Source organism: Callorhinus ursinus, unplaced genomic scaffold (assembly GCF_003265705.2).
Source record: "Callorhinus ursinus isolate GAN/ISIS: 27379988/994484 unplaced genomic scaffold, GSC_fseal_2.0 scaffold67, whole genome shotgun sequence".
Taxonomy (NCBI): Eukaryota; Metazoa; Chordata; class Mammalia; order Carnivora; family Otariidae; genus Callorhinus; species Callorhinus ursinus.
The window spans coordinates 5,899,805-5,971,893 of record NW_027397129.1 but is presented as its reverse complement, the minus strand read 5'-3'; positions in this window follow the sequence as shown (position 1 = coordinate 5,971,893).

The window sequence follows — 72,089 nt, the reverse complement described above, 5'->3', positions numbered from 1 at the left end:
AAACAGTGATCTGAAGAATGCCTGGGGCACACAGGGGGATTATTCACTTTTTTCCAAACACATCCCTAGGAGGAAGAATTCACAGAGATGCCACTCTAGGAACAAAAGAGCTGGCTGGTGCCATTTCCCTCCCCTACCCCTCAGCATAAACATAGAGCTACCTGAGGGAAGCAGTTCAGCACTGAAACTGGCTGCCTAACTTGCTTACACCAAGCCTCACCTCCCTGTTTTCTGGTAGGACTGCCCTTCTCAGTCAAGTTTGCCTTAGTCCCAGTGTGGTACTCCCCACCCCCATACTGAAGACCAGAATGGACGCTTGCCCATACGGCATCTCATGAGCAAAGAGTTCTGCAGGGCCTCAGTTCTAGTGGAGTTGGTGTCAGGTCTCATTTCAGAAGCAGACCAGAGTATACCTAGTTGAAACTTACCACATTTAGGCCAGGTACCAGACATTACAGAGGAGATACTCTGCAGACAACTGGCTTGAATGATAGAGCAGCCAAAGCACAACAGCAGACCACTTGTAGCACACAGTGGGGGCACTCCCTGAAGCACTAGGCCCTGGGCACTACATGACCTCTTCATCATAAGAACATTACTTTCAAGAGCAGTAGACATAAATGGATTTTCTAACTCACAGAAGAAGGCAGAGGCTTAGATAAAATGCCAACATAGAGGAATTTATACCAAATGAAAGAACAACATAAGGCCATGGCCAGAGATCAAATTGAAACAGATATAAGTAACATGTCTGATAGAGAATTTAAAGCAACAATCATAAGGATACTCTCTGGGCTAGAGAGAAGAAAAACAGACATCAGTGAGATCTTTACCACAGAGATAAAAGAGTTAAAAAAGAATCAGAGATGAAGAATGCAATAAATGAGATTGGAAACAGGCTTGATGCAATTAACAGCAGGCTGGAAGGAGTGGAATGAATTAGTGATATAGAAAACAAAATAATGGAGTATAATGAAGCTGAACAAAAGAGACAAAGATGAATTATGGAATACAAGAATAGACTTAGGGAACTCTGTGATTCCATCAAATGTAATAACATTTGCATTATAGGAGTCCCAAAAGAAGAGAGAGAAAAGGGGGAAGAAAATTTATTTCAAGAAATAATAGCAGAAAACTTCCCTAATCTGGAGGAAAGAAACAGACATCCAAATCCAGGAGGCACAGAAGACTACTATCAAAATCAACAAAAGCAGACCAACACGAAGAAATATTGTAATTAAATTTGCAAAATATAGTGCTAAAGAAAAAATCTTAGAAGCAGAAAGACAAAAAGTCCTTAACTTTCAAGGGAAAACCCATAAGATTAGCTAGAGATTTTGCAACAGAAACATGGTAAGCCGGAGGGAGTGACATGATATATCCAATGTGCTGAATGGGAAAAATCTGCAGCCAAGAATACTCTATCCAGCAAGGCTATCATTCAAGATAGAAGGAGAGATACAGAGTTTCCTAGACAGACAAAAACTAAAGGAGCTCATGACCACTAAACCAGCACTACAAGAAATATTAAAGGGGATTCTTTGAGTGCAAAGGAGAGATCAAAAGTGACAAAGACAAGAGAAGATCAGAGAAAATCCCCAGAAACAACAACAAAACAAGTAATAAAATGGTAATCTTTCAATAAATATCTTTCTATAGTTATGTTGAATGTAAATGGACTAAATGCTCCAATAAAAATACATAGGGTGTCAGAATGGATTAAGAAAACAAGACCCATCTATATGCTATCAACATGAGAGTCAGTTTAGACTTAAAGATACGTGGAGATTGAAAGTGAGGGAGTGGAGAAGCATTTATCATGCAAGTGGATGTCAAAAGAAAGCCAGAGTAGCAATACTTACATTGGACAAACTAGACTTTAAAACTAAGACTATAAAAAGAGACAAAGAAGGGTATTACATAATCATAAAGGGGACAATCCAACAAGAAGATCTAACAATTGTATATATATATATTTATGCACCCAACATAGGAGCACCCAAATATATAAAAGAGTTAATAACAATCATAAAGGAAGGAATTAATAACAACATAATAATATTAGGGTACTTTAACACCCACTTACATCAATGGACAGATCATCTAAACAAAACATAAACAAGTAAACAGTGGTTTTGAATGACACACTGGACCAGATGGACCTAACAGATATATTCAGGACATTCCACCCTAAAACAGCAGAATACACATACTTTTTAAGTGCCCAGGGAACATTCTCCAGAGTAGATCACATATTAGGTCACAAAACAGGCCTCAACATGTTCAAAAAAGATTGAAATCATACCAAGAACTTTTTCTGACCAAAACACTATGAAACTAAAAGTCAGCCACAAGAAAAAAAAAAATGGAAAGATTACAAATACACAGAGGTTAAACAACATGCTACTAAACAATGGGTCAACCAGGATACCAAATAAGAAATACAAAAGATACATGGAAACAGGGGCGCCTGGGTGGCTCAGTCATTTAGCGTCTGCCTTCAGCTCAGGTCATGATTCTAGGGTCCTGGGATGGAGCCCCGCATCAGGCTCTCTGCTCAGCAGAAAGCCTGTTCCTCCCTCTCCCAATCCCCCTGCTTATGTTCCCTCTCTCGCTGTGTCTCTATCTGTCAGATTGATAAATAAAATCTTTAAAAAAAATACATGGAAACAAAGAAAATGTAAACACAGTGATCCGAAACCTTTGGGATACAGTAAAAGTGGTCCTAAGAGGAAAGTATATAGTAGTACAGTCCTACCTCAAGAAGCAGGAAAAATCTCAAATAAACAACTTAACCTTACACCTAAAGGAGCTAGAAGAAGCACAAGAAATAAGGCCTAAAGCTAGCAGAAGGAAGGAAATAATAAAGATTAGAGCAGAAATAAATGATATAGAAACTAAAAAAAATAGAACAGATCAATGAAACCATAGCTAGTTCTTTGAAAAAAATTAATAAAATTCATAAACCCTTAGTTAGACTTATCAAAAAGAAAAGAGAAAGGATCCAAATAAATAAAATCACAAATGACAGGGGAATAATACCAACCAACACCACAGAAATACAAACAATTATAAAAGAATATTATAAAAAACTATATGCCAATACATTGGAAAACCTGAAAGAAATGGATAAATTCCTACAAACATAAATACAAAAACTGAAGGAAGAAATAGACTAGGAAGAAATAGAAAACTTGAACAGGTTGATAACCAGCAAAGAAATTGAATCAGTAATCAAAAATCTCCTACAAACAAAAGTGCAGGACCAGATGGCTTTCACAAATTCTACCAAACATTTAAAGAAGCGTTAATACCTATTCCTCTCAACCTAGTCTAAAAAACTTCCAAATTCATTCTATGAAGCCAGCATTACCCTGATACCAAAACCAGATAAAGACTCCACTAAAAAAGAGAACTACAGGTCAATATCTCTGATGAACATAGAAGCAAAAATTCTCGATAACATACTAGCAAAATGAATCCAATAATACATTAAAAAAATCATTCCCCATGATCAGATGGGATTTATTCCTGGGTTGCAAGGGTGATTAGATATTCACAAATCAATGTGATTCATCCCATTAATAAAAGAAAGGATTAGAATCATATGATCCTTTCAATAGATGCAGAAAAAGCATTTGACGAAGTACAATATCCATTCAAGATAAAAACTGTCAACTAAGTAGATTTAGAGGGAACATACCTCAACATAATAAAGGCCATATAGGAAAAATCCACAGCTAATATACACAATGGGGAAAAACTGAGAGCACTTCCCCTATGGTCAGGAATAAGACAGGCATGTCCCCTCTCACCACCAATATTTAATAGTACTGGAATTCCTAGCCACAGCAATCAGAAAACAGAAAGAAATAAAAGGTATCCAAATCTGTAAAGAAAAACTTTCACCATTTGTAGATGGCATGATGCTCTATGTAGAAAATCCAAAAGACTCCACCCCAAAACTGGTAGAACTGATTTCAGTAAAGTCACAGGACACAAAATCAATGTACAGAAACCCGTTGCATTTCTATACACCAATAATGAAACGGGAGAAAAAGAAATTAAGGAATCTATCCCACTTAAAATTGTACCAAAAAATAAGATACTGAGGAATAAACCTAATCAAAGAGGTGAAAGAACTTTACTCTGAAAACTATAAAACCCTGGTGAAGGAAATAAAAGATGACACAAAGAAGTGCAAAAACATTCCATGCTCATGAAAGTTTTTTAATCATTAATGGATATTTTATTTTGTAAAACAAAAATTGTATTTGTTGATATAATTACGTGATTTTTCTTTTTTAGACTGTTAGTGTGTTGAATTACATTGATTTTTCAAATATTAATCCAGCCTTGCATTCTTAGGACAAAACCCACTTGGTTTTGATATATTATTATACTTTTTATTTATTTATTTATTTTTATTATTTTTTTTTAAGATTTTATTTATTTATTTGACAGAGAGAGACACAATGAGACAGGGAACACAAGCAGGGGGAGTGGGAGAGGGAGAAGCGGGCTTCCCACTGAGCAGGGAGCCTGATGGGGGGCCTGATCCCAGGAACCTGGGATTATGACCTGAGCCGAAGGCAGATGCTTAATGACTGGGCCACCCAGGCGCCCCTATTATACTTTTTATATTGTGATGGATCCAGTCTGCTAATATTTTGTTGAGGGTTTTTGTCTGTGTTCATGAAGGATATTGATCTATTCTTTTTTTGTGTTATCCATCTCTGGTTTTGGTATTAAAATAATGAAGCCCTTGTAAAATGAGTTGAGAAGTGGTTCCTTTACGACTTTCTAGAAGATATTGTGTAGTATTGATGTTATTCATTCTTTAAATGCATAGCATTTACCAGAGAAAACATCTGGGCCTAGAAATTCCTTCCTCTTTTTTTTCTTTACTACAAATTCTATTTCTTTAATAGTTACAGGGCTAGTCAACTTATCTACTTTATCCTGAGTGAGTTTTGGTAGTTAGGATGGCCTAGGTGTTGACCTTTTTGATCTAAATTGTTAAATTTATGTATGTAGAGTTATTTGTAATATTTTCTTATTATATATAATATAATATAAAATATATATGTACTTATTTTATATATATATATCCATACCCAATGTGGGGGTGGAACTCAAGACCCTGAGATCAAGAATTGCATGCTCTACTTACTGTGCCAGCCAGGTCCTCCCTTATTATATTTTTAATATTTGTGCATTCTATAGTAATATCCCATTTTCTATTCCTGATATTGGTAATTTGTGTCTTCTATCATTTTTTATTGGTATTGCTAGAGGTTTATTGATTTTATTGATCTTTTCCAAGAAATTGCTTTTGGGTTAATTGTAATATTCTATTGTTTTTCTGTTTTGATTTCACTGAGTTCAGTTCTTACCTTGATTATTTCCTTGTTCTTACCTTGGAAATATTTTGCTCTTCTTTTTCTAGTTTCTTTAGTGGAAATGTAGATTACTGATTTCTGACCTTTTCTTTTTTAATATAATTAATAATATAAATTTTTTCTAAGCATTGCTTTAGCTGTATCTCACAAATTTTGATATGTCGTATTTCAATTTATATTTACTTCAAATATTTTTAAATTTCTCTCGTGGTTTTCTCTTTGAACCATGTATTATTTAGCAGTGTGTTTAATTTTGAACGAGATGGAGATTCTACCTTTATATCTCTTTTTTAGATTTCTAGTTTAATTACACCATAGTCACAGGACATAATTTGCATGATTTCAATTCTTACACATGACCTAGAATATGGTCTCTTTTGGTGAATGTTCCATGTGCCCTTTACCTGAATGTGAATTCTGCCATTGTTGGTGGAGTGTTGTATAACTGTCAATTAGATTCAGTTGTTTGATTATGTCACTCAGTTCTTTTTTATTCTTCCTGACCTTATGTCTACTAGTTCTATTACTAAGAGAGGAGTGTTGAAGCCTTCAGCTATAATTATGGATTTGTCTGTTTCTCTTTTTGGTTCTGTTCATTTTTGCTTTGTGTTTTTCAATGTCTGTATTTAGGTGTATATGTATTTAAGACTGTTATGTCTTCTTAGTGAATTGACCCATTTATCAATATGTGATATGTTTTTATCTTTTAATTTTGTTTGCTCTAAAGTTTACTTTGATATTAATATAAGCATATCAACTCTCTTTGATTTATGTTTGTATAGTATATCTTTTGCCTTTAACATACCTATATCATTATATTTAAAATAACTTTCTTATAGACAGTATGTAGTAAATCATACCATTTTCTTTTTTTTTTAAGATTTTATTTATTTATTTGAGAGAAAGAAAGAGAGAGAGAGAGAGAGAGAGAGAGAGAGAGAGAGCATGAGAGGGGGGAGGGTCAGAGGGAGAAGCAGACTCCCCGCTGAGCGGGGAGCCCGATGTGGGACTCGATCCCGGGACTCCAGGATCATGACCTGAGCCGAAGGCAGTCGCTTAACCAACTGAGCCACCCAGGCGCCCTAAATCATACCATTTTCATCTTTACAAATGATTTCTGTCTTTTAATTGCTGTGTTTAGATCATTTACATTTGATGTACTTTTTGACATGTTTGCCATTAAGTCCACCCTGTTTATCATTTTCAGCCCTCTTTTTCAATTATAAGTAATTTTAGAGTTCTATTTTAATTTTTATGTTGTGATTTTATTTTATTTTTTTAAATTTTATTTTATTATGTTTTGTTAATCACCATACATTACATCATTAGTTTTTGATGTAGTGTTCCATGATTCATTGTTTGTGTATAACACCCAGTGCTCCATTCAATACCCACCCTCTTTAATACCCATCACCAGGCTAACCAATCCCCCTACCCCCTCCCTTCTAGAACCCTCGGTTTGTTTCTCAGAGTCCATAGTCTCTCATGGTTCATCCCCCCTCCAATTTCCCCCACTTCATTTTTCCCTTCCTACTGTCTTCTTCTTTTTTAAACATATAATGTATTATTTGTTTCAGAGGTGCAGTTCTGTGATTCATCAGTCTTACACAATTCACAGTGCTCAGCATAGCACATACCATCCCCAGTGTCTATCACCCAGCCATCCCATCCCTCCCACCCCCCACCACTCCAGCAACCCTCAGTGTGTTTCCTGAGATTAAGAATTCCTCATATCAGTGAGATCATATGATACATGTCTTTCTCTGATTGACTTATTTCGCTTAGCATAATACCCTCTAGTTCCATCCATGTCGTTGCAAATGACAAGATGTCTTTTTTTGATGGCTGCCTAATATTCCATTGTATATATATACCACATCTTCTTTATCCATTCATCTGTTGATGCTACACTTGATCTTAGCGAAAAGGCCAAGAAACGATCCATTCATCTGTTGATGGACATCTTGGCTCTTTCCATAGTTTGGCTATTGTGGACATTGTTACTATAAACATTGGGGATGTCTTCTTTACAGAAATGCCTGTTCATGTCTTCTGCCATTTCGTGATTGGATTATTTGTTCTTTGGGTGTTGAGTTTGATAAGTTCTTTATAGATTTTGGATACTAGCCCTTTATCTGATATGTCATTTGCAAATATCTTCTCCCATTCTGTCAGTTGTCTTTTGTTGTGCAAGAGCTTTTTATCTTGATGAAGCCCAATGGTTCATTTTTGCCCTTGCTTCCCTTGCCTTTGGTGATGTGTCTAAGAAGAAGTTGCTGCAGCTGAGGTCGAAGAGGTTGCTGCCTGTATTTTCCTCTAGGATTTTGATAGTTTCTTGTCTCACATTTGGGTCTTTCATCCATTTTGAGTCTATTTTTGTGTGTGGTGTAAGAAAATGGTCCAGTTTCATTCTTCTGCATGTGGCTGTCCAATTTTTCCAACACCATTTGTTGAAGAGACTGTCTTTTTTTCCATTGGATATTCTTTCCTGCTTTGTTGAAGATTAGTTGATCATAGAGTTGAGAGTCCATTTCTGAGTTCTCTATTCTGTTCCATTAATCTATGCATCTGTTTTTGTGCCAGTACCATACTGTCTTGATGATTATAGCTTTGTAATAGAGCTTGAAGGCTGGAATTGTGATGCTGACAGCTTTGCTTTTCTTTTTCAACATTCCTCTGGCTATTTGGGGTCTTTTCTGGTTGCATAAAAATTTTAGAATTATTTGTTCAATTTCTTTGAAAACAGTTGATGGTATTTTGATAGGGATTGCATTGAATGTGTAGATTGCTCTAGGTAGCATTGACATCTTCACAATATTTGTTCTTGCAATCCACGAGAATGGAAAGTTTTTCCATTTCTTTGTGTCTTCCTCAATTTCTTTCATGAGTATTTTATAGTTTTCTGAGTACAGATCCATTGCCTCTTTGGTTAGATTTATTCCTAGGTATCTGATGGTTTTGGGTGCAATTGTAAATGGGATCGACTCCTTAATTTCTCTTTCTTCTGTCCTGTTGTTGGTGTATAGAAATGCAACTGATCTGTGCAATTGATTTTATATCCTGCCACTTTACTGAATTCCTGTATGAGTTCTAGCAGTTTTGGGGCGGAGTCTTTTGGGATTTCCACATAAAGTATCATATCATCTGCAAACAGTGAGAGTTTGACTTCTTCTTTGCTGATTAGGATGCCTTTTATTTCTTTTTGTTGTCTGATTGCTGTGGCTAGGACTTCTTGTACTATGTTGAATATCAGTGGTGATAGTGGACATCCCTGCCGTGTTCCTGACCTTAGGGGGAATGCTTTCAGTTTTTCCCCATTGAGAGTAATATTCTCTTTGGGTTTTTCATAAATGGCTTTTATGATATTGAGGTATGTACCCTCTATCCCTACACTGTGAAGAGTTTTAATCAAGAAAACATGCCGTACTTTGTCAAATGCTTTTTCTGCATGGATTGAGAGGATGATATGGTTCTTGTTCTTTCTTTTATTAATGTATTGTATCACATTGATTGATTTGCAGAGGTTGAACCAACCTTGCAGTCCAGGCATAAATCCCACTTGGTCATGGTGAATAATCCTTTTAATGTACTGTTGGATCCTATTGGCTAGTGTTTTGGTGAGAGTTTTTGGATCCATGTTCATCAAGGGTATCGGTCTGTAATTCTCCTTTTTGATGGGATCTTTGTCTGGTTTTGGGATCAAGGTAATGATGGCCCCATAAAATGAGTTTGGAAGTTTTCCTTCCATTTTTATTTTTTTGGAACAGTTTCAGAAGAATAGGTCTTAATTCTTCTTGAAATGTTTGGTAGAATTCCCCTGGGAAGCCATCTGGCCCTGGGCTCTTGTTTGTTGGGAGATTTTTGATTACTGTTTCAGTTTCCTTAGTGAATATAGTTCTGTTCAGGTTTTCTATTTCTTCTTGGTTCAGTTTTGGTAGTTTATACATCTCTAGGAATGCATCCATTTCTTGCAGATTATATAATTTGTGGCATATGTTGCTCGTAAATATGTTCTTATAATTGTTTATATTTCCTTGGTGTTGGTTGTGATCTCTCCTCTTTCATTCATGATTTTGTTGATTTGGGTCCTTTCTCTTTTCTTCTTGATAATTCTAGCCCAGGGTTTATCAATCTTATTAATTCTTTCAAGGAACCAGGTCTTAGTTTTGTTGATCTGTTCTACTGTTCTTTTGGTTTCTCTTTCATTAATTTCTGCTCTGATCTTTATTATTTCTCTTCTCCTCCTGGGTTTAGGCTTTATTTGCTGTTCTTTCTCCAGCTCCTTTAGGTGTAGGGTTAGGATGTGTATTTGAGACCTTTCTTGTTTCTTGAGAAAGGCTTGTATTACTCTATACTTTCTTCTTAGGATGGCCTTTGCAGCATTTTAAAGATTTTGAACAGTTGTGTTTTCCTTTTCATTTGTTTCTATGAATTTTTTAGTTCTTCTTTAATTTCCTGATTGACCCATTCATTCTTTAGTAGGATGCTCTTTAGCCTCCATGTATTTGAGGTCTTTCCGACTTTCCTCTTGTGATTGAATTCTAGTTTCAAAGCATTGTGGTCCAAAAATATGCAGGGAATGAACCCAATCTTTTGGTACTGGTTGAGACCTGATTTGTGACCTAGGATGTGATCAATTCTGGAGAATGTTCCATGGGCTCTAGAGAAGAATGTGTATTCTGTTGCTTTGGAATGGAATGTTCTGAATATACCTGTGAAGTCCATTTGTTCCAGTGTGTTATTTAAAGTCTTTATTTCCTTACTGATCTTTTGCTTAGATGATCTGTCCATTTCAATGAGGGGGGTGTTAAAGTCCCCCACTATTATTGTATCATTGTCAATATGTTTCTTTGATTTTTTTATTAATTGGCTTATATAATTGGCTGTTCCCATGTTAGGGGCATAGATATTTACAATTGTTAGCTCTTCTTGTTGGATAGATCCTTTAAGTAGGATATAGTGTCCTTCCTCATCTCTTATTACAGTCTTTGTTTTAAAATCTAATTTGTCTGATATAAAGATTGCCACCCCAGCTTTATTTTAATATCCATTATCATGGTAAATGGTTTTCCACCCCATCACTTTCAATCTGGAGGTGTCTTTGGGTCTAAAATGAGTCTCTTGCAGACAGCATATTGATGGGTCTTGTTCATTTATCCAATCTGATACTCTGTTTTTTGTTTTTTTGTTTTTTGTTTTTTTTGATCAGGGCATTTAGCTCATTTACATTCAGGGTAACTATTGAAAGATGAATTTAGTGCCTGTAAGGTGACTCTTTCTGTATATTATCTCTCTTCCTTTGTGCTCTATTTTGCTTTTAGGCTCTCTCTTTGTTTAGAGGACCCCTTTCAATATTTCTTGTAGGGCTGGTTTGGTGTTTGCAATTCTTTTAGTTTTTGTTTGTCCTGGAACCTTTTCATCTCTCCTTCTATTTTCAATGACCACCTAGCCAGATATAGTATTCTTGGCTGCATATTTTTCTCATTTAGTGCTCGGAATATATCATGCCAGTCTTTTCTGGCCTGCCAGGTCTCTGTGGATAGGTCTGTTGCCAATCTAATGTTTCTACCATTGTAGGTTACAGATCCCTTCTCCCGAGCTGCTTTCAGGATTTTCTCTTTGTCTGAGACTTGTAAGTTTTACTATTAGATGTTGGGGTGTTGACCTATTTTCATTGTTTTTGAGGGGGGTTCTCTTTGCCTCCTCGATTTTGATACCTGTTTCCTTCTCCAAATTAGGGAAGTTCTCTGCTATAATTTGCTTCAATATACCTTCTGCCCCTCTCTCTCTTTCTTCTTCTTCTGGGATCCCAATTATTCTAATATTGTTTCATCTTATGGTATTGCTTATCTCTCGAATTCTGCCCTCGTGATCCAGTAGTTGTTTTTCCTTCTTTTTCTCAGCTTCTTTATTTTCCATCTTTTGGTCTTCTGTATCACTAATTCTCTCTTCTGCCTCATTTATCCTAGCAGTTAGAGCCTCCATTTTTGATTGCACCTCATTAATAGCCTTTTTGATTTCGACTTGGTTAGATTTTAGTTCTTTTATTTCTCCAGAAAGGGTTTCTCTAATATCTTCCATGCTTTTTTCAAGCCCAGCTAGTATCTTTATAATCATCATTCTGAACTCTATTTCGAACATTGTACTAATGTCCATATTGATTAGGTCCCTGGCAGTCGGTTTTGCCACTTGTTCTTTTTTTTTTTTTTTGAGGTGAGTTTTTCCATCTTGTCATTTTGTCCAGAAGAGAATAGATGAATGAGAGAACAAAATGCTCACAGGGTAACAATGACCCCAGAAAAATATACACTAAACAAATCAGAAGAGACCTGAAACCTAGGGAGAAGAAAGGGAATGAAAGAAAAAAGAAAAAAGAAAAAAAAAGGAATATGATCAAATATCATCAGGCTGATGTATAGATCAGTGCCACACACTAGATTTTGGGGATATTTTGGTCTGTTAGAAGAAACTGCCCCCCAAAATTTTAAAGAAAAACTTACATATGTACAAAAATAAGGGTAAATACAATGAAGGGATGGGATATAACTGTAAAGATGAAAATTATAAAATATTTTATAAAAGGAATTGATAAGATAAGAAATTGGTTGGAAAAAGAAAGAAGAGAAATTAAAATAAAAAGGGAGAGAATGTGATCAGGCAGGAGAATAGAACAAAGCCATAAATTAGAGATTTAGGGTATATTTTGGTCTGTTAGAAGAAGCTGTATCCCAAAATTTTAAAGAGAGAACAATTTATATATATATATATATACCAAAAATAAAGTTGACTACAATGAACTGATAGGATATGCCTCTAAAAATGAAAAATAAAGAAGATTTTTAAAAAAGGGATGGATTAGATGTTGGCTGAAAACGTGAAAAAGAAAAATTAGAGAAAAAAGAAAATAAAGAGAATTTAAAAATTTAAGTTTGAAAGACTAAAGAATCAGGGGGAAAAAGCCATGAATTCTATGGGCTGTATTCCCCTAGTGCTGGCATTCTGCCATTCTCGTTGATTGGTAAACTTGGTCTTGGCTGGCTGTTCTTGCTGATCTTCTGGGGAAAGGGCCTGTTGCAGTGATTCTAAAATGCCTTTGCCTGAGGCGGAATTGCCCCACCCTTGCCGGACCTGGCTAAGTAATCTGTTCAGGTTTGCTCTCAGTAGCTTTTGTTCCCTGCAAGCTTTTCATACAGCTTTGGAGGATGAGAATGAAAATGGTGGCCTCCCAATCTCCGCCCAGGAGGAGCCAAGAACTCGGGGCCCCACTCCTCAGTGTTCCCCAAGAGTAAAGCAGTCAGTCACCTCTGTCTCCCTGGTCTCTGACCACACTCTGTGCTCACCTGGCCAGTGACTGAGCATTTCTATCTCTAGCATATGACCCTATTTGGTGTCTCCAAACCCAGCAGATTTCTGGGGTGCGCTCCAGTGCTGCTCTTCCCGGGAGAGGAATGGGAGTCTCCCTGGATCTGCCACTTGTTGGGTCCCTGCTGGAGGATTAGTGGCCCAACTTTCTGCAGATCATGGTTTATGGCAACCCCGAGCTGAAAGCCCACTCCTCGCCTTTGTCTTTGTAGCTGGCTTCCCTTCTCCAATACCTGGGAGCTCTGCCACACTCAGGCACCCCCAGTCTTTCTGTGACCCCAAGTGTCCTGAGACCACACTGTCCCAGTGAGGGTTCCACCCCCCACTTAGCCACTGGAGCGATGTCCCTCAGCAGAGCCGACTTCTAAAAGTTGCGATTTTGTTCTCTGCTGCTCTATCACTTGCCAGTAGCTGGCTGACCAAGGCTCCCCCCAGCAGTCTGTCTTCCCGTATATCACCTCGGATTCACTTCTCTGCACATCCTACCTTCCAGAAAGTGGTCGCTTTTCTGTTCAGTTACTGCTATTCTTTTCTTCAATCTCTTGTTGAGTTCATAGGTGTTCAGAATGTTTTGATACGTATCTAGCTGAATTCCTGGGACCAGATGAAATTTAGGTCTCCTACTTCTGCCATCTTGCTCCTCCCCTATTTTGTGATTTTAATTATATCTTTGTATAATTATTTTATTGGTTAACCTAGGGATTGTGGACTACAGACTTAAATTTGCAGTCTATTTAAAATTAATATTTTGCCATTTTGATGAGTACTATGTAATGTATAAAATTGATGACTCACTATGTTGTACATCAGAAACTAATATAACATTGTATGTCCACTATACTACAGTTATAAAAATTAAAAAAGGAAGCTTGTCAATATCTGTTTCCTTTTCTCCTTCCCCCTCTATACTATATTTGTTTTTTTAAGCAAATATATTGAGATATAATTGACATATAACATTGTGTATGTTTATGATGTACAACATATTGATAATAATACACATATATTGTGATGATTGCCAGGGTAGCTTTAGCTTACACTTCTATCACCTTACATAATTACCATTTCTTTTTTGTGTTGAGAACCTTTAATATCTACTTTCTTACAACATTCAAGTATATAATATAGTATTTCAGTATATAATCACCACTAGATCACTCAGATTTATTCATCTTAAAACTGAAAGTTTTTATACTTTGATTGATATCTCTCCATTTCCCCCACCCCTCAGTCACTGGTAACCATCATTCTACTTTCTGTTTCTATGAGTTTGACTTTTTTAGATTCCACATATAGTGATTTTTGTTTAGTATTTATCTTTCTCAGTCTGACTTATTTCACTTAGCATAACGGCCTCAAGGTCCATCCATGTTGTGCAAATGGCAGGATTTCCATCTTTCATATAGTCATATATACATATATGAATGAATATGTATATATATGGTGTATATATAAATATACACCAACTCTCTTTGATTCATTCATCCATTGATGGACACTTAGGTTTTTCCCATATCTTGGCTATTGTGAACAATGCTGCAATTAATATATGAGTGCAGATATCTCTCAAGATCTAATTACACTTCTGTTGTGGTTAAGGTACAGCATGAAATCATCCATAATACCTGGCTTGCTAAAATGTAACACGGAGGCCACTGAGAGCAGGGAAGGATTTGGAGAAGGGTGTAGGCCTTTGGAATTCCCAGGCCTGTGTGACCCCAGTGCCCTAGGAATGTGGTGGGAGTTGCCTTCCCCGAAGCATTCTTAGCCCAAACAGCCACCCTGTGATCTAAGAGATGTATGCATTGCCCCTTAGGCTATGTTTAGCAGAACTCATAGAACATGCAGATTAGCATATCGTATCTTTCCCATAAACAGATCCTCCTAGTTTCAGTAAGACCCCTTGTCACACATCATGTGCTTGAAAAACAGTGATAAAGATTTATGATTATCCTGAAAGACCAATAAAAGTGGGAGCAAAGAAGAGCAAAAGGTCTTTGTCTCTGAGTGTTGACCCCCTTGCCTTCTCCTCTCTTTCACAGCAAAGTTTGGAGTAATCTTTCATCTGTTGGTACAGGGATTGCTGGCCATTCCTGGCACATTCCTTTGGATATGTACCCAGAAATGGGATTGCTGAATCATATGGTAGTTCTATTTTTAATATTTTGAGGAACCTTATACCATTTTCTATAGTGGTGTACTAATTTACATTCCCAACAACAGAAAGCAACGGTTCCCTTTTCTCCATATCCTCCCCAACATTTACGTCTTATCTTTATGATAACAGTCAATCTAACAGGTGTGACGTGATATCTCATTGTGGTTTGGTGATTTGAATTTCCTGATGATTAGTGATGTTGATGTTAAACATCTTTTCATGTACCTGTGACAGTTTGTACGTTTTTGGAAAAATGTCTATTTAGTTCCTCTATTTTTTATCAGATCTTTTTCTTGCTACTGAATGTATAAGATTTTTTAAATATGTATTTTGGATACTAGCCCCTTTTCAGGTATATGATTTTGAAATATTTTCTCTCATTGTTTATGTTGTCTTTTCATTTTGTTAATGTTTCTCTTGCTGTACAGAAGCTTTTTGGTTTGATGTAGTGCCACTTGTTGATTTTTGCTTTTCTTATTTGTTCTTTTGGTATCATATCCAAAAAGTATTGTGAACACCAATGTTAAGGAACATCCCCCCCATGTTTTCATCTAGTTTTATGGTATCAAGTCTTATGTTTAAGTCTTTAATCCATTTAGAATTAAGTTCTGTGAGTGGTGGAAAATAAGAGTCTAATTTCATTCTTATACCTGTGTTTTTCTAGTTATTCCAATACTATTATTATGGAAGAGATATTTCTTTCCCCACTGAGTACTCTTGGCTCCTTTCTCAAATATTAGTTGATTGTGTATGTGACGGTTTATTCCTGGACTCTTGATTCTGTTTCATTAGTTCATGTTTCTATATGCTAGTACCATATTATTTTGCTTACTATAGCTTTGTGGAATAGTTTTAAATCAAGTGTGATACCTCCTACTTTGTTCTTTTTTCTCATGATTGCTTTGGTTATTTGGGGTCTTTTTCATCCCATACAAATTTTAGGATTTTTTTTTTTTTTGGTTTCTCTGAAAAATGCCATTGGAATTTTGACAAGAATTGCATTAGATTTGCAGATCATTTTGGGTAGAATGGATCCTTTAACACTGTTAATTTTTCTAATCTATTATTATGGTATATCTTTCCATTTATTTCTGTCTTCCTCAATTTCTTTTATCAAGTCTTATAATTGTCAGTGTAGATCTTTCCCTTCTTGTTTAAACTGATTCCTAAATATGTAATTTTTGGGGTGTTATTATGAATCAATTGTCCCCTTTGAGAATGATATTTGCTGTGGGCTTTTCATAGATGGCTTTTCCGTTAAGGTCAGGAAAACAATAGGGATGCCCACTCTCACCTCTGTGGTTCAACATAGTACTAGAAGTCCTAGCCTCAGCAATCAGACAACAAAAAGAAATAAAAGGCACTCAAATTTGCAAAGAAGAAGTCAAACTCTATCTTTTCACAGATGACATGATACTTTATGTGGAAAATCCAAAAGACTCCATCCCAAAATTGCTAGAACTCATACAGAAATTCAGCAACACGGCAGGATACAGTATTTGTGCACAGAAATCAGTTGCATTTCTATACAATAACAATGTGATTGAAGAAAGAGATATTAAGGAATTGATCCCATTTACAATTGCACCAAAAACTGTAAGGTACCCAGGAATAAACTTAACCAAAGAGATAAAGGATCTGTACTCTAGAAACTACAGAACACTTATGAAAGAAATTGAGGAATACACAATGCAATGGGAAAACATTCCATACTCATGGATTGGAGGAATAAACATTGTTAAAATGTCTATGCTGTCTAGAGTGATGTACACATTCATGCAATCCCTATTAAAATACCATTGACATTTTTCACAGAGCTTGTACAAACAATCCTAAAATTTGTATGGAACCACAAAAGAACCCAAATATCCAGAGGGGTGTTGAAAAAGAAAACCAAAGCTGGGGACATCACAATGTCAGACTTTAAGCTATATTACAAAGCTGTGATCATTAAGACAACATGGTATTGGCACAGAAACAAACACATAGATCAATGCAACAGAACAGAGAGCTCAGAAATGGACTCTCAACTCTATGGACAACTAAACTTCGACAAAGCAGGAAAGAATAACCAATGGAAAAAAGACAGTCTCTTCAACAAATTGTGCTGGGAAAATTGGACAGCCACATGTAAAAGAATGAAACTGGACCATTCTCTTACACCATACACAAGGATAAACTCAAAATGGATGGAAGGCCTCAAAGTGAGACAGGAATCCATCAGAATCCTAGAGGAGAACACAGGCAGCAACCTCTTTGACCTTGGCTCCAGCAACTTCTTTCAAGACATGTCTCTAAAGGCAAGGGAAACAAAAGCAAAAATGACCTTTGGGACTTCATCAAGATAAATAGCTTTTGCACAGCAATGGAACCAGTCAACAAAACTAGAAGGCAACCTATGGAATGGGAGAAGATATTTGCAAATGACATAACAATAAAGGGCTGGTATCCGATATCTATAAAGAACTTATCAAACTCAACACCCAAAATACAAATAATCCAGTCAAGAAATGGTCAGAAGACATGAACAGACACTTCTCCAAAGAAGACATACAAATGGCTAACAGACACATGAAAAAATGCTCCACATCACATGCCATCAGGGGAATATAAATAAAGCCACAATGAAATACCACTTTACTCCAGTTAGAATGGCTAAAATTAAGAAGACAGGGAAAAACAAATGCTGGCAAGGATGTGGAGAAAGGGGAACCCTCTTACACTGTTGGTGGGAATGCATGCTGGTACAGCCACACTGGAAAACAGTTTGGAGGTTCCTCAAGATGTTAAAAATAGAGGTACTCTATGACCCAGCAATTTCACTACTGGGTATTTACCAAAAAGATACAGATGTAGTGAAAAGAAGGGGCACATGCACCCCAATGTTCATAACAACAATGTGCACGATATCCAAGCTATGGAAGAAGCTGAGATGTCCTTCAACAGATGAATGGATAAAGATGTGGCTCATATATACAATGGAATATTACTCAGCCATCAAAAAGGATGAACACATACCATTTACATAATCATAGATGGAACTGGAGGGTGTTATCCTAGGTGAAATAAGTCAATCAGAGAAAAACAATTATCATATGGTTTCACTCATATGTGGAATATAAGAAATAAGGCAGAGGATCATAGGGGGAGGGAGGGAAAACTGAATGGGAAGAAATCAGAAAGGGAGAAAAATCATGAGAGACTCTTGACTCCAGGAAACAAACTGAGGGTTGTGGAAGGGAGGGGGGTGGGGGGTTGGGGTAACTGGGTGATAGGCATTAAGTAGGGCACATGATGTGATGAACGCTGGGTGTTATATGCAACTAAGGGATCTTTGAACACTACATCAAAAACTAATGATGTACTATTTGTTGGCTAATTGAATTTAAATAAAAAAATCCAAAAAACCCTACAATACATCAAAACCTATGGGTTGCTGCAAAAGCAGTTCTAAGAGGGAATTATGCTATAGCCTTTACTTCTATAGAAAAGAGAGATCCCAAATAACAACCTAATTTTACATCTCAAGGAACAAAAGCAAAACAAAACAAAATGAAACAAAACCTAAGATCAAAGTAACAAAAGGAAAAAAGTAAGATCAGAGCATAAACAAATGAAAATGAGACCTGGAAAATAATAGAAATGTTCAACAAGCTTGGAGTTGCTTTTTTGAAAAGATAAACACAATTGACAACCTTTTAGCTACATTAAAAAGAAGACAGAAATAAATTCAGAAATTGAAGTATTACAACTGAGACTACAGAAACACAAATTGTCATAAAAGACTACCATGAACAGTTATACACAAATTAGATAACCTGGAAGAAATAGATAAATTTCTAGAGGTTCTAGCAGGGGAGCGCAGCTACTCGTATACCCTTGACTGAAGAATGGTCCTCTCCTCTATCGGGGAAGGTCATCCTCTTCGACCGAGCATGCAGCTTCGGGAGGGACACACATGGAGTGGTGAGGGAGGAAGGGGACACCCACCTAGCCAGCCAGATCAGCCGAATCAACCCTGGCGATCAATGGGGTGACAGATGTCGCAGCCAGATCACCCTCACATCCGGGTAAATTTCTAGAAACATACAACTTACCAAGACTGAATCAGGAAGAAGAAATAGAATATGTAAACAGATAATAAATGAGGAGATTGAATCAGCAATCCAAACCCTCCCTAATGAATCATTGAACACTGCATCAAAAACTAATGATGTATGTTGTCTAATTGAACATCCTAATAAAAAACAAAGATAGATTAAAAAAACAAAACAAAACAAAAAACCTCCCAACAAAGAAAAGCCCAGGACCAGACAGATGGTTTCCCCAGTGAATCTTACCAAAACTTTAAAGAAGAATTAACACAAATCCTTCCCAAACTCCAAAATACTGAAGAGAAGGGAACACTCCTGAACTCACTTTGTGAGGCCAATATTATCCTGATTCCAAAGCCATATAAAGACACTATGAAAAGAAAGCTACAGGTCAACATTTCTAGATATGTCTCCTGAGGCAAGTGAAATAAAAGCAAAAATAAATCATTGTGACCGCATCAAAATAAAAAAAAAAAAACTGAACGGCAAGGAAACAATCAACAAAACTAAAAAGCAATCTATAGAATGGGAGAAGACATATTCGAAATGACATATCTGATAAAAGGTTAGTATACAAAATATATAAAATACTGATACAACTCAATATTCAAAAACAAATAATCCAATTAAGAAATGGGCAGATGATATGAACAGACATTTCTCCAAAGAAGACATCCAGATGGCCAACAGACACGAATAGATGCTCAGCATCGCTTATCCTCAAGGAAATGCAAATCAAAACTACAATAAATTATCACCTCACACCAGTCAGAATGGCTAAAATAAAAAACTCAAGAGACAGCAAGTGTTGGTGAGGATATTTAGAAAAAGGAACCAAGTCACAAGGTTTGGAATGCAAACTGGTGCAGCCACTCTGGAAAACAGTATGGAGAGTCCTCAGAAAGTTAAAAATAGAACTACCCTGTGGTTCAGCAACTGCACTAGTAGGTATTTGTCCAGAGGATACAAAAATACTTATTCAAAGGAACACATGTACCCAAATGTTTATAGCTGCATTATCTACAATAGCCAAATTATGGAAAGAGCCCAAATGTCTATTGGTAGATGAACTGATAAAGAATATGTGGATATACACAATAGAATATTACTCAGCCATAAAAAATGAAATCTTGCCATTTGCAATTACATGGATGGAGCTAGAGAGTTTAATAATATAGTATTAAAATAGTGTAAAATAGTATGTTCAAATGTAGAGAAAGAGTGGCATGTGCTTATGCTGTTACCTGGAGTGAGTTCCTTTTTATCTCTTTAAATTTCTGTAGGGTTCATTGTGATGTACAATTCTTCATTTCTGATATTCGTAATTTCTATCTTTCCTTTTTCTTGCTGAGTCTGTGGAGAATTTCATCACTTTTATTGATTTTTTTCAAGTAATTGTCTTGCAGTATAATTGATTTTTCTCTTTTTTTTTCTGCTTTTTTCCCCATTTATTTTCCCCTTCTTTTTATTATTTCTTTACTCTGCATGTTTTGGTTTAACTACTCTTTCTATTCTAGTTTCTTAGGAAGCCTAGATAACTTAGATTTGAGATTTTCTTTTCTAAGGTAAGTATTTAATGGTATAATTTTTGTTCTAAGCAATGATTTGATGTCATCTGATAAATTTTGATTGTGTTTTCAATTGAATTCAGTTCAAAATGTGTTAGATTTTCCTTGTGATTTCCTCTTTGACCCATAGTTTAATTACAAATATGTTTAATTTTTGAAGATTTTTTAAGAAAATCCTTGTTATTGGTTTCTTATTTAATTCTATTATCATCAGAGAAAACATGTTGCATGATTTTAATCCTTTTAAATTTATTAAGACTTGTTTTATGGCTCAGAATATTGTCTATTTTTGTGAATATTCTATGTGCATTTGAAAGGAATGTGTATTTTGCTATTGTTTAGTAGAACATTTTATTAATTTTCATTAGGCCAATTTGGTTAATAGTATTGTTCAAGCCACCTATATCCTTACTGATTGTCTACTTGTTCTACTAATAATGGAGATAAGAGTGTTGAAATCTCCAGCTAAAATTAATTTATTTTACTTTTTGGTTTTTGCTTTATTTATTTTAAATCTCTATAGTTAGATACATACACATTTAAGACTGCTATATCTTCTTAATGAATTGACACCTTTGTCATTATAAAATGTCTCTCTTTTACATCCTGGTGATATCCCTAGTGATATTTCTTTTTCTAAAATCTACTCCAGCTTTCTTTTGATTTGCATTTGCATGGTACATCATTGTCTGTTTTGCTTTTAACACATCTGTCTCTATGTTTGTACTAAGTTCTTCCATATAATTAGGTCTTGATTAATCAATCTAAATATCTGTCTTTCATTTGGAGTATTTAGACAATTTATATGTAATAATTATCAGTGCAGTTTCACTTAAAACTTTCGTCTTTATTTCTTTTCTATTTCTCTTCTTTATTCCTTTTTTTCCTCCTGACTTATTTGGAGAATGTGTTGTTTTTGTTTTACAATTCCACTTTATTTATATACTTTTATTAGCTATACCTCTTTCATATGTTTTTAGTAATGTCGTTGGTGTATAAAATAGCATTTTATGCTATCACAGTATATCTTCAAATAATACATAATTTTGTGTAAGATATAAAAATCTACAAGGGTATACTTTTATTTCCCTCCCATCCTTTATGTTATTATTTCATAATTTTATTTTTATTTGTTATCACTCCCACAATACATTAGGTTTTTTTTTTGCTTTATATAGTCAATTATCTAATAAGGATATTTAAAATTATAATACATTTTTATTTACCCATATTACCATTTTTGGCATTTCATTCTTTAGGTGGATACAGATTTCTATCTGATATAATTTTCTTCTGGCTGAAGAAGTTCCTATAATATGTCTTGTACTGCAATTTAGTGGTGATGGATTTTTCCAACTTTTCTTTGTCTAAAAAGTCAACATTTGGTCTTTTTTAAAAAAGCATTTTCTCTTGGTATAGAATTCTAGGTTGATAATTTTTCCTTGTTTGTTTTCTTCCAGTGCTTTGGAAATGTCTCTTTATTATTTTCTGGATTCCAGGGCTTTGGACTAGAAGTGTGATGTCATTCTTATCTTTGATATATACATATACATACATATGTATGTATCTTTTTTTTCTGGCTTTTCATGAGATTTTTTTCATTATCTCTGGTTTTCAGCAATTTGATTATGATGTGCCTTTATGTTTCTTCTGCTTGGGATTTTTTGAGCTTCTTGGTCTGCATTTATGATTTTAATAAAATTTGGAAATATTTTGACCATCACTTCTTTAAATATTTTTTATCCCCCCAATTTTGGGGGGACTCCAATTATGCATATATATTGGACTACTTGATATTGTTATATGTCACTGAAGATATGATTATCTTTCCATTCTTTCTGTTATTTGTTCTTTATTGTATAGTTTCTTTCTTTTTTTTTAGAGTTCAGTATTTGTTTTCAGTTTTTTTTTTAAATTTTATTATGTTATGTTAGTCACCATATAATACATCATTAGTTTTTGATGTGGTGATCCACGATCCCTTGTTTTCGTATAACACCCAGTGCTCCATGCGGTGCGTGCCCTCCTTAATACCCATCGCCAAGCTAACCAATCCCCCCTCCCCACTCCCCTATGAAACACTGTTTGTTTCTCAGAGTCCATAGTCTCTCATGGTTCATCTCTCCCTCCGATTCCTCCCCCTTCATTTTTCCCTTCCTTCTCCTAATGTACTCCATGCTATTCCTTATGTTCCACAAATAAGTGAAACCATATGATAATTGACTTTCTCTGCTTGACTTATTTCACTTAGCATAATCTCCTCCAGTCCCATCCGTGTTGATGTAAAAGTTGGGTATTCATCCTTTCTGATGGCTGAGTCATATTCCATTGTATATATGGGCCACATCTTCTTTATCCATTCATCTGTTAAAGGGAATTGCAGCTTTTTCCACAGTTTGGCTATTGCAGACATTGCTGCTATGAACATTGGGGTGCATATGGCCCTTCTTTTCACTACATCTGTGTCTTTGGGGTCAATACCCAGGAGTGCAATTGCTGGGTCATAGGGTAGCTCTATTTTTCAATCTTTGAGGAACCTCCATACTGTTTTCCACAGTGGCTGTAGCAACTTGCATTCCCACCAAGAGTGTATGAGGGTTCCTCTTTCTCCACAACCTCGCCAACATTTGTTGTTTCTTTCCCTGTCCATTTTTCCCATTCTAACTGGTGTAAGGTTGTATCTCAATGTGGTTTTGATTTGAATTTCCCTGATGGCTAATGATGTTGAACATTTTTTCATGTGTCTGTTAGCCATTTGTATGTCTTCTTCAGAGAAGTGTCTGTTCATGTGTTCTGCCCATTTTTTGACTTGATTATTTGTTTTTGGGTGTTGAGTTTGAGAAGTTCTTCATAGATGTTGGGATACCAGCCCTTTATCTGTAGTGTCACTTGCAAATATCTTCTCCCATTCTGTGGGTTGCCTCTTTGTTTTGCTGACTGTTTGTTTCCTTTGCTGTGCAGAAGCTTTTTATCTTGATGAAGTCCCAAAAGTTCATTTTTGCTTTTGTTTCACTAGCCTTTGGAGATGTATCTTGAAAGAAGTTGCTGCGGCCGATGTCAAAGAGATTACTGCCTATGTTCTCCTCTAGGAGTTTGATGGATTCTTGTCTCACATTGAGGTCTTTCATCCATTTTGAGTTTATCTTTGTGTATGGTGTTAGAGAGTGGTTAAGTTTCATTCTTCTGCATGTGGCTGTCCAATTTTCCCAGCACCATTTGTTGAAGAGACTGTCTTTTTTCTATTGCATGTTTTATCCTGCTTTGTCAAAGATTATTTGACCACAGAGTTGAGGGTCCATATCTGGGTTCTCTATTCTGTTCCATTGGTCTATATGTCTGTTTTTGTGCCAGTACCATGCTCTTGGTGATCACAGCTTTGTAATATAGCTTGAAATTGGGCAACGTGATGCCCCCAACTTTGTTTCTCTTTATCAGCATTTCCTTGGCGATTCGGGGTCTTTTCTGATTCCATACAAATTTTAGGATTGTTTGTTCCAGCACTTTGAAAAATGTCATTGGAATTTTCATCGGGATGGCATTGAAGGTATAGATTGCTCTGGGTAGCATAGACATTTTAACAATGTTTATTCTTCCGATCCATGAGCATGGAATGTTTTTCCATCTTTTTGTGTCTTCTTCAATTTCTTTCATGAGTGTTCTGTAGTTCCTAGGGTATAGATCCTGTTCCTCTTTGGTTAGGTTTATTCCAAGGTATCTTAGGGTTTTTGGTGCTATTGTAAATGGAATCGTTTCTCTAATTTCTCTTTCTACAGTTGCGTTGTTAGTGTATAAGAAAGCAACTGATATCTGTGCATTGATTTTGTATCCTGCCACATTTCTGAATTGCTGTATGAGTTCTAGTAATTTGCGGGTGGAGTCTTTTGGGTTTTCCACATAAAGTATCATGTCATCTGTGAAAAGAGAGAGTTTGGCTTCTTCTTTGCCAATTTGAAGACATTTTATTTCTTTTTGTTGTCTGATTGCTGTTGCTAGGACTTCCAGTATTATGTTGAACAATAGTGGTGAGAGTGGGCATCCTTGACGTGTTCCTGATCTTAAGGGAAAGGCTCTCAGCTTTTCCCCACTGAGAATGATATTCGCTGTGGGTTTTTCACAGATGGATTTTATGAACTTGAGGAATGTTCCCTCTATCCCTATACTCTGAAGAGTTTTAATCAGGAAAGGATGTTGTATTTTGTCAAATGCTTTTTCCGCATCAATTGAGAGGATCATGTGGTTCTTCTCCCTCCTCTTATTAATGTGTTCTATCACATTGATTGATTTTCGAATGTTGAACCACCCTTGCATCCCGGGGATAAATCCCACTTGGTCATGGTGGATGATCGTTTCACTGTATTGTTGGATCCTATTAGCTAGAATTTTGTTGAGGATTTTGGAATCCATATTCATAAGGGATATCAGTCTGAAATTCTCCTTTTTGATGGGGTCTTTGCCTGGTTAGTGGATTAAGGTAATGCTGGCCTCATAGAATGAGTTTGGAAGTTTTCCTCTGTTTCTATTTTTTGAAACATCTTCAGTAGAATAGGTATTATTTCTTCTTTGAATGTTTGGTAGAATTCCCCAGGGAGTCCATCAGGCCCTGGACTCTTGTTTTTTGGGAGGTTTTGATCATGGCTTCAATCGCATTACTGGTTTTTGGCCTATTCAGGTTGTCAGTTTCTTCCTGTTTCAGTCTTGGCAGCTTACAGGTTTCCAGGAAGGCCTCCATTTCATCCAGACTGCTCAGTTTATTGGCATATAGTTGTTGAGAATAATTTCTAATAATTGTTTCTATTTCCTTGGTGTTAGTCATGATCTCTCCCCTTTCATTTATAATTTTATTAATTTGGGTCCTTTCTCTTTTCTTTTGGATAAGTCTGGCCAGTGGTTTATTGATCTTATAAATTCTTTCAAAGAACCAGCTTCTAGTTTTGTTGATCTGATCTACTGTGTTTCTGGTTCCTAATCCATTGATCTCTGCTCTAATCTTAATTACTTCTCTTCTAATGTGTGGCTTAGGCATCATTTGTTGCTTTTTCTCTAGTTCTTTAAGGAGTTAGTTGGTGAATTCGGGATTTTTCTTTTCTTTTTTTTTTTTTTGAGTGAGGCTTGGATGGCTATATATTTCCCCCTTAGGACTGCCTTTGCAGTATCCCATAGGTTTTGGACCAATGTGTTTTCATTCTCATTGATTTCCATAAATTGTTTAAGTTTTTCTTTGATTTCCTGGTTGACCCAAACATTCTTGAGCAGAGTGGTCTTTAGCTTCCAAGTGTTTGAATTTCTTCCAGATTTCTTCTTGTGATTGAGTTCCAGTTTTAAAGCATTGTGGTCTGAGAATATGCAGGGAATAATCTCAATCTTTTGGTATCGGTTGAGACCTGATCTGTGACCCAGTATGTGGTCTATTCTGGAGAAAGTTCCATGTGCACTCGAAAAGAATGAGCATTCTGTTGTTTTAGGGTGGAATGTTCTGTATATATCTATGAGGTCCATCTGGTCCAGTGTGTCATTCAAAGCTCTTGTTTCCTTGTTGATTTTCTGCTTAGATGATCTGTCTGTTGCTGAGAGTGGAGTATTGAGGTCTCCTACATTTAACGTATTGTTATCAATATGACTTTATTTTGGTTAATAGTTGGCTTATGTAGATGGCTGCTCCCATGTTGGGGGCATAGATATTTACAATTGTTAGATCTTCTTGTTGGATAGACCCTTTAAGAATGATATAATGTCCTTCTGTGTCTCTAACTACAGGCTTTAGTTTAAAATCTAATTGGTCTGATATAAGAATTGCTACCCCAGCTTTCTTTTCAGGTTTGCTGGCATGGAAGATGGATCTCCATCCCTTCAGTTTCAGTCTGGATGTGTCTTTAGGTTCAGAATGAGTCTCTTGTAGACAGCATATGGATGGGTCCTGTCTTTTTATCCAATCTGCAACCCTGTGCCAATTTATGGGAGCATTTAGGTCGTTTACGTTGAGAGTGATTATTGAAAGATATGAAGTAATTGTCATCATGTTGCCTATGAAGACCTTGTTTTTATAGATTGTCCCTGTAAATGTCTGTTGTATATCATTCTTGGGGTCTTTCTCCTTTTATAGAACCCCCCCTCCCCTTAATATTTCTTGCAGGGCCGGCTTAGTGGTCACATAGTCTTTCAGTTTATGCCTGTCTTGGAAGCCCTGTGTCTCTCCATCCATTCTAAATGACAGCCTTGCCAGATAAAGTATTCTTGGCTGCATGTTCTTCTCGTTTAGTACCCTGAATATGTCTTGCCAGACCTTTCTGGCTTGCCAGGTCTCTGTGGATAGGTCTGATGTTATTCTGATATTCCTCCCTCTGTACATAAGGAATCTTTTCCCCATAACTGCCCTTAAGATGGTTTCTTTGGTTCTAAGATTTGTGAGTTTTATTACTACATGCTGGGGTTTTGGCCTGTTTTCCTTGATCTTGGGAGGGGTCCTCTGCCTCTAGGACATGAATGTTTCATTCCCCAGATTAGGGAAGTTTTCAACTACGATTTGCTCAAATACATCTTCTAGAGCTCTCTCTGGGATTCCAATTATTCTGACATTGGAACGCTTCATGGTGTCACTTATTTCTCTGATTCTATTTTCATGGATTCTGAGTTGTTTTTCTCTGGCCTCCTCTTTTCCCTTTTTATCTATTAAATTGTCTTCCAGGTTGCTTATTTGTTCTTCTGCCTCACTTACCCTAGCTGTTAGATTATCTAAATTAGATTGGATCTCATTGATAGCATTTTTAAGTTCTGCCAATTCAGCTTTCATTTCTGCCCTTAGAGACTCTATGTTGTCATTAATTGATTTCTCCATTCTAGCTATTGTCTTCACAATTGCTAGGCTTAATTCCATGTCTGACATCTTGGTTATATCTGCATCTATTTGTAAATCTGTGACATAAATCATAATCTCTGAGTCTTTCCTATTTTGGGGGCTCCTCCTCCTAGTCATTCTGTTGATGGGTGGTTGAGGGATTGTACAGAGTTCAAATTATTGGCCAGAACCCAAGCAAAATGCACCTGTTTTCTAGGGACCTTAGGGTTGCTGACCTCTTGTTCTCCCAGCCTGTCTTCTGGGGGAGGGGCCTGCCATGCTGTTACTCAGGCAACCCTGTTTGGGCATAGTTGCCCTGCCCCCCTGTGGTGGGGGATGGGCTCAGTGGGAATCAGTTTACTGGGGCTTTTGTTCTCTGGCGGCTTTCCATTTCTCTTCCGAGAATCAGAGCAGAAGAGACTGTTTCCAACCCTCTGCCTCAGAGCAGAGAGATTGTAGTCTGTTCTTCAGTGAGCTCTCCAGGCCACACTATCTCCATTTCTCTCTGTGCTGCTATAAACTACAGCATCCTGGGTTGTGCACCTCTCTGCAGCGCTCCCAGTCCTGCCTCCAGGTCGGGGCATGTCTCTGCCCATTGTGCTTCTAAAACCGCTAGCCATTCCCATTTCATTCGTGTGACCCCACCACTCTTGGTTTCTGTCCCGGGGGCTGCCCTAAAGTCCTTTCCCCACCGCTACCGGTCCGTGAGTCTGTGGCCCATCCCCAGCACATGAGGCTATCACTCACTGGCAGTGCAGGATCCCCACGGCCAGTCTCCCTCCCACTGCTGTTTATCCTCTGATATCTGCCTGTGGAATCACGGCTCACCACTTCATACCTCGAAACCAACCGCCTGTGATATTCTGTTTGTAGAGATCCAGATCTATTTTCTTACATCTTAGGCTGATTTCGTGGGTGCTCAGAGTAGTCTGGTAGATATCCAGCTCAATTCCAGGGACCAGTTGAAATAGGGTCCCCTACTCCTTTGCCATCCTTCTCTCCTATTTTGTATAGTTTCTATTACTATGTTTTCAAGTTCACTTTTCTTTTTTTCTGCAGTGTCTTTTTATCTGTATAATCCAGTGTATTGCCTTTCTTATTATTAAATAATATCATCTGTTTTTTTATTTTTATTTTTCCATTCTCTCCTTTGTATGTACATGGTTTCTTTTATCTTCTTGAAAATGTTGAGTATATGTACACTTAAAGAACCTTTGTCTGCTATTTCCATTAATTTCTATAAATTTTGAGTGTCCTTTGATTTTTTTCTCCTGGTCATTGGTTATATTTCTCTGCTTTTTTTTAAGCTTAGCAATTTTTTATTGTAATGCAATGCTTGCCAGATTTTGTGAATTTTATATTGCTAAGTGGTAGGTATTGCATTTATTTAAAGAGTCTTGGGATCTTTTTTCCACCGTATAGTTATGTTACATGGAATCAGTTTGATCATTTTGCTTTTCAGCTTTGCTAGCATGGGTATAGAGCTAAGTTAGCCACAATTCTAAGGCAATAGATCTCTGAGGACCATCCTATGATCAATATATCACAAGGTCTTTCTATTCTTGCTGGTGGTAATATAAACTGTTGCCAGCTCTACATGGGCTCCAACAATTTTTCAGGCTACTGATTTCCAATGTATCTTGGTAGTGAAATTGGAAATAAGTTTTTACATTCATATTCAAATGTTATGTGTCAAGCACTGGCCTAAACATTTTTTTTTCATTCATCAATCATCTCTTACAGATATTCCTTTTCATTAATATTTTGCTATGATGTGTCTTTATAATTGACATTCTCATTTACCAGACCAATAAGAAAATGAGTGATGTTGGATTCCTGACTCTTATAGACACCTTCTTCTCTCTGGTGTTTCTTGGACAGGATCAGAATTTGGGAAAATACGGTTGTTTCTCATTACTTATGGGAGTTAAATTCTTTAAAGTTACTGCATACTGAATTAATGAGTATTCAATTATTACCTCTAGAGGAAATACAGGGTTAAATTCCTGTGAGCCTCTGGCCACATTTTTGTCAATAAATCAACAAATAACCTTGTTTTATGCATGTTTCAGTTTTTAAACACTTAATTTAATAAATGTTATTGATTCATTAATATTAAAGGTCAATAGCATTATAACTCATACCTGAATAAAGCTTATCTAACACATGTTATTTCTCCATAAGGTATATTACAGCCTCCTTAAGCTTAGGCATACTAGATAGTACCAGTACTATATTTAAGGGCCATATAAAACAGTGGAATTACCAAAAATCTATAAAAAATGCAAGAAATGTGGCATTATATATAACATGGACATTGTTTACAGGATGAGAGCTGAAACAAGGAGGCTAGATGTCACCTTGTTCAACCTCAGAAGGGAACATGTGTGTGGGACACTCAAATTTTTCACTGATCTATGCATGCATATGTCTGCAAATGACTGAAAAAGCTCTGTGAATATTGATTTGGGGTTACAAATAAATTTAAGTGAGGGTTCAAATTTGAAAATATGGAATCTACAAATGATGGCTATTGAATGTCCTGATACATGATTTGTTTCTTTCCACTTATATATTCTGACCTAGTAATACTTAAAGACTATGCTGCCTGGAAGTTGGCACATTCCCAATCATATGACCTCTTCATAAGACCTATAAAACTCAAGAACTACCTTTATCTTAAAAAACTCAGAAAGCCAGGAGGTCATTCTAATTGAAATAGGATTTGGGGCCTTTTACCTAAGAATTTTATCATACTCTAACCATTTTGTAGCACAGACAGCTGCTTCTGGTACTGACTAGTTGGACCCAGCTTCCCTCAGTCTGTTTATTCTTGACAGAAGGAATATGATATCCAAATATACTTCATATCCTTTTGGCCCAATTACGCATTTTATTGCCTGTAATCAACCATTTGTAGTGTATAAATAAAGTGGGTTTTTTTTATATGTATCATTAGGAAGTGTATGGTCTCATCAGGATATTTTTTTCCAATTGACTAGTCAGTTTTACTCTACTTATTAGCCTCTTTCATCTCATGAAATTCTTTAGATTTAAGGAAATTGTCATGTAGTTTTCTGTCAGTGATTAAGAAAGGTCACATTGAAATTTTCTTTTTGGCTTTTTCTGGCTGTGCTGTCTGTCATATCACATTAGATTTTTTTTAAGTATCATGCCATGCATGATATTGTGAGGAGACTCAGTCTATCATAAAAATAAAGCCCCTGTATGTGAAAATAGGGAAAAAAGAGATGCATTTTGTTGAAAAATAGGTCAAAGAAGTAAAAATCATTATTGGAAGATAAATCTTGAATCTGAGAAACAAAGGCCAGGAAGGGCAGCCTCGATAGAGTTTTCAACAGAAGCTTGTCTTGAGAGGCCAAGGAGGAGATTGTTTCTATAAAAAAGGGACATTTGGGTTTATCTTCTAGCCTCTCAGACAAGGAAGGGAAAATGTGGAGTGCTTCATTTAAACAGAGCTTGCTCCATTCTGAGCTTAGAGTTCCTTACATCTGGAGCCAAAGCCTCTCCGTGAGCCAGACTCCAGAGGCCTGCCCAGGGGCCATTACCAAAGTGCCCTGGAGGAAGTAGAAACAGTACAGTGTCAAAATATCCAAATGCTTGAAGAAAACTTTGTGGAAACTTATTTTTAAGTGTGCATGTTTCACTCTAAAATATAATTAATAATAGTAATAGTAATAAATTATATAGTTTAGAATCTAACCTGGTGTGCCATTGATTCTCCTCTAAATGAAGTGTCATTTGTAGAGACATGTATTTTCTCCCTTCCCCTTTATCTCCAAGATCAATGACATACTTTTGAGTTTCTCAACCTAGATTTCTTTTTTTCTGGTTTTCTCCTTGATCTCTTAGAGTTCACTTTTGACTTTTCTTCCTCATGAAATTTTTTCCTTGCATTAAAAAAAAAAACCCTCTTTTGTCCATATCAAGATAGTGCTTTCCTGTGCTCATCCTATTTGATACTCTGCTGCCCCAGACATCAGCTGTCCCTCCCAGAAGTCTCCAAGTTCATGCTCTTGCAATATTAATCTCAAGGGACAGCCTGTCCATCAGTGTCTTCTTTCAGTTGCTCCCTTAAACACTTCATGTTATTCTCTCCCCAATCTTGACTTTGTTTTGAATCTTTAAGACTCTCTCCTATACCATCTTCAATCTCTCTCTCCACTTTTCCCCATTATCTATAAACAAGCTCAGCTCTACAAGCCCTTGAAAATCACAATAATAGAAAACCTGGCCTAAATGAGCCCTTAAATTATCTGTTATTCTCGCTAGCAACCATCCTGTTTCTTTCTCCTTTTATATTCATATTTTTAAAAGGGATAACCTACTCATTACTATGATTTCCTTTATCTGCAGTCTATCTTTTGTACCCACCACTCTAGAGAAACTATTCTAGTCAGGGTTTCTAGTGACTTTGAAATAATCAAATATAATGACTTGTCCTAGTATTTCTCCTTTTCCTTACTCCTTCTTCAACTTTGTCATGGTTAAACCAAATTTCACTGGGTGATATTTTGGAAAGTGTAAAATTAAAAGTATAAAAGTTTCCCAGCCCTGCTCTGGATTCCTCATTTCTACTCCCAGAAAGTAATAACTGTAACAGTTTATTATATAACCTTCCAGAAATTTTCTATGTATAATCAAATACTTTTTAATACAAATAGGATCATATTATATATAATTTCTTATGTAGATGCTTTCTCCACTTAAAAATATGTCTTGTAGACCTTTCCATTTTGGTATATACAGATTTACCTCCTTAAAAAATGACTGAGTAATTTTCCCCTGTAAGGATGAATCATAGCTTATTTAACTGGTCTCCAACTGTTGCATGTTTTGGTTGTATCCAAATCATAGTGTTATAGTGAACATGCTTATAAAGCAAAAGTATTTGTATTTGATTGCTTTTATAATATACCCATAGGAGAATTTCTGGATTTGGAAATGCTACCAAGCTCCCTCTCTTTTGAAATATGGGCAGTTTAAATAATAACATAACAAATACATAATCTCCAGATTAAGAAATGGAACATTTGCCTACCTTGATTCCTCTTCCCTACTTCCTCCTCCATCCCCATCCCCCAAATAATAACTGATTTGAATTTTATATTAATTATTTTCTTGCTTTTTAAAAAATAATTTTACCATAAACATGGCATGCTTATACATACATCTTTATATATATATTTCTAGGTTTTATCTGTTTTCTTTAATCTTTATATAAATTGAATCAGACTTCTATGAGTTGCTTTTATATTATGTTTGTCTAATTTATCCATGGTGATACACCCAACTCCATCATCTTAGCAGTCCTTTCTCCATTTGGCTTTCTATCATCCTGGATCTCTTCTTACTTTGTTCACTTTTCCTCTTTTGTTTTCCTCCCTGATTTCTTTCCATCTCTTCAGTCTGGCTGTTCTCTGAGTTTTAGTCACTGTGCTCTCTTCTTCATCTCAATTTCCACTAAGTAACCTTAACCTTCTTTTATATCTTCTATTCTCTTATTCATGTGGATGACTCCCAGAACTGTTTCTGCCTGTAACCTGTTTTCTGAGCTCTAGCCTATCATTTTCAATATTTTTACATGTATATCTTGCTATAGTACCTTAAATTATATTGGATTCAAATAGCATTTAGTGGATATGATTTTTTTTTTAAATTCTAGACCCCGTGCTAGATGCTAAAGATTCAGGGAAGAATAAGACATGGTCCTGCATTTTGATGCAAAAACAAATTGATAAAAGTTTACATCAATTGGGGCACCTGGGTGGCACAGTTGGTTAAGTGTCTTCTTTCAGCTCAGGTCATGATCCCAGGGTCCTGTGATTAAGCCCCTCATCAGGCTCCCTGCTCAGTGGAGAGCCTGCTTCTCTCTCTCCCTCTGCTGCAACCCCTGCTTGTGTGCTCTCTCTCTCTCTATGAAATAAATAAAATCTTTTTTAAAAAGTTTATATGAGCTTATTGCATTTTCCTAGATTCCTTCTGCCTCTGTAACAACATCATTTTCCTCCTCACCCATGCTCATTCAATTACCTTAGCCTTTCTTTTCCCTAAGACTTCTTACTCTTTTGGTTTTTTATCTTTTCCTCTTGCTCCACATAAAGATTCAGTTAAGAAATTTATTCAGTTGTTCACTTTTGTGTGTAACCTTCCTCTTTTTTCCCCTTAAAACTACTCTTCAAAGATCTCTCTTCACACTGAGGCTCTTACAAAAAAATTTTTTTTCAACCTCAAATTTATTCTGCAAGTTGTATACTGTTTAGGCTTTCCAATATTCAGCTCTTAATATTGTTGTTACTCATCCACTCAAAAAGCTTCAATAGTTGTCTGGTGCTTATTAAATAAGATCTAAATTCTGTAAGTATTAAATTTAGGGCCATATAGTCTACCCAAAGCTCTCTCTTCAACCTTCTCTCCTATCACTGATTTCCTGTGGAGGATTTACAAACTCAAATGACCATAAGCATTAGGATGGTAATGCAAATTAGTGAATCTGGCTAAGTGAGGACTGGTGAACTGGGAAGCAAATTTCCCACCTAGGGTATATAGATTGTGGCTAAACTTAAGCTGCTTATTGCTATGTGGCAATTGCAATCCCAGTGTTGCCAGAATTTTCATTTTTTCAAGAGAAGCCAGAAATTCAGATTTCTATATAAAATCTTTCCATTTTTTGATGCTGGCCACTAATAAAACCCTGTTTTGGCAAAAGAACACATGGCTGAGGGCTGCCAATTTATGGCTTCTGCCCTATGTAAACTCTAGCCAGGCTGATTCACCATTTGGATTCTCACCTCTATTTTGCCTGCCTAAAATGTCTTCAGCCATTCTCTCAGCTTATCAGAATCTGTTATAACCTAGCTCTTTTGGGAAACTTCCCCTGGCTAGAAAACCCAATTTCCTAGGGAACTTATGTCTTTTAATAATCTGGCATTTAAAAATGCTTTATATTTGCTGACTGTTTTTCTTTCCTGTTCCTATGTTTCTTAGAATAGTTTTATGATTATACAGATAATATAAGTTCATTATAAACATTTTAAATGCATAATAAATTATCCAACTTAATTAATGACCCTCTGTGCTACCACCGAACAAAAATATTCTAAACAGCATTATATGCCCTTATTTCTTTTTAGGTACTGTGAAAGCTCTCTATCTCTCCCTTTATCTCTCTCTCTCTCCATCTATCTCCAAGTTACCTTTTCCTAAGGCTTGTACCAGTTTACATTCCTATAAACAATGTATGAGAATATTCTTTTCCCATCACTATGTTTAAAAATATTTTTTAAATTTATTTTTTAATTCAAGTATAATCAACATACAGTGTTATATTAGATTCAGGTGTATGATATAATGATTCAACAATTCTATATATTACCTGGTGCTTATCATGATAAGTATACTATTTAAAAATACATTTTTAGAGAAAATGCATACATGAGCAGAAGTGGGGAGAGGGGTAGAGGGAGAGGGAGAGAGAAAATCTTAAGCAGGCTCCATCTCCAACCCTGAGATCATGACCTGAGCTGAAATCAAGAGTTGGACATTTAACTGACTGAACCACCCAGGCACCTCGTGATAAGTCTACTCTTAAACACTTTCACCTATTTTACACATATCCCCACTCACCTCCCCTCTGGCAACCACTCATTTGATCTCTATATTTAAGAATGTGCCTCTGTGTATCTTTTTTCTTTTTTTGTTTCTTAAATTCCACATATTAGTGAAATCATATATTTCTTGTCTTTCTCTAATTGACTTATTACACTTAGCATTATACCACCCAGATTCATCCATGTTGTTGCAAATGTCAAGATTTTATTCTTTTATATGGCTGAGTAATATTCCATTATATATATAGCAAAGAACACACAGGTTGCTCCATATCTTGCCTGTTGTAAATAATGCTACAATAAACATAGGGGTGCATATATCTTTTTGAATTAGTGTTTTAGTATTCTCTGGGTAAATACCCAGTAGTTGGATTACTGGATCATATGGTAATTCTATTTGTAATTTTTTGAGGAGTCTCCATACTGTTTTCCACAGCAGGTGTGCCAGGTACATTTCAATCAACAGTGCATGAAGCTTCCTTTTACTCCAGATCCTCACCAATACTTGTTTTTTCTTGAGTTTTCAAGTTTAGCCATTCTGACAGGTTTGAAGTGATATCTCATTGTGTTTTTGATTTGCATTTCCCTGATGATGAGTGATGTTGAGCATTTTTTCATATATCTGTTGGCCTTTGTGTGTCCTCTTTGGAAAAATGTCTTTTCATGTCTTCTGCCCATTTTTAATTGGATTATCTGTTTTTCTGGTGTTAAATTGTATAAGTTCTTTATATATTTTGGATACTACCTCCTTATTGGATATATCATTTGCAAATATCTTCTCCCATTCAGTGGGTTGTCCTTTTGTTTTGTTGATGGTTTCCTTCACTGTATGAAAGCTTTTTATTTTTGTGTAGTCCCAATAGTTTAATTTTACTTTTGTTTCCCTTGCCTCAGGAGACATATCTAGAAAAATATTTCTACAGCTGATATCAAAGAGGTTACTGCCTATGTTTTCTTCTAGGAATTTTAAGGTTTCAGGTCTTACATTTAGGTCTTTAATCCATTTTTACTTTATTCTTGTATATGGTATAAGAAAGTGGTCCAGTTTCACTCCTTTGCATATAGCTGTCCAGTTTTCCCAACACCATTTGTTGAAGAGCCTTTTTTCCCATTGTATATTCTTGTCTCCTTTGTCATAGATTACTTGACAATATAATTACGGGTTTATTTTTGGGGTCTCTATTCTGTTCCCTTGATCTATGTGTCTATTTTTTTGCCGGTCCCATACTGATTTGATTAATACTGCTGTGTAGTATATCTTGAAATCTGGGGCTGTGATACCTCCAGTTACGTCTTCTTTAACAAAATTTTGAATAACTTTAGTTGTTCAGAGTTCCACATAAATTTTAGGATTTTATTTATTTATTTATTCTAGTTCTGTGAAAAATGCTGTTGCTATTTTGATAGGGATTACATTAAATTTGTAGATTGCTTTGGGTAGTATGGACATTTTAACAATATTTGTTCTTCTAATCCATGACCATGGAATATCTTTCTATTTGTTTGTGTCATCTTCAATTTTTTCATCAGTTTCTATAGTTTTCAGAATACAGGTCTTTCACTACCTTGGTTAAGTTTATTCTTGGGTATTTTATTAAAAAACAATGGGATTATTTTCTTAATTTCTCTTTCTGGTATTTCATTATTAGTGTATAGAAATGCAACAGATTTCTGTATACTGATTTTGTGTCCTGTGACTTTATTGAATTCATTTATCACTTCTAGTAGTTTTCTTTGATGGAGTCTTTAAGGTTTTTTATTTATAGTATCATGTCATCTGCAAAGAGTGAAAGCTTTACTTCTTCCTTACCAATTTGGATGCCTTTTATCCTTTTTCTTGTCTAACTGCTGTGGCTAGGACTTCCAGTACTACGTTGAATAAAAGTGGTAACAGTAGACACACTTGTATCATTCCTAACCTTAGGGGGATAGCTCTCAGTATTTCCTCATTGAGTTTAATGTTTGCTGTGAGATTTTCATAAATGGCCTTTATTATGTTGAGGTATGTTTCTTCTAAACCTACTTTGTTGAGAGTATTTTTTATCATAAATGGATGTTGTACTTTGTTAAATGTTTTTTATGCATCTATGGAAATGATCATATGGTTATTATCCTTTCTTTTGATGATATGATGTATCACACTGATTTGAGAATACTGAACCACCTAAGACAGCAGGAATAAATCCCACTTGATCAAGGAGAATGATCTTTTAATGTATTGTTGGAATTGGTTTATTAGTATTTTGTTGAAGATTTTTGCATCTATATTCACTAGAGATATCAGCCTGTAGTTTTCTTTTCTTTTTATAGTGTCTTTATCTGGTTTTGGGATCAGGATAATGCTGGCCTTGTATAATGAATTTGGAAATTTTCCTTCTTTTCTATTTCTTTTAAAATTTTTTAGTATTATGTTAATCACCATACATTACATCATTAGTTTTTGATGTAATGTTCCATGATTCATTGTTTGTGCATAACACCCAGTGCTCCACGCAGAACGTGCCCTCTTTAATACCCATCACCAGGCTAACCCATCCCTCCAACCCCCTTCCTTCTAGAACCCTCAGTTTGTTTTTCAGAGTCCATTGTCTCTAATGGTTCGTCCCCCCTCTGACTTACTCCCCTTCATTCTTCCCCTCCTGCTCTCTTCTTTTTTTTTTTCTTAATATATATTGCATTATTTGTTTCAGAAGTACAGATCTGTGATTCAAGTCTTGTACAATTCACAGTGCTCACCATAGCACATATCCTCCCCAATGTCTATCACTCAGGCACCCCATCCCTCCCACCCCCCATGACTCCAGCAACACTCAGTTTGTTTCCTGAGATTAAGAATTCCTCATATCAGTGAGGTCATATGATACATGTCTTTCTTGGATTGACTTATTTCACTCAGCATAACACCCTCCAGTTCCATCCATGTCGTTGCAAATGGCAATATCTCATTCCTTTTGATGGCTGCATAATATTCCATTGTGTATATATACCACCTCTTCTTTATGCATTCATCTGTTGATGGACATCTTGGCTCTTTCCACAGTTTGGCTATTGTGAACATTGCTGCTATAAACATTGGGGTGCACGTTCCCCTTCGGATCCCTACATTTGTATCTTTGTGGTAAATACGCAGTAATGCAATTGCTGGATCATATGGCAGCTCTATTTTCAACTGTTTGAGGAACCTCCATACTGTTTTCCAGAGTGGTTGCACCAGCTTGCATTCCCACCAACAGTGTAGGAGGGTTCCCCTTTCTCTGCATCCCTGCCAACATCTGTCGTTTCCTGACTTGTTAATTTTAGCCATTCTGACTGGTGTGAGGTGGTATCTCATTGAGTTTTTGATTTGGATTTCCCTGATGCCAAGCGATGTTGAACACTTTTTCATGTGTCTGTTGGCCATTTGGATGTCTTCTTTGGAAAAATATCTGCTCAAGTCTTCTGCCCATTTCTTGATTGGATTATTTGTTCTTTGGGTGTTGAGTTGGATAAGTTCTTTATAGATTTTGGATACTAACCCTTTATCTGATATGTCATTGCAAATATTTTCTCCCATTATATCAGTTGTCTTTTGGTTTTGTGGACTGTTTCTTTTGCTGTGCAAAAGCTTTTTATCTTGATGAAATCTCAATAGTTCATTTTTGCCCTTGCTTCCCTTGCCTTTGGTGATGTTTCTAGGAAGAAGTTGCTGGAGCTGAGGTCGAAGAGGTTGCTGCCTGTGTTCTCCTTTAGGATTTTGATGGACTCCTGTCTCACGTTTAGGTCTTTCAACCATTTGGAGTCTATTTTTGTGTGTGGTGTAAGGAAATCGTCCAGTTTCCTTCTTCTGCATGTGGCTGTCCAATTTTCCCAACACCATTTGTTGAAGAGACTGTCTTTTTTCCATTGGACATTCTTTCCTGCTTTGTCAAAGATAAGTTGACCATAGAGTTGAGGGTCCATTTCTGGGCTCTCGATTCTGTTCCATTGATCTATGTGTCTGTTTTTGTGCCAGTACCATACTGTCTTGATGATGACAGCTTTGTAATAGAGCTGGAAGTCCGGAATTGTGATGCCGCCAGCTTTGCTTTTCTTTTTCAATATTCCTCTGGCTATTCGGGGTCTCTTCTGGTTCCATACAAATTTTAGGATTATTTGTTCCATTTCTTTGAAAAAAGTGGGTGGTATTTTGATGGGGATTGCATTGAATGTGTAGATTGCTCTAGGTAGCATTGACATCTTCACAATGTTTGTTCTTCCAATCCATGAGCATGGAACGTTTTTCCATTTCTCTGTGTCTTCTTCAATTTCTTTCATGAGTATTTTATAGTTTTCTGAGTACAGATCCTTTGCCTCTTTGGTTAAATTTATTCCTGGGTGTCTTATGGTTTTGGGTGCAATTGTAAATGGTATCGACTCCTTGATTGGTCCCTCTTCTGTCTTGTTGTTGGTGTATAGGAATGCCACTGATTTCTGTGCATTGATTTTATATCCTGCTACTTTACTGAATACCTGTATGAGTTCTAGCAGTTTTGGGGTGGAGTCTTTTGGGTTTTCCACATACAGTATCGTATCATCTGCAAAGAGTGAGAGTTTGACTTCCTTTTTGCCGATTTGGATGCCTTTGATTTCTTTTTGTTGTCTGATTGCTGTGGCTAGGACTTCTAATACTATGTTGAATAGCAGTGGTGAGAGTGGACATCCCTGCCGCATTCCTGACCTTAGGGGAAAAGCTCTCAGCTTTTCCCCACTGAGAATGATATTCACTGTAGATTTTTCATAGATGGCTTTTATGATACTGAGATATGTACCCTCTATCCCTATACTCTGAAGAGTTTTGATCAAGAAAGGATGCTATACATTGTCAAATGCTTTTTCTGCATCTATTCAGAGGATCATATGATTCTTCTTTCTTTTGTTAATGTATTGTATCACATTGATTGATTTGCGGATGTTGAACCAGCCTTGTAGCCCAGGGATAAATCCCACTTGGTCGTGGTGAATAATCCTTTTAATGTACTGTTGGATCCTATTGACTAGTATTTTGGTGAGAAGTTTTGCATCCATGTTCATCAAGGATATTGGTCTGTAATTCTTTTTGATGGGGTCTTTGGTTTGGGGATCAAGGTAATGGTAGCCTCATAAAATGAGTTTGGAACTTTTCCTTCCATTTCTATTTTTTGGAACAGGTTCAGGAGAATAGATATTAATTCTTCTTTAAATGTTTGCTAGAATTCACCTGGAAGCCATCTGGCCCTGGGCTTTTGTTTTTTCGGAGATTTTTGATGACTGCTTCAATTTCCTTAGTGGTTATAGTTCTGTTCAGGTTTTCTATTTCTTCCTGGTTCAATTTTGGTAGTTGATACATCTCTAGGAATGCACCCATTTCTTCCAGGTTATCTAATTTGCTGGCATAGAGTTGCTCATAATATGTTCTTATAATTGTTTTTTATTTTTTGGTGTTGGTTGTGATCTCTCCTCTTTCATTCATGATTTTGTTGATTTGGGTCATTTCTCTTTTCTTTTTGATCAGTCTGTCCAGGGGTTTATCAATCTTGTTAATTCTTTCAAAGAACCAGCTCCTACTTTCGTTGATCTGTTCTACTGTTCTTTTGGTTTCTCTTTCACTGATTTCTGCTCTGATCTTTATTATTTCTCTTCTCCTACTGGGTTTAGGCTTTATTTGCTGTTTTTCCTCCAGCTCCTTTAGGTGTAGGGTTAGGTTGTGTATTTGAGACCTTTCTTGTTTCTTGAGAAAGGCTTGTATTGCTCTATACTTTCCTCTCAGGACTGCCTTTGCTGTATCCCAAAGATTTTGAACAGTTTTGTTTTCATTTTCATTGGTTTCCGTGAATTTTTTAAATTCTTCTTTAATTTCCTGGTTGACCCATTCATTCTTTTGTAGGATGCTCTTTAGCCTCCATGTATTTGAGGTCTTTCCAACTTTCCTTTTGTGATTGAGTTCTAGTTTCAAAGCATTGTGGTCTGAAAATATGCAGGGAATAATCCTAATCTTTTGGTACCAGTTGAGACCTGATTTGTGACCTAGGATGTGATCAATCTGGAGAATGTTCCATGGGCACTAGAGAAGAATGTGTATTTTGTTGCTCTGGGATGGAATGTTCTGAATATATTTGTAAAGTCCACTTGGTCCAGTGTTTCATTTAAAGTCTTTATTTCCTTGTTGATCTTTTGCTTAGATGATCTGTCCATTTCAGTCAGGGGGGTGTTAAAGTCCCCACTAGTATTGTATTGTTGTCAATGTGTTTCTTTGCTTTTGTTATTAATTGCCTTATATAACTGGCTGGTCCCATGATAGGGGCATAGATATTTACAATTGTTAGATCTTCTTGTTGGATAGACCCTTTAAGTAGGATATAGTGTCCTTCATCTCTTATTACAGTCTTTGTTTTAAAATCTAATTTGTCTGATAGAAGGATTGCCACCCCAGCTTTCTTTTGGTGTCCATTAGCATGGTAAATGGTTTTCCACCCCCTCACATTCAATCTGGGAGTGTCTTTGAGTCTAAAATGAGTCTCTTGCAGACAGCATATTGATGGGTCTTGTTTTTTAATCCAATCTGATAGTCTGTGTCTTTTGATTGGGGCATTGAGCCCATTTACATTCAGGGTAACTATTGAAAGGTATGAATTTAGTGCCATTGTATTGCCTGTAAGGTGACTTACTGTATATTGTCTGTGTTCCTTTCTGATCTATGCTGCTTGTAGGCTCTCTCTTTGCTTAGAGGACCCCTTTCAATATTTCTTGTAAGGCTGGTTTCGTGCTTGGAAATTCCTTTAGTTTTTGTTTGTCCTGGAAGCTTTTTATCTCTCCTTCTATTTTCAATGACAGCCTAGCTGGATATAGTATTCTTGGCTGCATATTTTTCTCGTTTAGTGCTCTGAAGATATCATGCCAGTCCTTTCTGGCCTGCCAGGTCTCTGTGGATAGGTCTGTTGCCAGTCTAATGTTTCTACCATTGTAGGTTACATATCTCTTCTCCCGAGCTGTTTTCAGGATTTTCTCTTTGTCTCTGAGACTCGTAAGTTTTACTATTAGATGTCGGGGTGTTGACCTATTTTTACTGATTTTGAGAGGGGTTCTCTGTGCCTCCTGGATTTTGATGCCTGTTTCCTTCCTCACGTTAGGGAAGTTCTCTGCTATTATTTGCTCCAATATACCTTCTGCCCCCTCTCTCTTTCTTCTTCTTCTGGGATCCCAATTATTCTAATGTTGTTTCGTCTTATCGTATCGCTTATCTCTCGAATTCTGCCCTCATGATCCTGTAGTTGTTTATCTCTCTTTTTCTCAGCTTCTTTATTTTCCATCATTTGGTCTTCTACATCGCTGATTCTGTCTTCTGCCTCATTTATCCTAGCAGTTAGTGCCCCCATTTTTGATGGCACCTCATTAATAGACTTTTTGATTTCGACTTGATTAGATTTTAGTTCTTTTATTTCTCCAGAAAGGGTTTCTCTAATAACTTCCACGCTTTTTTTCAAGCCCAGCTAGTATCTTTAAAGTCATGATTCTGAACTCTAGGTCCGACATCGTACTAATGTCAGTATTGAGTAGGTCCCTGGCAGATGGTACTACCTCTTGTTCTTTTTGCTGAGGTGATTTTTTTCATCTTGTCATTTTGTCCAGAGGAGAATAGATGAATGAGAGAACAGAATGCTAACAGGTTAACTACGTCCCCAGCAAATATACTCTATACAAATCAGAAAAGACGTGAAACCAGGGGACAAGAAAGGGAAAGAAAGAAAAAAGAAAGAGAAAGAAAAAGGAAAAAGAAAAAGATAAAAACAAACAAAAACAGAACAAAACAAAAAAAAACAGAATATGATCAAATATGATCAGCCTAGTGCATAGATCAGTGCCAAACACTAGATTTTGGGCATATTTTGGTCTGTTAGAAGAAAGTGCCTACTAAATTTTAAGGGGAGAAAGACTTATATATGTACCAAATAAGGGTTGATACAATGAAGGGATGGAAGATGACTGTAAAGATGAAAATTATAAAAGATTTTATAAAAGGAATTGATAAGAAGTTGAGAAAAGAAGAAGATTTAAAGAAAAAAAAAAAGAAAAAAGAGAGCAAACCAGAGGTGCTTACTTAGCCGGACTCACAAGGGCGGGGCAATTCTGCCTCTGGCAAAGACATTTGGGAACCACGGCAACAGGCCCCTCCCCCAGAATATCAGCACGAACAGCCTGCAAGCCCAGACCAAGTTTACCAACCAAGGAGAATGGGAGAACTCCAGCGCTAGGGGAATCCTGCACATAGAATTCATGGCTTTTTTACCATGAGTCATGAGTTTTTCAAAGTTAATTTTTTTTAACTGTTTTTTTTTTAATTTTTTTCTGTTTTTCAACCAACATCTTATCAATCCCTTTTTTAAAGAAAAGAAAAAAAAGGAGAGAATGTGATTGGGCAGGAGACTAGAACAAAGCCATACACTAGGGATTTAGGGTATATTTTGATCTGTTAGAAGAAACTGTATCTCAAAATTTTAAAGAAAGAACAACTTATATATATATGCCAAAAATAAGGGTAACTACTATGAAGGGATAAAATATTACTCTAAAAATGAAAAATAAAAAATGTTTTTTTAAAAAAGGTTTGTTTTAAAGTTTATTTTGTTTGATGTAAGTATTGCTACTTCAGCTTTCTTTTTAATTCCATTTGCATGATAATGTTTTTCCATCCATTCACTTCCAATCTGCATGTGTCTTTAGGTCTGTAAAGAGTCTCTTGTAGGCAGCATATAGATGGGCCTTGCTTTTTCATACATTCTGTCACCCTATGTCTTTTAATTGGAGCATTTAGTCCATTTACATTCAATGTAATTATTTATATGTATGTACTTATTAACATTTTGTTACTTGTTTTATGGTTGTTTGTATAGTTGTTCTATATTTCTTTATTTTCTTCCTTTCTTTCATTGTGTTTTGATGACCTTTTTAGTGATATGCTTGGATCCCTTTTTCTTTATTTTTTTTGCATATTTATTACAGATTTTTGATTTGTGGTTACTGTTAGGTTTATATGTAATATCCTATGCATATAGCAGTCTATATTAGGTTGGTGGTCATTTAAGTTTGAACCTGTTCTAAAAGCTCTAAATTTTTACCCCCTCCACTCCCACATTTTATGTATATGGTATCATACTTTACATCTTTTACATCCTTTTATTTTGTAAAACCCTTGACTGATTTTTATAGATACAATTGATTTTACTGCTTTTGTGCTTTCACCTCCATACTGGTTTTATAAGTGATTAATCTACTACTTTTATTATGCTTGTATGTACCTGTGAAATTTTTTCCTTTTCTAATTTTCTTACTCTTGATTATCTCTTTCCTAAAAGTATTCCCTTTAATATTTTTTGTAAGGCTGGTTTAATGGTGATGAGTACCTTTAATTTTTGTTTGTTTGGGAAAATTTATCTCTCCTTCTATTTTGAATGATAGTCTTGCTTGATAGAATATTCTGGATTGCAGTTTTTTTTTCCTTTCAGCATTTTGAATATGTCATGCCCCTTTCTTCTGGCCTGTAAAGTTTCTGCTGAGAAATCAGCTGATAGCCTTATGGGGTTTACCTTGTGTATGACTGTTTTCTTTTCTGTTGCTGCTTTTAAAAAATTCTCTCTTTATCACCACTTTTTGCTATTTTAATTATTATTTATTTTGGTTTTGACCTCCTTGTGTTAATTCTGGTGGAGCTCTCTGTTCCTCCTGATTCTGGATATCTATTTCCTCTCCCAGATTAAGGAAGTTTTTAGCTGTTATTTCTTCAAATAAATTATCTGCCCCCTTTACTCTTTCTTCTTCTGGGATCCCATTATGCAAATGTTATTATGCCTGGTGGTGGTGTTGAGTTCCTTTAACCTATTCTCATTTATTATTATTTTTTCCTTTTCCTGTTATGTTTGGTTGCTTTCCATTACTGTCTTCCAGCTTGCTTATCTGTTACTATTACTCTAGTCCACTATTTATTCCCTGTAGTGTATTTTTAATTTCAATTATTGAGTTCTTCATCTCTGATTGTTTCTTTTTTATATTTTATATCTCTTTTTTGAAGGTCTCTCTGAGATCCTCCTTTCTTCTCAAGTACAATAAGTAAATTTATGACCATTAATTTGAATTCTGTATCAGGCATATTGCTTATCTCCATTTCATTAGCTCTTTTTTTAAAAGATGTTATTTATTTATTTATTTGACAGAGAGAGACACAGTGAGAGAGGGAACACAAGCAGGGTGAGTGGGAGAGGGAGAAACAGGCTTTCAGCTGAGCAGGGAGCCTGATGTGGGGCTTGATCCCAAGACCCCAGGATCATGACCTGAGCTGAAGGCAGATGCCCAATGACTGAGCCACCCAGGTGCCCCAAGCTCCTCTGTTTTTAAGGTCAAATGTTACAGGGATTTGTCTTCCCAGTGCAGGACCACCATGTATGGGGTGCCTGGTATGGGATTTGTTCCTCTCCCTTCTTTGTGCTTATGGTATCCTTTACTCTTGTGGTTAGTCTTACAAGTTAGTTTGGTTCCTGACAGTGTCTCCACACTTCCTACTGTTTTCAGTGTGGCCTCCTCTACAGTGAACTGTGGAAAGCCTGTTCTGCCAATTTTGAGGTTGTTTTCTGGGTTAGTACACTGATATGGGTGTTATCTAGGTGTGTCCATAGGATGAAGTGATCTCAGGATCCTCCTACTTCTCCACTTTCACCAGTGAGGTCTTAATATTCCCTTTCCTCATCACTATTACCAACACTGGATATTTCCATTCTTTTTAATCTTTGCCAATATGATTGGGGAAAATGGTCTATCATTGTCCTTTATATTATAGTAAAATATATATAAGATTTATCTTTTGTACATTTGTAAGTGTACAATTTCATGGAATTAAATATATTCACAATATTGTGTAACCATTGCCACTATACCCCCCAATTTTTGATCAACCCCAACATAAACTTTCATCATTAAATAGTAACTCTCATATCTCCCTCCCCACAGCTTCTGGTAAACTCTATTCTACTTCTATCTGTATGAATTTGTCTATTCTAGGTACCTCATATCAGTGGAATCATATAGTATTTGTCTTTTTTGTTTCTGGCTTATCTCCCTTCATATAATGTTTTTCATTATCCATCTATGTTGTAGCATAGATGGATGCATAGCAATATTAAAATTCCATTCCTTTTTATGGCTGATTAATATTCTGTTGTATGTAGATGCCACATTTTGTTTATCCATTCATCTGTTAATGGACACTTATTTTTTCCCCATCTTTTGGTTATTGTGAATGATACTGTTAAGAGTGTTGGTATATGAATATCTGTTTAAGCCCTACTTTCCATTCTTTTGGATGTATATTTAGGAATGGAATTTCCTGGTCATATGGTAATTCTATGTTTAACTCTTTGAGAAACTGTCAAATTGTTTTCTACAATGGCTGTACCATTTTACATTTTCACTAGTAATATACAAGGATTCCAATTTTTCCACAGCTTTGTCAACATGTTATTTCTCTCTCACTCTCTCCACTTGATTCCTTGACTATAACCATCCTAGTAGGTGTGGAGTGGTAGCTCACTGTGGCTTTGGTTTGCATTTTCCTAATGACTATGTTGGAAATCTTTTTCATGTTCTCATTGGCCATTTGTATATCTTCTTTAGAGAAATGTCAATTCATTAAATTTAGGCATTTTTGAATTGGGTTGTTTGGGTTTTGTTTTTGAGTTTTAAGAATTCTTTATATATTCTGGATATTTGTACCTTATCAGATATATGATTTGCAAATATTTTCCCCCATTCTGTAGGTTGTCTTTTTGCTTTCTTGCTAATGTCTTCTGATACATGAAAGTTCTTGATTTTGATGAAGCCAATATACCTATTTTTTTTTTTGTTTTGTTTTGTTGCCTGTGCTTTTGGTGTCACATCCATGAAATCACTGCCAAATACAATGTCATGAAGATTTTCCTGAGTATTTTCTTTTAGGAGTTTGATAGTTCTAGCTCTTACATTTTGATTTTTGATGTATGTTGAGTTAATTTTTATAAGGTATATGGTGTAAGGTAAGGGTTCAAATTCATTCTTTTGTATGTAGATATAGTGTTTCCAACACCATTTGTTAAGAAAACTGTTCTTTCCCCATTGAATGAGCTTGTCAAAAATTAATTGACCATATATGTGAGTTTATTTCTGAGCTCTATATTCTATTCCATTGATCTATATAACTGTTCTTATGCTACTAACATCCTGTTTTAATTATTGTAGCTTTGTAGTAAGTTTCAAAGTCAGGAGATGTTAGTCCTCTAACATTCTTCTACTTCAAGATCATTTTGGCTATAGCATCAATATACTTCTTATTTTGTACTAAGTGAACTGAAAAAAAAAAACTAATGGACAATAATGTTCTGTTTGTGCTGTTTTCAAATGGGTGACACAATTTATCTGATGATCATATTATCCAGATCAGTCTTAGATAATATTTAGTAACCCAAGACTGAATGAAAGTTATTTATTCTAATGCCTGTGTGACTTAGGGATCTTTTTTTTTTTCCTGACTAGACTTATCTAATCTTAGTGTGAGTAACTCAATTATTCAAATCCATTAGAAATTACCACAAAACAAACTGATAAATTAAAAAAAAAGATAAAAAGATTGTTTTGGCTATTCAAGACCCCTTGTAATTCCATGGGAATTTGAGGATCTGCTTTTCCATTTCTATGAAGAAGGCTGTTGGAATTTTAATAGAGACAGTGTCTTTTTATTGCACATTTGCCTGAATATCAGTGAATTTAGATACTTTTCTATATTTATCAGCCATTTGTGTATCTCTTATTTTGTAAATTGTCTGATGATGTTCTCTGCCCATGAATCTATTAATGTTTTTATAATTGCTTTTATTTATTCAAATGAGCTTTTTATATATTAAGATCATTTGTCCTTTAAAAATATTTTTAAATATTGTAGCTTGTTTGAAAATTTTTTCATAATCCTTTTCAGTGGAAAAATTAAAATATTTTTCATGTTGTTAAATCTATTCAATCTTTTCCAGTATGGTCTCTTCTATTTTTCTTAAGTTCAGTAAGTTCTGCTTTATTTGGAGAATAGGTAACTTAATGTTGCCATATTTTCTTCTAGTTAAAAACATTTAAAAATACTTAAGTCTTTAATCTGTTATGTTGGTGTCTGATGCAAAGTTTTAAAGGGATTTTTTTTTCCTGACATAACATATTCTGTCTTTAGAAAATAACCCTTGCTTTTTGTACACATTTTTGATATTATTTTAGTTATTTATTTAATTCTTATGTAACTTAGCTCTAGAGTTTGAATCCATTTGTATGCTTCTTTTTGTCATTGATATGAGTATCTGCTTTTACATCAGGCCCAAATTATGTTCATTATTATAATGTTGGAGTGTGTTTTACTAAACAGTAAAATAAATTTTCTGTCATTATTATTTTTTCTTCAAAAGTTATTTTTATATACATGTCCAAAATAGATTTTTGGCTATTTGAGGACAAAAGTATACCCTAATCATCTATTTATTACCCCCACTACCATTTTGGCCAATATAGTGCCTTGCACAATTAATTTTGATTCGATTTTATAGACTGCATCTTTTATAGGTTTTTGTTTTTATACTTGTGTTCTGAATACCCAAATCCATCTCTGCACCTTAGAATCTTTGATATTCAGCCTCATAGGTAAGGATGTTTCTTAAACACTTCTTATTTTTTAGTCTGAGTTTGGATTCTAGGAGCTCTGGTTTTCTGGATTGCCTTTATCTTCCAATGTCATGTCACACATTTAATAAGTGTTAATTTTGTGCAAACTCTTCTGGTGGGAAGCAGACTAATATCCTGGTAAAATGGAACCTACTATGTATTAACTGAGACTTGACATTTCTCTTTTCTTTCCCTTCCCCACTATCATCTGTTAACTTTACCTCAAGATATTTGGATTCTTCTTAAATGCTGCCTTTTTTTCTCTCCTTTTCTTATCTTAGCTACAGTGCTTACTAAATCTAGACACTCATTTATTTATTTATAGGTTTACCCATTCATTTCACTTTAATCCCACTGTGAAAACTGTGGGCTATCATTTAGTTTCCCTGACCAGAGTTGTTTTTGGCCTTCTTGCAACGTACAGCTCATTTTATACAATATGTAAATGGTAGTAGCTCAGATCACTACCTTCCTCTAAGAAATTAATTGAGTTTCTTTCTTAAATTATACTAGGGATTGGTGTACCTTCTACTTGTAGGCTCTTTCGGTATCTGCTTATGAAAATCAGATGAAAGTTCATTTACCAATAAGGCACAGTTATAGAAAAGTATCTGGGTATTGCCTTGGCCCTTTTGTCTATATCTGGGAAGGTTGTGCTGTGCTCACTAGCAGAGAATGATGCCTCCCCGTCTATCTGTCATAAGTAGAGTTACACAAATACTGTATCAGGTACAGTCAGTTTCTGTATCTTTGGCACTACTACAGAGACAGCCCCCATAGCCATCTACTTCCTGTGCAGAGGAAGAATATGTAGAATGTTGGCTGATCTATACATTTCTAAGGTGCCTTCCACTAACTATTTTGACAGATATCAGTGATTAAAAACTCAAAATGACCTTGATAAATCAGGAAACAGTATCTTACCACATAATGGAAGATAAAAGGATGGACTATACAGGAAGATAAAAATCCAAATTCACAAAAACAAAGTTTAAAAAGACTGGCTAGTCCCAAGCATCACAAAGGTCTGAGATTTATAGTTGATTTCAAACTAAATATGAACAAGGGATATAGTGCCATGCTGAAAAAATCAATATGTTAAATGTATGAAGTGATTTTTTTATTAGACTGAGGAATCTAACTTTAAGAAAAGTGCATATAAAATTATTATTACTTATAATCATCAGTAATTGCTTTACATTGAACAAAGCCCTTTTGTTTACATTATAAATTTATTTGGTCCTGAAAATGATCCTATGGATTATTTATAATTGTAATCCTCATTTAATGGAAAATAAAACAGACTCAGGAAAGTTAAATTAAATGATTAAGGGAATACAGGAAGATCTGGTTTTAAACTCAGGTCTTCTGACTTCAAATGTGATGTGATTCCCATATTTCTCCTAAGGAAAAATAACTAGAGGAAGATTACTTATACTAAAAAAAATGTAATTTTAAAATTATTTGGCTACTCTTCAAATACTAAGATGCCCTGGTGAACTTTATATAGAAATTGATTTGTGATAACTCAATTTACAACTAATTTTTTGGAAGGATAAAGAAAAGTACATTTACATACAGTTTCAATGTGTATAACATAATGATTCTGATCTTGATTATATAAAGGGAAGCGCATTTAAATGCGGTTATCTATGTATTAGCATTGTGATTCTGACCTTGATCATCCCATTGAAATAGATATGGAGATATCAGTTCTCAAGGAAACTGTGGCCTACAGATTGGAAAAATAAGTTATATGGATAGGAAAGAACTTGGGGTTATTTAATTAGCAAGAGACAAAAAGAAAGAGCTTATTTTGGTCTTTGTAGGAAAGGTTTTATGAATAGAAAGCTGCTAAGTTCTTTTCTCTACTCCCCAATGGAACACTATGAAATCTTCATTTATTCATTCATTCAAATTTTTCTTTCAACTTTCTAATATGTACTAGTCACTCTGCCAGGTGTAGGGAACACAAAAATAAGTAGAACATTGCCCTTGCCCTCAAGGGCTCTCTGTTGGGGTAGTGACAGATGTATAAACAACAGCATTACTATATATCCTAATAAAAGTATGTGTGCCCAGAATGCTTCAGGTTTAGGGAGCTAATTTAGTCTAGGTGTGTCAGGGAATGTTTCAGAGAAAGTTTTGTGGATTTTTGTTTTGTTTTGTTTTTTAGTTGATTTTGAAGCTTGAATAGAACCTTGCTTGCTTAAATTGAAGCAGGGAGGATTTCAGTTAGACTTTAGGAAGAACTTTAAAATATTAGGCTGAGAACTATAATCTCCCATTAAAGGAGGTAGGATTTTTTTTTCCCCCTCAGGAAGATTTAAATGTAAAAGGTAATCTTTGCCAAAGTAGAGGAATGTACCACATGATCCTTTAAGCAAGACCTCTTCTAGCTCTGTTGTTTTTCTGATAAATTAAGAACTAATCCTTCATGCCCAAAGATTTACAAAATCAGGCAGCAGACATAATGGGAATCATGCAGTGCACCTAAAAGCAATTCAATAAAAATGTTTCTATTCCTTTTATGCTCAATTTTTATGTGAATCTGTATTTGGAGAAAATTAAGTGTGTTTGTTGTAAGCAGATATTCATGTGCTGTCATCTAAGTAATAATAGGAAACAGTAAAAGGAGACAATGCTGGTTATGAGGCAGTGAGATTGAACAGTGTGGATGGTACTGTTGAAAATTGTTGCCTCCTGGTGAATTTCTTTTGAAAACAAATATGTGGTTGTGTTAGAAAAACCAAGATAATCGATCTGGATGAATGCATCAAAGTAGAGGCTTATAAGGATCACTCTCATCTGAGGATCTTGAATCTCAGAATATGTTGGTATCAAGGATCAGCTTTTTTAAAAATTAACACATAATGTATTATTTGTTTCAGGAGTACAGGCCTGTGATTCATCAGTCTTACACAATTCACAGTGCTCACCATAACACATACCCTCTCCAATGTCCATCACCCAGCCACCCCATCCTTCCTACCCCCCTCCACTCCAGCAACCCTCAGTTTGTTTCCTGAGATTAAGAGTCTCTTATAGTTTGTCTCCCTCTCAGGTTTCATCTTGTTTTATGTTTCTTTCCATTCCCCTGTGATCCTCTGTCTTGTTTCTCAAATTCCTCATATCAGTGAGATTATATAATACTTGTCTTTCTCTGATTGACTTATTTCACTTAACAAAATACCCTCTAGTTCTATCCACGTCATTGCAAATGGCAAGATTTCATTTTTTGATGGCTGCATAATATTCCATTGTATATACATACCACATCTTCTTCATCCATTCATCTGTTGATGGACATCTAGGCTCTTTCCATAGTTTGGCTACTGTGGACATTGCTGCTATAAACATTGGGGTGCACGTGCCCCTTCAGATCACTACATTTGTATCATTGTGGTAAATAACCATACATATTAGAAAGTTGAAAGAAAAATTTGAATGGTCAGGATCCTGACCTGAGCCTGAGCAGAAGGCAGACAACCAACTGAGCCACCCAGGTGCTCCAGTTTTGCATTTGTTTGAAAGCTCTTTAATGTGTTTGGAAATGAACACATATGCTGATTAATAAATAATAAAGAATGGTTGGCACAGATGCATTACAATGCCTGAAAAGAACTTTCAAGAACCACCTGTGGATTTCTCTGGCCTATGGGCAAACGCCCAGTGTTCCAAATGCGTGTAGTGTACTACAGTTCTTCTGGAGGTCCACTATAGGAAATCATGCTAAAACTGGTGCTAAACAATGCAACAGTAAAAATGAAAAGTGGGTTTCTTACATCCCCAGATGTGCTTTAGAGAAAAAGCTAAGCCCCAAATTGCTTTCCCCAGTACCTTCATCCCAGGAGTATAAAGGGGGTGTACAGTGACATGAGTTAAACAAGATGATCTTGTAAACACTAAATTTTTTTATAAGGATGCCACCAGATCTAGTCTGAGTCATAATAGAGTCATTTGTATTGTCATGAAAGGCACAGAGCCCCAACAGAAGCTTTAGTCAAGAAAAGTGACAATGGGTCTCTTAATGTTTGGCTTGTGCCATATTTAGTACTCATCAATGGTGAATAAATATTATTTTACTTTGTATTTAAATGAGGCCTATACAAATATGAAAGAAAAAAGTAAAGAGTGCTGCTAGATACTATAGGGATACTATCTCCTAGATGTGGGTATGTGGCTCCCTGGAGCTTGCCTTACAACTCTTTTTTGCCTGGGCCTTTACACAATATACTCTAAATAAGTGGTTCTTGACTGTCTGCCTTTTGACTAGGGGTGGCATAGAATTATAGCAAGGTATATAAGAATATATGCCCACCAGATATTGAAATTGAGACCCTTGGGGGGAAAAGATGGCAGAGGAGTAGGGGACCCTGTTCCAACTGGTCCCCAGAATTGAGCTGGATACCTACAAGCTGAACACCCATGAAATCAGCCTGAGATATAAGAAGATAGATCTGGATCTCTACAAACAAAATATCGCAGGCAATTTGTTTTGAGGTATGAGGCCAGGAGACATGATTCCACAGGCAGATATTGGGGGATAAAGGGCAGCAGGAGGGACACTAGCAGTGGGGACCCTACAACACCAGTGAGGGATAGCCTCCCTCACTGAGGATGGGGCACAGACTTGCAGACCAGTAGTGGTGGGGAAAGGACTTTAGATGGAAACCCAGAGCAGTGGGGTTGCGCCTGCGAACTGGGGGTGGCTGACAGTTCTAGAAGAACAAAGGGCAGAGATGTGCCCAGACTTGGAGGCGAGGACTGAGAGCGCTGCTGAGGGGTGCACAACCCAGGACACTGCAGATTTATAGCAGCACAGACAGAAACAGAGATAGTGTGGCCTGGAGAGCTCACTGAAGAACAGACTACAATCTCTCTGCTCTGAGGCAGAGGGTTGGAAACAGTCTCTTCTGCTCTGACTCTTGGAAGAGATGCAGGAAGCTGCCAGGGAAAGCCATGAGAGAACAAAAGCCCAAAAAACTGGTTATCACTGAGCCCATCCCCGCCACAGGGGGCAGGGCAACTATGCCCAAACAGGGTTGTCTGAGTAACAGCATGGCAGGCCCCTCCCCCAGAAGACAGGCTGGGAGAACAAGAGGTCAGCAACCCTAAGGTCCCTAGAAAACAGGTGCATCTTGCTTGGGTTCTGGTCAGTAATTTGGACTCTGTACATTCCCTCAACTACCCCTCAACAAAATGACTAGGAGGAGGAACCCCCAAAATAGGAAAGACTCAGAAATTATGACTTATGCCACAAATTTACAAATGGATGCAGATATAACCAAGATGTCAGACATGGAATTAAGCCTAGCAATTGTGAAGACAATAGCTAGAATGGAGAAATCAATTAATGACAACATAGAGTCTCTAAGGGCAGAAATGAAAGCTGAATTGGCAGAACTTAAAAATGCTATCAATGAGATCCAATCTAATCTAGATAATCTAACAGCTAGGGTAAGTGAGGCAGAAGAATGAATTAGTGACCTGGAAGACAATTTAATAGATAAAAAGGGAAAAGAGAAGGCCAGAGAAAAACAACTCAGAATCCATGAAAATAGAATCAGAGAAATAAGTGACACCATGAAACGTTCCAATGTTAGAATTATTGGAATCCCGGAGAGAGTGGAGAGAGAGAGAGGACTGGAAGATATATTTGAGCAAATCGTAGCTGAGAACTTCCCTAATCCGGGGAATGAAACAAACATTTGTGTCCTCGAGGCAGAGAAGACCCCTCCCAAGATCAAAGAAAACAGGCCAACACCCCAGCATGTAATAGTAAAACTCGCAAATCTTAGAACCAAAGAAACCATCTTAAGGGCACTTGGGGGAAGAGATTCCTTATGTACAGATGGAGGAACATCAGAATAAGGTCTGACCTATCCACAGAGACCTGGCAAGCCAGAAAGGCCTGGCAAGACATATTCAGGGTACTAAACGAGAAGAACATGCAGCCAAGAATACTTTATCCAGCAAGGCTGTCATTTAGAATGGATGGAGAGATGCAGAGCTTCCAAGACAGGCATAAACTGAAAGACTATGTGACCACTAAGCCGGCCCTGCAAGAAATATTAAGGGGGGGGGGTTATATAAAAGGAGAAAGACCCCAAAGTAATATACAACAGACATTTACAGGGACAATTTATAAAAACAAGGTCTTCACAGGCAGCATGACGAAAATTAATTCATAACTTTCAATAATCACTCTCAATGTAAACGGCCTAAATGCTCCCATAAAATGGCACAGGGCTGCAGATTGGATAAAAAGACAGGACCCATCCATATGCTGTCTACAAGAGACTCATTTTGAACCTAAAGATACATCCAGACTGAAAGTGAAGGGATGGAGATCCATCTTCCATGCCAGCAGACCTCAAAAGAACCTGGGGTAGCAATTCTTATACCAGACAAATTAGATTTTAAACTAAAGTCTGTAGTTAGAGACACAGAAAGACACTATATCATTCCTAAAGGGTCTATCCAACAAGAAGATCTAACAATTGTAAATATCTCCACCCCCAGCATGGGAGCAGCCATCTACATAAGCCAACTGTTCACCAAAATAGTCATATTGATAACAATACATTAATTGTAGGAGACCTCAATACTCCACTCTCAGCAATAGACAGAACATCTAAGCAGAAAACCAACAAAGAAGCAAGAGCTTTGAATGATACACTGGACCAGATGGACCTCATAGATATATATACAGAACATTCCACCCTAAAACAACAGAATACTCATTCTTCTTGAGTGCACATGGAACTTCCCCCAGAATAGACTACATACTGGGTCACAAATCAGGTCTCAACTGAACCAAACGATTGAGATTATTCCCTGCATATTCTCAGACCACAATGCTTTAAAACTGGAACTCAATCACAAGAAAAAATTTGGCAGAAATTCAAACACTTGGAAGCTAAAGACCACTCTGCTCAAGAATGTTTGGGTCAACCAGGAAATCAAAGAAGAACTTAAACTATTCATGGAAATCAATGAGAACGAAAACACACTCGTCCAAAACTTATGGGATACTCCAAAGGCGGTCCTAAGGGGGAAATACATAGCCATCCAAGCCTCACTCAAAAAAATTGAAAAATCCCAATTTCACTAACTAACTCTACACCTTAAAGAACTAGAGAAAAAGCAACAAACGATGCCTAAGCCACTCATTAGAAGAGAAATAATTAAGATTAGAGTAGAGATCAATGAATTAGAAACCAGAAAGACAGGAGATCAGATCAACAAAACTAGAAGCTGGTTCTTTGAAAGAATTCATAAGATCCATAAACCACTGGCCAGACTTATCCAAAAGAAAAGGGAAAGGACCCAAATTAATAAAATTATGAATGAAAGGGGAGAGATCACAACTAACACCAAGGAAATAGAAACAATTATTAGAAATTATTCTCAACAACTATATGCCAATAAACTGAGCAATCTGGATGAAATGGATGCTTTCCTGGAAACCTATAAACTGCTATGACTTAAACAGGGAGAAATTGACAACCTGAATAGACCAATAACCTGTAAGGAGATTGAAGCAGTAATGAAAAACCTCCCAAAAAACAAGAGTCCAGGGCCTGATGGATTCCCTGGGGAATTCCACCAAACATTCAAAGAAGAAATAATACCTATTCTCCTGAAGCTGTTTCAAAAAATAGAAACAGAAGGAAAGCTTCCAGACTCATTCTATGAGGCCAGGATTGCCCTAATCCCCAAACCAGACAAAGACCCCATCAAAAAGGAGAATTTCAGACCAATATCCCTGATGAATATGGATTCCAAAATCCTCAACAAAATTCTAGCTAACAGGATCCAACAATACATTAAAAGTATCATCCACCATGACCAAGTTGATTTATCCCCGGGATACAAGGGTGGTTCAACATTCACAAATCAATCAATGTGATAAAACACATTAATAAGAGGAGAGAGAAGAACTACATGGTCCTCTCAATTGATGCGGAAAAAGCATTTGACAAAATACAGCATCCTTTCCTGATTAAAACTCTTCAGAGTATAGGGATAGAGGGAACATTCCTCAAGTTCATAGAATCCATCTATGAAAAACCCACAACGAATATAATTCTCAGTGGGGAAAAGCTGAGAGCCTTTCCTGTAAAATCAGGAACATGTCAAGGATGCCCACTCTTGCCACTGTTGTTCAACATAGTACTTACTGGAAGTCCTAGCAAGAGCAATCAGACAACAAAAAGAAATAAAATGTATTCAAACTGGCAAAGAAGTCAAACTCTCTCTTTTTGCAGATGATATGATACTTTATGTGGAAAACCCAAAAGACTCCACCCCCAAATTACTAGAACTCACAGAGCAATTCAATAATGTGGCAGGATACAAAATCAATGCACAGAAATCAGTTGCTTTCTTATACACTAACAATGCAACTGTAGAAAGAGAAATTAGAGAAACGATTCCATTTACAACAGCACCAAAAACCATAAGATACCTTGGAATAAACATAACCAAAGAGGTAAAGGATCTATACTCTAGGAACTACAGAACACTCATGAAAGAAATTGAAGAAGACATAAAAAGATGGAAAAACATTCCATTCATGGATCAGAAGAATAAACGTTGTTAAAATGTCTATGCTACCCAGAGCAATCTATACCTTCAATGCCATCCCGATCAAAATTCCAATGACATTTTTCAAAGTGCTGGAACAAACAATCCTAAAATTTGTATGGAATCAGAAAAAACCCTGAATCACCAAGGAAATGTTGAAAAAGAAAAACAAAGTTGGGGGCATCGCACTGCCTGACCTCAAGCTGTATTATAAAGCAATGATCACTAAGACAGCCTGGTACTGGCACAGAAACAGACATATAGACCAATGGAACAGAAGAGAGAGTCCAGATATGGACACTCAACTCTGTGGTCAAATAATCTTTGACAAAACAGGAAAAAATATGCAATGGAAAAAAGACAAGTCTCTTCAACAAATGGTGCTGGGGAAATTGGACAGCCACATGCAGAAGAATGAAACTCGACCATTCTCTAACACCATACACAAAGATAAACTCAAAATGGATTAGAGACCTAAAGGTGAGACAGGAATCCATCAAACTCCTAGAGGAGAACATAGGCAGTAACCTCTTTGACATTGGCCGCAGCAACTTCTTTCAAGATACATCTCCAAAAGCTAGTGAAACAAAAGCAAAAATGAACTTTTGGGACTTCATCAAGATAAAAAGCTTCTGCACAGCAAAGGAAAAGGTCAACAAAACAAAGAGGCAATCCATAGAATGGGAGAAGATATTTGCAAATGACACTACTGATAAAGGGCTGGTATCCAAGATCTATAAAGAACTTCTCAAACTCAGCACCCAGAAAACAAATAATCAAGTCAAAAAATGGGCAGAACACATGAACAGACACTTCTCTGAAGAAGACATACACATGAAAAATGTTCATCATTAGCCATCAGGGAAATTCAAATCAAAACCACACTGTGATACTACCTTACACCAGTTAGAATGGGAAAAATGGACAGGGAAAGAAACAACAAATGTTGGAGAGGTTGTGGAGAAAGGGGAACCCTCGTACACTCTTGGTGGGAATGCAAGTTGCTACAGCCACTTTGGAAAACAGTGTGGAGGTGTCTCAAAAAATTAAATATAGAGCTACCCTATGACCCAGAAATTTCACTACTGGGTATTGACCCCAAAGACACAGATGTAGTGAAAAGAAGGGCCATATGCACCCCAATGTTCATAGCAGCAATGTCCACAATAGCCAAACTGTGGAAAGAGCCGAGACGCCCTTCAACAGATGAATGGATAAAGAAGATGTGGTCCATATATACAATGGAATATGACTCAGCCATCAGAAAGGATGAATACCCAACTTTTATATCAACATGGTTGGGAGTGGAGGAGATTATGCTAAGTGAAATAAGTCAAGCAGAGAAAGTCAGTTATCACATGGTTTCACTTATTTGTGGAACATAAGGAATAACATGGAGGACATTAGGAGAAGGAAGGGAAAAATGAAGGGGGCGAAATCGGAGGGGGAGATGAACCATGCGAGATCATGGACTCTGAGAAACAAACTGAGGGTTTTAGAGCGGAGGGGGTTGGGGGATGGTTTAGCCCGGTGATGGGAATTAAGGAGGGCACATACTGCATGGAGCACTGGTTGTTATACGAAAACAATGAATCATGGATCACCACATCAAAAACTATTGATCTATTGTATGGTGACTAATGTAACATAATAAAATAAAATTCAAAAAAATATATGCCCACCAAACTTTGCTTATAGAGTGATTAAATAATGTACTTTTGATATCCATGTACTACTGTTTCATAAAAATACATAGATAGTTCTATGATGAATAAATGTTTATTCATTTTATTTATTTCTGTTTATTTATAAGTGTTGCTGAATTTATTGCAGGTTTTTGTTATTGAGCATTCTTTCAATCAAATATCCCAAATATATGATTCCTGTGTGTGTGTTTGTGTATGAGTGAAAGAGAAACAGAGAAATATATTTTTTTAAAATTTAAAAGAGATCCAGAGAGGTTAAAAAATTGGGATCCACTGCTCTAAGCATTTTATTCTAGTAAGAAGAAATCTTGTCTGTCTAAATTTCACCTTTTCTAAGTAGCTTCAAAGGGACTGCGTTAAATTATAATTCCCCTCCTTTTGGTAACTAAAGCTTCTTTCTCATTAGGCATTGATGCTGGGAAAGACACAATAGTGGCTCCAATAGTAAAAGTAACTTCCCCTTAAATAACACCTTTTATCTGATGCTCTAAATGCAATATGAAGAGATCTCACTGTCACAGGGAAGGGAAATGTACAACCAAGAAATTCTGTAGCTGGGAATAGAATCCAGGTGGGATAATCCCTCTAATATATGTTCTTCCTATAGAGGCCTGCCTATTTCTGAGAGGGTGGGGCTTGTTTATTTCTGAATTAACCCTGCAACTCTAGGGGAATTCTTGGAAGCAAAAACGCCAACCATTTGGGTGATTTACCAGGCTGACACCCATTCATTGTCCTTAGTTAGAGACTTAAGTAAATTCTTCTGTATCCAGCATGGCTGAGGAAACAGAAAATTAGTAGTTAGTTTATAAAAATCATGCTTCATTTTCCAATGAATTACAATGTGATAAAATACATCCAACAAGAAGATTAGGCTGAAGAATATTTCTTTCTGTGGAGATTCAGAAGGCATTTTCCAACTGGGAAAGGACCATGAAATCAGCATTATGGATGCCAGTGAACATATTGCTGCAGGTGATCAGTTGTGCTGAGGCACTAAAGTAAAGAAAGCACAAGATAATTGAGTAGGTGGCAGGTTTTTGTATCTATATCTTAGGGACTTCTGGGCCCAGGGTTATCCCTAGGGAACATGGGGCTTGGGGAAAAATCAGAATGTGTATCTTTTTTAATCATTTGTATGTGGACAAAATCAGGTTGAAATTAACATTTATGTTGCCTTTAGGAAACCAAATAGGGGCAGTCAGAAGCAGGATGTTGAGGCCAAGACCACTTTTATATTTTGAGTGTCTTGGCATATAAAAAAATGTAGAAAAGCCAAAAGAAGAGGGTTATACAAATAAGCATAGGTTGTCAACAGCTTTTATAAAAAGTATCTAATTTCTTAGAATAATTTCTGTCATTGGTCTGTTTCTCTGTCTCTCTCTGTCTGTCTTTCTTCTGTCTCATAACACAGGGTCTTTCTGTTTGCAAATCTCAATACACATTATTCAGCAAAGGGCAAGTACCTTCTCTACTGTGTTATTCTCATCTCTATCAGAATTGGAATTAGACCTACTAAAGGTCACAGAGAAAAAAAAATCTGTTGAATTTAAATAGACATAGAGCAATTTAGGCCACAAATGTAATACTTAAAGTAATTTGGTCCAGACAGAAAACACTTGTCCATGTTGTGAATCCAGATGCGGGAAGTTGACAGTCTCAGGAGAGCCATAGCAGTGCTTCACAATAAGGATTAAGAAGACCAATTATCTCAGAAGCCAAATCTTCTGAAGTAAATTGTCTGAGGAATAGACCTTTGAAACTCTCAAGATCTAGTGTAGTTTGCTTAAAAATGTTTCACCCTGGATACTTCAGAATCTCATTTTCACTTTTGTTATTCTCTCTTCTCTCTAGCTTTAATGGTAATAAAGGAGACATATTTATCATATCAAATATATTAAATTTTAACATCCCAAAAGTCAGTTCATTTCAAGTGTGTTTTTTCAAATGACTATGGCTGCTTGAAAGACAAACCAAGTGGGGGTGGGGGGGTGAAGGGTTGGGGGGGAAGGTTGAGCCCTTGGCAGGGAAACTGGGAAAGGAAATGCAAAAAGCCTGTCAGAGCTGGGCCTGACCTTTCTAAGCAGCCAGATTTTCCAGAGGTGACCTCTGTACTCCAGCAAGTTGTCTGGAGTCCATATGACAATTCCAGGTATAATCAGAAATCAGATGCCTGTTAAACTGATGAAAAAAGTGGGAAGTAGAAGAGTATTTTTAAAGTTTTTATCAGTGCACAAACAATATAATGAAAACAAAAACATAGGAATAAAAAATCACAGTATCACTACATAATGTATCAACTTTTAATGTGACCTTTGCATACATACTTAATTTTACAAAGTTGTAAAAATAATAGAGATCCTTTTATGTGCTCTGTTCTTTATGTAATATTATAAATGGTTTGTCATGTAGTTCTATGTTTCTCATAATGTGGCTCATAGTAGCTGAACAATATTCCTTTAGGGCAATTCATCATGATTTAGCTAGTCTATCATGGGTCATTTAGGTTGTTACTAAATTTTTGTTATTATAAAGGATGTTGTAATGAATATCTTGTTGCATATAATTTTTGTAACTTCTTGAATTCTTTCTTCACTTAAAATCCTGGCAGTTTAATCACTGGGTGAAAGGGCCTAAACATTTAAATTTTTCACAAAAATATTGCCAAACTGATTTCTAAAAACATAAATAATTGACTGATTTCATCACAGCCTTGCCAGGAAACTGGAAAAAACTAAATTAAACTGGTAAAAATGTTACCTCATTATAGTTTTAAGTTAAACTTTTCTGATTGTTTTGAAGATTGTACATATTCCCGTATATTTGTTACATTTTCTCTTGTGAGTACTGCCCCTTCATTTTTTTTTTTATGTTGGCCATTTATCTATTGGGGACTTGTAAGTTTTCTAATTAAGATCCTGAGTAATTTAAGTAATGTAGAAATTACTTAATAATATTTTTTATCAGGTTTTGTTCTTATATTTGAGATACTTTCTTAAACAGAAGAGAAAATGTGTGGAATGCACATGACTTTATCTTGTATCTTCATTCAGAGTGACTCTTCATTGGTAGCATTTGTATTTTAGTGTAAAGGCTGCAGGACTCAACATTAAAAAGAATATCCTGGGAAAAAAAGGATTATAATTTGGGAATCAAAGAGAAAATATAATTCAAATCTGGGGCAATATATGGTTGATTTTCTTAGTTTGGTTTAAAATCTTTTAAATTTTATGTCAGTCCTTTTTGTGTCATAGTAATGTTAATTTAATGGGGCCGCAATTTGGTGAACAATAGAGCTGAATTGCAGGGAGTAGAGGTTTTCAAATCATGGTATCTTCCACAGCATGTGAAAAACTACAATTGCCCTAAAGCCAGTCTCTAACTCTCTAAGCCTGTGGCCTTGAGTCTGACTTATTGTGTAAGGAGAATCATGCAAGATGATTCTCTGGTCTATTTTTTTCAGGCAAATCCTAAAAGAGACCCTGTCTTTGCAAATTTTTTATTGCATTTTCAACACTTTTATATTTGTATCAGAACTTGGTCAATCTCTAAAAAAAGAAAAAAGAAAAGTCCTAGTTGAAGAATGCTGGATTGGTTCCTACCTTAGGAGTATGTAGTTGCTGAAGGAGTTTGTCAAAATTTATGTTTCCATTTTTGGGCCTTGTCTCTCATTGTAATAGCTCATAGCAGCTATGCTCCACCCTCTTTCACTTATTCTGCAATTTTTAAGCATAAGAAAAATAAATTAAGAAAGATTTATAAGGGGCAGGACTGCTGCTGGCAGATGGTGAAAATAACTGTCAGGAGAGGGGATAGGCAAATTTAAGAGCAGTTCATTAGAAAAACCTTAGCACTTGGTATTTGGCATTGCAAAAACATGTTGGCATCTTTTTTTTTAATAGAATTTAATTTTAATTGGTGCAGACTCTTTGATATAATTAGACAACAAATAGGCAACATTTTAGTGGGAAAAACAAAACAAAACAAAACAAAGCCATAAGGTTTGGAGCCAGAATTAACTTATATGTTGGTATCTTTTATTTCATTTTTTTGTCAAAGCTCCTTTTAAAATAAGAATAGCCCATGAACTGTGTATATTTGCTCTTCCTTTGATATTCTGTGGAAAAACTAGAATTTCTACATAGCCTATTCATGTTCCATAAATTCTGTGTACTAATTTTTCATTGCTTTTTAAAATTTTTTATTTAAATTCAATTAGCTAACATCATTAGTTTCAGATGTAGTGTTCAGTAATTTATCAGTTGCATATAACACCCAGTGCTCATTACATCACATGCCCTCCTTAATGCCCATCACCCAATTACCCCATCCCCCCACCCCCCTCCCTTCTGTAACCCTCAGTTTGGTTCCTGGAGTCCAGAGTTTCTCATGGTTTGTCTCCCTCTCTGATTTCTTCCCATTCAGTTTTCCCTCCCTTCCCCTATGATCCTCTGCACTGTTTCTCATATTCCACATATGAGTGAGAACATGTACAATTGTCTTTCTCTGTTTGACTTATTTCTCTCAGCATGATACCCTCCAGTTCCATTTGTTGATGAACATCTCAGCTCTTTCCACAGTTTGGCTATTGTGGACATTGCTGCTATTTTCATTGTTTTCTTGAAACATTTATTTTACTGTCCTCTTTCCTATAATTTACGGATCTTGTCACCTCTATCTCTTAACATGCTTGAATTCACCCACTTTTCTCCTACTTTCCACCTCCACCTTTCTCTACTTCTAGTCCCAAATTTCTCTCTCCAGCTCAGGGCTCTCTACTGAGCTTGGAGTATATGTATCTAGCTCTTTCTATGTTTCCATTGAATATTTCAGAGGTCCTTTAAATTAATCCTATCCCTACCCAAGCTCACAATCTTCTGTACACCTGATCCTTTTCCAGTGTACCCAATCTCTTATATCTAGTGCAAACCAGAAACCTTGATATCATTTCTGAATCTTTCCACTCTGACATTTCATAGCCAATTACCAAGTCTTGCTAATTACTTTTTAAAATGTCTCAAATTCAGTATTTTTTAAATCAATTTCTACTATCAATTTCTTATTCTATGTCTCCATAATGTCTTATGTAGGCTATTGTAAAAGCTTCCTAATATGATTCCCTACCTCCGGTCTTTCCTCCTTCCAACCAAAACCAGCATGGCTTTTCAAAAAGGTAAATCTTATCATTTTACTCTCCTGCTTAAGAATCTTTGATGGCTCCCCATGTCTTTGGCATGGTTTTAAGGACCTGCTTCCTGATTTTCTTTTTGGCCTCATTTTCTACAAAATTCTTTATGCATCCTATGATACAGCCACACTTAATTGCTTTCTGTACCCCAAGTGTACTATATATACTTACATCCCCCTACTTTCTTTCTTCCCTGGACTAACTGACCAAATTCTGAGTAGCCTTTAAGATTCAGCTCAAAGATCACCTCCTTTATAAAATAGTCTCTAATTATCCCCCTCCTGAGCTCTTTCCTCACCTCTAATCCCCACAAAGTTAGATATTTCCTTTTCATTCCTTCTATAGCAGATTGTACATAACTGAATGTAGCATATATCCCACAACATTTGAATGTTTTATATATCATTTTACTTTGTACACTAGATGGGACATCTTTGAGGGCAGAGATAATATTTATTTTATATTCCCTCTACCATTTAATATGGTAGACCCTGTATATATGTTTGTTGAATAAAGAATGAATAATATACTTTATCCTTTTTAGCCACATTTTCTCTTTGTTCTTTTAATTAATTTTTAGGCTTTGGAATTTCCATTTTTCCTTCAGTGGGGCTTAATCCTCAAGACCATGATTATTGTACCCTTTTAATGCCCCTTCCTTTCAACAAGACTCTATGATACATTTTATAGCTATAACTTGACTACTTCTTATGTATAAAGCTTAGCCAATAGATTCTAAAAATATTTCATGATGACAATTTAACACATTCAAAGATCAGGTATTGCTGTGTTTCCTCACCTATATGCTATTCTTTTGGGTAGAAATCTTTTCTGCTACACCAGAATTATAAATCTCTGTTTTTAAAACATTCTACAAGACTCTTCTTTAGCCTTTTCTTATGCTATTTCTTCTTGCTTCTTAATTTTTTTAATGTCCTCCTGAGTCCATCAATTTTTACTTTATGAGTACAATCTCTCTTTGATGATTCTTTGTACAAAACTTTCCTGATTGTAATTTTTTTTATCTTGACCTTTAGCTTCCATCACTTTCTTTACCATTCTTTTTCCTTTCTTATACATCTCTTTCTGTATCTTTTTTTAAACGATTTTATTTATCTGAGAGAGAGAGAGAGTGCATGAGCAGGGGGAAGGGACAGAGGAAGTACACAAAAAAATGAAATAAAAGATACCAACATATAAGTTAATTCTGCCTCCTCCCCCGCAGGGAGCCTGCCACATGGCTTGATCCCAGGACCCTGGGATCATGACCTGAGCCCAAGGTAGATGCTTAACTGAGTGAGCCACTCAGGCATCCCCGGTGCCCCCTCTTTCTGTATCTTGCAACTGCTTCAAATTCTGTGTTGCTTCTCACCTTCTAAGAGCTATTTCCTTTCCTGCCTATTTTTTGCAGATGGACAAGTTCCACATAAAGATGGTCCCCAACTTACAATGATTTGATGTATGATTTTTTGACTTTATGATGGTGCAAAAGAAATATGTATTCAGTAGAAACCATACTTGGAATTTCTATCTTTTCCCAGGCTAGTCATATGTGGTACAATCCTCTCTTGTCATGCTGGGCAACAGCAGGGAGCCACAGCTCCCAGTCAGCCATGTGATCATGAGGATAAATGACCAATATGCTTAACAATCATTCTGGACCCATACTAGCATTCTGTTTTTCACTTTCAGTACAGTATTCAATAAATTACAAGAGATATTTAATACTTTATTATAAAATAGGCTTTGTGTTAAATTATTTTGCCCAACTGTAGGCTAATCTAAGTGCTCTGAGAACCTTTAAAGTAAGCTAGCCTAAGCTACGTTGTTTGGTAGGTTAGGTGCATTAAATGCATTTTTGACTTATGATAATTTTAACTTATGATGGGTTTATCAGGATCTAACCCCATTGTAAGTTGAGGAAGATCTGTGCAGTGAGGTCCATTTATCTCTTTCATTTGGTGTTCCTTTGTGCCCCTCCTGTCCAGCCCCACATATAAATTTCTTCATGTGCTTTTTTTCCTTTTTTACTTTGTGTAATTTTAGTCTCTTATAAAGCAATGGAAACACATCACATTTCATCAGATGTTTTGCTTGCTCATCTCTAGTCATTGTGTTTCCTTGTCTTTGCTTGTTCCTTTGTCCTTACTCCTCTCTCCATTTCTTGCAGAAGTCCCCTTCTTTATCTTGCATTCACTGGCTGTTCAGTGTTAATCTTTCATGCCAAACTCTTGCAATAGACCCAATTTATTAAACCACTTGATATATGATATAGGATCATAACAAACCAATAGAATAAGAAGTAGATTATTTTGTAATGTTGAGAAAACTGGCTATTTGAAAAAAAAGCCTCACCTCACACCATGCACTAAAATAAACTCTAGATTAATTCATTAGCTAAATTAAAAAAATGAAATCATAAATGCCTAGAATAAAATATAAATAAAAATGTAACTGACAACTAGATGGGGAAGAACTTCTAATCCATAAAAACAATGAAGAAATCACAGAGTAAAAGTTTAATATATTTATATATATGTTGTATTTTCTATGCAACAAAAAGAGTAAAAATAATAGCACAGCTATAAAACATTTTAAAAATATTTCCAATAAATATGACCAAAATTAATGTTCTTGATATAGTTAACCAACAAGAATGTAACAAGAATGACACTTTGTTGGCAAAACATGTAAACAAAACAGTTCACAAAAGAAATTAACATCAAATATAGTAATTAAAGAAATGTAGCTTCAGTAATATTTCTCATGTAGTACTGGTATGGATAAAGTGAGATGAATATTTTCATATATTGGGAGGAGTACAGGCATCTTTTCTGAAAAGCAATCTCTGTGTGTGTATGCGTATACACATATGTATATATAACACAAAATTTATGAAGCTGCAAAATGTCTACATTACAACCTTTGAGAATGTATCCTAAGAAAAATCAAACTATATATAAACAAAAAAGCCCACAGCAGCATTATTTATAATGATACAAAGTTGGATAATTAAATATTTATCAACAGGGAGATGTTTATATACATCCAAAAATGGAATATAATGCAGCTATTAATAGTCATGTTTTCAAGGAACATTCACTTCCTGGGAAGATATTAATATAATAGGTAATAAAAAAATGCAGATATGCAACTACATGTGTAAACTTATACTAATTTTAAAAAGATATACTTTGTGCAAAGGAGTCAAGTACATACATCAAAGTGTTGATGATGGTGAGGTTATAGGTGATTTTAATTATAAAAGTATTTCCCAATAACTTTCAGATTTTCTTATGGCCATATTTTATTTCTAAAATCAGATAAATGACAAGCATGATTTATGATGGAAAGTTTTTGACTCTGCCTGTTTTCCCCTTGTGGACATGTTCCTGGAGAGTTTACATTGCTTTGGAATTTTTAATTTTTTATTAAAAAGATTGCTAATATTTTTTCCCCACTCTCTTAGCTCTGATTTTACCCCCAAATTTCTTTTTTTCTTTTTATTTAAAGATTTTTTCATTTATTTGTCAGAGAGAGAGAGTGAGCACAGGCAGGGGGAGTGGCAGGAAGAAGGAGAAGCGGGCTCCCCTCTTAGCGAGGAGCCCAATGTAGGACTCGATCCCAGGACCCTGAGATCATGACCTGAGCTGAAGGCAGTCACTTAACTGACTGAGACACCCAGGCGTCCCTGCCCCCAAATTTCTTAAGAGGCACTGGTCCTTTTTAAAAAATATGTTCTCTAAAATCCAATTTCTTTACTGATCTGAAGATCATATTTGTCTATGGATCAAAATTACTGCAACTGTATGTCTTAGAAACATTCTAATTAAAATATTAATTAGGACACTCACCACCAATTTTCTGCATAACTTCTTTGTGAAGTGAATTCATAAGACAAATTTCTTTCGAAGACATTCTTCTGTTGTCCTCCTTCATCCCCTTTAAAAGTCTTTCCTCCCTTTTTCCTTATCTTGTTTCCTCTTCCCTCTCCATTCTCTTTCTCTGTTTCCTCTTTCCCTCCTTTACCTTTTCCTACCCGTTCCTTTCCCTTCTGCTCTGACCAACTATATCTACTTTACTTTCTTTGCTTACTCTTCTCCATTTATCTGTTTTATGCCAGTCTTACTTTTTCCTACATGAATTCTTTTGATTTTCCAGTCAATTCTCTGTATTCTACTTATCTATAAGTCCTAAAGTTTGATGCCTTGGACATACTGAAGTGCTTATTGACTGGCATAACATTTCTTATTTTTTTTCTATTAAGAAAAAATTCATTTTTGTAACTTGATCAGCACTGGCTTTTGGAGTTTGATGGTTATGTTGCTGATACATGTTCATTTTACTTTCCACTATAAGCCTTAGACTCTCTTGTGATTTCATTTTACATTGGTGCATTTGATTCTTCTTTCCTTTGTGAATCACATTACATTTATGAATGCTTTATTGAATCTTATTTTATTGATTTCTGCCCATTTAAAAATTTTATCCTGCTTGTACTCTATTTTTATGCCTATCCTGCAATGTGCAGGAACACCTGCAAATTTTATTAGGCATTCTCTACCTTCTACTCTCTAAGTAGTTAATGAAAATATTGAATTGTATTGAATTCAGAGTGGACACCTAAGGGACCTACCTGACACCTTCACCCAATGCAGTATTGAACTGTCAATAACAACTTTTTGTGTTCGATTTGTTTTAACTAGGTCTGTATCTAAACTATTCATCTTATGACCCACTTCCATCTAATTCATCCTTTTAAAACATTTTTGCTAGCCCAAGTCTCCATCAAATTTTTCTTTTTTTCTTTTTATTTTTTTTAATTTTTTTATTGTTATGTTAATCACCATATATTACATCATTAGTTTTTGATGTAGTGTTCCATGATTCATTGTTTGTGCATAACACCCAGTGCTCCATGCAGAATGTGCCCTCTTTAATACCCATCACCAGGCTAACCCATCCCCCTACCCTCCTCCCCTCTAGAACCCTCAGTTTGTTTTTCAGAGTTCATCATCTCTCATGGTTCCTCTCCCCCTCTGACTTACTCCCCTTCATTCTTCCTCTCCTGTTATCTTCTTTTTCTTTTTTCTTAAAATATGTTGCATTATTTGTTTCAGAAGTACAGATCTGTGATTCAACAGTCTTGCACAATTCACAGCGCTCACCATAGCACATACCCTCCCCAATGTCTATCACCCAGCCACCCCATCCCTCCCATGCCCAACCACTCCAGTAACACTCAGTTTGTTTCCTGAGATTAAGAATTCCTCATATCAGTGAAGTCATATGATACATGTCTTTCTCGGATTGACTTATTTCACTCAGCATAACACCCTCCAGTTCCATCCACGTCGTTGCAAATGGCAAGATCTCATTCCTTTTGATGGCTGCATAATATTCCATTGTGTATATATACCACACCTTCTTTATCCATTCATCTGTCGATGGACATCTTGGCTCTTTCCACAGTTTGGCTATTGTGGACATTGCCGCTATAAACATTGGGGTGCACGTACCCCTTCGGGTCCCTACATTTGTATCTTTGTGGTAAATACCCAGTAGTGCAATTGCTGGATCAAATGGTAGCTCTAATTTCAACTGTTTGAGGAACCTCCATACTGTTTTCCAGAGTGGTTGCACCAGCTTGCATTCCCACCAAGAGTGTAGGAGGGTTCACCTTTCTCCACATCCCCGCCAACATCTGTCGTTCCCTGACTTGTTAATTTTAGCCATTCTGACTGGTGTGAGGTGGTATCTCATTGAGGTTTTGATTTGGATTTCCCTGAAGCCGAGCGATGTTGAGCACTTTTTCATGTGCCTGTTGGCCATTTGGATGTCTTCTTTGGAAAAATGTCTGTTCATGTCTTCTGCCCATTTCTTGATTGGATTATTTGTTCTTTGGGTGTTGAGTTTGATTAGTTCTTTATAGATTTTGGATACTAGCCCTTTATCTGATAAGTCATTTGCAAATATTTTCTCCCATTCTGTCAGTTGTCTTTTGGTTTTGTGGACTGTTTCTTTTGCTGTGCAAAAGCTTTTTATCTTGATGAAATCTCAATAGTTCATTTTTGCCCTGGCTTCCTGTGCCTTTGGCGTTGTGTCTAGGAAGAAGTTGCTGCGGCTGAGGTTGAAGAGGTTGCTGCCTGTGTTCTCCTTTAGGATTTTGATGGACTCCTGTCTCACGTTTAGGTCTTTCAACCATTTGGAGTCTATTTTTGTGTGTGGTGTAAGGAAATGGTCCAGTTTCCTTCTTCTGCATGTGGCTGTCCAATTTTCCCAACACCATTTGTTGAGGAGACTGTCTTTTTTCCATTGGACATTCTTTCCTGCTTTGTCAAAGATAAGTTGACCATAGAGTTGAGGGTCCATTTCTGGGCTCTCGATTCTGTTCCATTGATCTATGTGTCTGTTTTTGTGCCAGTACCATACTGTCTTGATGATGACAGCTTTGTAATAGAGCTGGAAGTCCGGAATTGTGATGCCGCCAGCTTTGCTTTTCTTTTTCAATATTCCTCTGGCTATTCGGGGTCTCTTCTGGTTCCATACAAATTTTAGGATTATTTGTTCCATTTCTTTGAAAAAAGTGGATGGTATTTTGATGGGGATTGCATTGAATGTGTAGATTGCTCTAGGTAGCATTGACATCTTCACAATTTTGGTTCTCCCAATCCATGAGCATGGAACATTTTTCCATTTTTTGTGTCTTCTTCAATTTCTTTCATGAGTATTTTATACTTTTCTGAGTACAGATCCTTTGCCTCTTTGGTTAAATTTATTCCTAGGTATCTAATGGTTTTGGGTGCAATTGTGAATGGGATCGACTCCTTGATTTGTCTCTCTTCTGTCTTGTTGTTGGTGTATAGGAATGCCACTGATTTCTGTGCATTGATTTTATATCCTGCTACTTGACTGAATTCCTGTATGAGTTCTAGCAGTTTTGGGGTGCAGTCTTTTGGGTTTTCCACATACAGTATCATAACTCCTGCAAAGAGTGAGAGTTTGACTTCCTCTTTGCCGATTTGGATGCCTTTGATTTCTTTTTGTTGTCTGATTGCTGTGGCTAGGACTTCTAATACTATGTTGAATAGCAGTGGTGAGAGTGGACATCCCTGCCGCGTTCCTGACCTTAGGGGAAAAGCTCTCAGCCTTTCCCCATTGAGAATGATATTCGTTGTAGGTTTTTCATAGATGGCTTTTATGATATTGAGGTATGTACCCTCTATCCCTATACTCTGAAGAGTTTTGATCAAGAAAGGATGCTGTACTTTGTCAAATGCTTTTTCTGTATCTATTGAGAGGATCATATGTTTCTTGTTCTTTCTTTTGTTAATGTATTGTATCACGTTGATTGATTTGCGGATGTTGAACCAGCCTTGCAGCCCAGGGATAAATCCCACTTGGTCGTGGTGAATAATCCTTTTAATGTACTGTTGCATCCTTTTGGCTAGTATTTTGGTGAGAATTTTTGCATCCATGTTCATCAAGGATATTGGTCTGTAATTCTCCTTTTTGATGGGGTCTTTGTCTGGTTTTGGGATCAAGGTAATGCTGGCCTCATAAAATGAGTTCGGAAGTTTTCCTTCCATTTCTATTTTTTGGAACAGTTTCAGGAGAATAGGTATTAATTCTTTAAATGTCTGATAGAATTCCCCTGGGAAGCCATCTGGCCCTGGGCTTTTGTTTCTTGAGAGATTTTTGATGACTGCTTCAATTTCCTTAGTGGTTATAGGTCTATTCAGGTTTTCTATTTCTTCCTGGTTCAATTTTGGTCATTGATACATCTCTAGGAATGCACCCATTTCTTCCAGATTATCTAATTTGCTGGCATAGAGTTGCTCAT